The 72,089-nt window shown below is 40.0% G+C and overlaps 2 pseudogenes; both read left to right on the plus strand.

The window, feature by feature from the left end:
- The first annotated feature begins 8,916 nt into the window (after positions 1-8,916).
- Positions 8,917-26,984, plus strand: LOC109259584 (5'-AMP-activated protein kinase subunit gamma-2-like; annotated as a pseudogene).
- Positions 26,985-45,790: 18,806 nt separating this feature from the next.
- On the plus strand, positions 45,791-46,684 carry LOC109259583 (putative vomeronasal receptor-like protein 4; annotated as a pseudogene).
- Positions 46,685-72,089: the final 25,405 nt, after the last annotated feature.

Consider the following 72,089-nt stretch of genomic DNA (forward strand, 5'->3'; position numbering starts at 1 on the left):
TACCTATCCTTCTCAAGCTATTCCAAGAAATAGAAAGGGAAGGAAAACTTCCAGACGCATTCTATGAAGCCAGTATTACTTTGATTCCTAAACCAGACAGAGACCCAGTAAAAAAAGAGAACTACAGGCCAAATCTCTGATGAATATGGATGCAAAAATTCTCCATAAGATACTAGCAAATCGAATTCAACAGCATATAAAAAGAATTATTCACCATGATCAAGTGGGATTCATTCCTGGGATGCAGGGCTGGTTCAACATTCGCAAATCGATCAACGTGATACATCACATTAACAAAAAAAAAGAGAAGAACCATATGATCCTGTCAATCGATGCAGAAAAGGCCTTTGACAAAATCCAGCACCCTTTCTTAATAAAAACCCTTGAGAAAGTCGGGATAGAAGGAACATACTTAAAGATCATAAAGGCCATTTATGAAAAGCCCACAGCTAACATCATCCTCAACGGGGAAAAACTGAGAGCTTTTTCCCTGAGATCAGGAACACGACAGGGATGCCCACTCTCACCGCTGTTGTTTAATATAGTGCTGGAAGTTCTAGCATCAGCAATCAGACAACAAAAGGAAATCAAAGGCATCAAAATTGGCAAAATGAAGTCAAGCTTTCGCTTTTTGCAGATGACATGATATTATACATGGAAAATCCGATAGACTCCACCAAAAGTCTGCTAGAACTGATACATGAATTCAGCAAAGTTGCAGGATACAAAATCAATGTGCAGAAATCAGTTGCATTCTTATACACTAACAATGAAGCAACAGAAAGACAAATGAAGAAACTGATCCCATTCACAATTGCACCAAGAAGCATAAAATACCTAGGAATAAATCTAACCAAAGATGTAAAAGATCTGTATGCTGAAAACTATAGAAAGCTTATGCAGGTAATTGAAGAAGATATAAAGAAATGGAAAGACATTCCCTGCTCATGGATTGGAAGAATAAATATTGTCAAAATGTCAATACTACCCAAAGCTATCTACACATTCAATGCAATCCCAATCAAAATTGCACCAGCATTCTTCTCGAAACTAGAACAAGCAATCCTAAAATTCATATGGAACCACAAAAGGCCCCGAATAGCCAAAGTAATTTTGAAGAAGAAGACCAAAGCAGGAGGCATCACAATCCCAGACTTTAGCCTCTACTACAAAGCTGTCATCATCAAGACAGCATGGTATTGGCATAAAAACAGACACATAGACCAATGGAATAGAATAGAAACCCCAGAACTAGACCCACAAACGTATGGCCAACTCATCTTTGACAAAGCAGGAAAGAACATCCAATGGAAAAAAGACAGTCTCTTTAACAAATGGTGCTGGGAGAACTGGACAGCAACATGCAGAAGTTTGAAACTAGACCACTTTCTCACACCATTCACAAAAATAAACTCAAAATGGATAAAGGACCTGAATGTGAGACAGGAAACCATCAAAACCTTAGAGGAGAAAGCAGGAAAAGACCTCTCTGACCTCAGCCGTAGCAATCTCTTACTCGGCACATCCCCAAAGGCAAGGGAATTAAAAGCAAAAGTGAATTACTGGGACCTTATGAAGATAAAAAGCTTCTGCACAGCAAAGGAAACAACCAACAAAACTAAAAGGCAACCAACGGAATGGGAAAAGATATTTGCAAATGACACATCGGACAAAGGGCTAGTATCTAAAATGTATAAAGAGCTCATCAAACTCCACACCCGAAAAACAAATAATCCAGTGAAGAAATGGGCAGAAAACATGAATAGACACTTCTCTAAAGAAGACATCCGGATGGCCAACAGGCACATGAAAAGATGTTCAACGTCGCTCCTTATCAGGGAAATACAAATCAAAACCACACTCAGATATCACCTCACGCCAGTCAGAGTGGCCAAAATGAACAAATCAGGAGACTGTAGATGCTGAAGAGGATGTGGAGAAACAGGAACCCTCTTGCACTGTTGGTGGGAATGCAAATTGGTGCAGCCGCTCTGGAAAGCAGTGTGGAGGTTCCTCAGAAAATTAAAAATAGACCTACCCTATGACCCAGCAATAGCACTGCTAGGAATTTATCCAAGGGATACAGGAGTACTGATGCATAGGGGCACTTGTACCCCAATGTTTATAGCAGCACTCTCAACAATAGCCAAATTATGGAAAGAGCCTAAATGTCCATCAACTGATGAATGGATAAAGAAATTGTGGTTTATATACACAATGGAATACTACGTGGCAATGAGAAAAAATGAAATATGGCCTTTTGTAGCAACGTGGATGGAACTGGAGAGTGTGATGCTAAGTGAAATAAGCCATACAGAGAAAGACAGATACCATATGGTTTCACTCTTATGTGGATCCTGAGAAACGTAACAGAAACCCATGGGGGAGGGGAAGGGAAAAAAAAAAAGAGGTTAGAGTGGGAGAGAGCCAAAGCATAAGAGACTGTTAAAAACTGAGAACAAACTGAGGGTTGATGGGGGTGGGAGGGAGGGCAGGGTGGGTGATGGGTATTGAGGAGGGCACCTTTTGGGATGAGCACTGGGTGTTGTGTAGAAACCAATTTGACAGTAAATTTCATATATTAAAAAAGATATATCATGCTTTGAAAGCATCTGCCATTTTAAAAATAAGTTAGACTGTACTGGGCTAAAATAAAGGGAAAAGTTCTAAAAAAAAAAAAAAAGAATTCTATATCCGGTTGAAGCTACTAGAATGAATAAAGAAGGCATCTCTCCTTGCAGAAAAGTAGGATGAATGCTTTAAAGAAAAGCAAAGGAAATCATTGTATGTTGAAGAAAAGAAAAAAAGCAATTGTTTCCTAAAGTGAGGCTGATTATTTAAAGAGGGAAAACTTAGGAAAAATATGAATTTAAAAACATTGTAGAAGTGTTGTGGAAAAGGAATCTTTTAGAACAAATTTTAGTGTGTGGTCAAGCTGGTTAAGATCAAAATGAATTTATTCTTTCTCCTATAAAAACGGAGATGTTCAACTAATTAGGCTATTTAATCATGTTAAATTATACAGAAAGTATCATAAAACAGGTGACTCTAATCCTTCCTAGATTTTATTTATGTGGATAAGTGCTACTAATGACAACATCCCAGAAACTGTATGCAATTCTTAGAGATATAATACATCCTCATGTATTGTTAACACTTGTAATTCTAGTTACTGTCTTAAAAATATTTGCAGTAACCAAATTTCTTCAATTGACCTGTAATTAACTCTAATCAAACCTTTAACCACACCAATGTTAAGTCGTTTACAATTCACAATTATTCTTTGACTCAGAACCTTTCATAAAAGTGTTCCTGCAAAAATGCTTCATTCTCAAGGAGTTTCATGAAAAAGATTCTAGAGAACAGATTTCTGTTAATTTTAAGGTCAAAACTGAACTGGGTAAAACGTTCCAGATCTAATTTAAAAATTTAAAAATTTAAAATTTCCAGATCTAATTTAAAAACGTTCCAGATCTAATTTAAAATCTAATTTAAAAATTACATGAATGAATAAACTAAGGTTGATTAGAATTCTTATGACTTCTTGGTAATATTGCTGGCTCCTTGATATTTTGTTTCCAGATACAAGGACATCTTTCCCTGTGAGCCTCACGTCACTGTCCCCACCTCCAGTTTCTCACCTGGGACAGGAAGTCAACCACAAGGAGCAAGGCCCTGCCCTGAGAGAGGATGTGCATCTGCTGGTCCCTCCACAGAGGGATCCAAGATGCCCCACGGAGGATGAGGGCAGGAGAGTGGGGGTGAGAGCTGCCTGGTGATTGGACATGCAAGCCTGAATAAGCTGGGAGCCACCTTGTGATTGGTCAATGAACAGAGGGACCGTGATGACAGTCACCTGTTGATTGGACACATGAGCTAGTCCTTGCGGAGAGCCACCTGGTGACTGAACACATGAGAGAGACCATGCTGAGAGACACGTGGGGATTGGACACATAAGAGGGACCATGCTGAGAGCCCTCTGGTTATTGGTCACATGAGCGAGACCATGCTGAGGGCAGCTTGGTGATTGGACACAGGAGGGAGACTGCAGTGAGAGCTGCTTTCTGATTGGCCATTTGTGTGAGGCCATGATGTAAGCTGCCTGGTGGTTGGGCACAGAACAGAGCCCACAGTGAGAGTTGTCTGCTGATTGTCCACAAACTGAGGTGAGTTGTTAGCCATCTGGTGATTGACCCTGTAGGCCATCTGGCGCTGAAAGCCACCTGGTGATTGGACGGACATAGGAGTGAGACTGTACTGAAAGGAGCCTGGTGTTTGCATACAGGGTGCTGTGGTTATGTTAGGAGGGTCAAGACTTTATAAAATCCAGGCACCCATAGGATTCCACACCCCTCCCCTTCCCCCTGCCAATGGCTCCTGACCGCAAATGCAGCAAGGGGCAGTCCCCAACCTGCCCTCAGAGAGCCATGGACACCAGCCCACCTTCCTTCTTTAATTCCACAGTTTCCACACCAGACTCCCTGCTCAGCAAAGGGAAACTTCCAGTGCACACAGAAGGACCCCTGTACCTCTGTGCCCCTGCAGACCTCCACACAACAAGGTCAACTGCCTACCCCTATGCCACCCTCTAAGACCCACCAACATGCATAGTTAGAATCCAGCCCCAGGCTTTATCTTGCTATTCCCAGAGACCTCCTCAGCTTGTGCAACTCAGCGTCACTGCCTGGTCCAGGGAGCTGGCTGTAGGAGTCCCCAACCATCCCACCCAATGCTGCCTTCCAAGAATGTGAGCCCAGAAGTTGCAAGCAGTGAGGAAAGGGGCCTTAGAAACCTCCCAGTGCCTCTTGCCAACCCTGGCCACGACCAGGTTCTTGTCCCCCAAGTGGTTCCACCATTGCCAGAAAGGGAAAAACTGGTCCCAGGGCCCCTTCTACCCTAATACATTCAGTGACTCTGTAAGAAACATGAAAAGTCAGGACACAGAGAAGGAAGAACAACCCAAACCCGGAAAAGTGGGGCATCTGTACATAGACATGAGGAATTTGAGGCTACTTCCCAGATAAAAATTCCCCCTCCAACAGAGTGTCAGGTGTGGTATACCCAGGTATACCCAGGTTCTGTTATACCCAGAATTCGTGACCCCCAAAGACCACCAGGGAGCCGAGTCCAATGCAAAAGCAAAGAGCCTTTATTCAAGCTAGCTTGAGCTCAATCCCTTACCTGCACCGATGCAGCGGTGAGATGCCGGAGAGAGAGCGAGTTTCAAAAACACAAAGGTTTTACAGGGACCCAGGGATAGTTGGTGGGGTGATGGTCATGGCCTTAGCCAATTGGCTGGGGAAGGGTCAGAGTCCCATTGTGCAGGTTGCCGGGCGTGGTTTGAACAGGAAATTTGAACGGGTGAGCGGGAAGTTATTCAATGGGAGGAGGCGTGGTCTGAGGTTTGAGCGGGAATTTATTTCTGCGGTTTTCCTGGAAAGGGGGCCATGTTGGGGACATAGTCACTCAAGATGGAGGACACAGAACAAAATGGAGTCAGCCGGCCTAGATCCACTCTTTCAGGGTGGTAAGGAAGGTAGAGGTTGTTCCCTCTCACATGTCAGTGATTCATGGCTGGATGCCAAGACCTGGCTGCTTGCAGCCATTGAGAGTACAGTGCCAACACTGGGTCACTGTGCCAGGTTCTGATGGATCCATGAACTACAGGTCTGAGGCCAACTTCAGCCTGATGTCCTGGTAACACACCACTTGGGGAGCTTTTATCATTTGGGGAGTTCTCTCCTGAGTGAAAAAAGGCTGCCATGACTAAGGACCAGAGAAAGGCCTGCAGCTCAGAAGCTGTCCTTAGGAATGAAAGCCATAGAAACAGCTTTGAGAGAATTGATTGAAAGCCCAAATTTATACAAATGGCTTTTAACACAGGCAGGGAGACAGGGACAGTAATAAATAACTCTCCAAAAAAGTCTCAGCTAAAGAATTCCTTCACAGTGTGTGTGAAAACACGTCAAAGTATGAAAAATCTGCTTTTTAAATTCACGTACCTGAAGGACAAGACTGAAAGATAATGCCAGAGGGCTCCCTGGACATGGCCCAACAGGAGGAGGAGGGGGCTGATACAAAAGGAGGAGTCCCAGCCCCTGAGAGCAGAGAAGTCATAGGCTGAGCTCCTCCAGTCTAAGGAGAGGTCTTCCACATTGGAGGTGGAGATGTCAGGGGCAGGTTAGGTCTTTGAGCTTCAAAGATTATTTTTCCAAATTCAGTGCTTCCTTGGAATTTTTGCCTTCCATGCCACATTTTCTTTTTTTTTTTTTAACGTTTATTTATTTATTTATTTATTTATTTATTTATTTATTTTTTAATATATGAAATTTACTGTCAAATTGGTTTCCATACAACACCCAGTGCTCATCCCAAAAGGTGCCCTCCTCAATACCCACCACCCACCCTGCCCCCCCTCCCACCCCCCTCAACCCTCAGTTTGTTCTCAGTTTTTTAACAGTCTCCTATGCTTTGGCTCTCTCCCACTCTAACCTCTTTTTTTTTTTTTTCCTTCCCCTCCCCCATTGGTTTCTGTTACGTTTCTCAGGATCCATATAAGAGTGAAACCATATGGTATCTGTCTTTGTCTGTATGGCTTATTTCACTTAGCATCACACTCTCCAGTTCCATCCACGTTGCTACAAAAGGCCATATTTCATTCTTTCTCATTGCCACGTAGTATTCCATTGTGTATATAAACCACAATTTCTTTATCCATTCATCAGTTGATGGACATTTAGGCTCTTTCCATAATTTGGCTATTGTTGAGAGTGCTGCTATAAACATTGGGGTACAAGTGCCCCTATGCATCAGTACTCCTGTATCCCTGGGATAAATTGCTAGCAGTGCTATTGCTGGGTCATAGGGTAGGTCTATTTTTAATTTTCTGAGGAACCTCCACACTGCTTTCCAGAGTGCATGCCACATTTTCAAAGGAGAGAGGTCACCACACATTACTATCCCAGGAGGACATAGAAGGGAAGCTGGGCTGTTGTGTGAGTCAGATCCTGGAGTGGGAGTGTCATGACATTCAAGGTGTCTACCAGCTTTAAATAAATAGTTGTGTTGGAATGCAAAAGAGTTTCCTGGTGTTTGTGATGCACAGCTCATGATCATAGTTACCACTGCACCACACTACTAACTGCATTCTCCAAAGGGTGAGCAGGGGTCTCCATGGCTCTGAGAAAGTACAACCTGCCCATCTTAGTCAACATTTTTCACATACATTGGCTCCTCTAGAACTCAAGGCCAGCTGCTGAGGTGAGTTCCATTCTGATAGAAAAATGGAGGCAGTGTCTACACACAGCTATTTCTGAATAGACCATTTCTGACCTACGACCTCACAACCACTTTGTGGCAAAACGTGGCTCCAAACTCTGGATCCTTAAAGTTTCTGTTTGTAACAATGCCATTCACATCCCATTGACAAAAGCAAGTCATATAGCCAAACCCATTTGAAAAGAAAAGTAAATGTGGTCTACGGGTTGGGCCATGTCCAGGAAAGAAAGGTGAAAACTTGGGGGCAAATAAGAGAATTTACCTTACTCTTCTATCCTATAACCCCCTAAAGGGAATTATCTTATTTATTCTGTTTTTCCAGTGCCCAGAACCATGTCTGGCATTAATAAATAAAGTCAAGAATATTTTTCTTTTTTTTAATTTAAATTTTACTTAGCCAAAATGCATTGCAATATTGGTTTCAGGAATAGAATTTAGTGATTCAACACTTACATACAATACCAAGTCCTCATCACAAGTGGTGTCCTTAGTGCCCATCACCCATCTAGCTTATCTCCCACCCACCTCCATCCATCAACCCTCAGTTGGTTCTCTATAATGAAGAGTCTCTAGTGATTTGTTTCCCTCTCTCCTCTTCCCCCCCTTCCCATATGATCATGTTTTGTTTCCTAAATTCCACCTATGAGTGTAATCATATGGTATTTGTTTTTCTCTGATTGACGTGTCTCACTTAACATAATGCCTTCTAGCTCCATAATGCATTCATTGTAAGAATCTTGAAGGAAAGAATGTGAGCAGCTTTCGTTTAGATACGGTTATGATTCTATTTCTTCCCATTTTGAATCCAGAAGGATTTAGATTTGATGAAAGCATGTATATAGCCCACGATTTGTGGCAATAACATCTTTAATAGTAAAAATAAAAATAGACAGAATTTCTTGAGTGCTTACCATGTGCTAAAAACACCGCTAAGGATTTTAGGTTTGTTATGTCATTTTAATCTTCAAGCAAATTTATGAGGTAGGCATTGCTCTCTCCATGTTGTAGATGACACGACTGAGAATCAGAGAGGTTCAATAATTCATTCAGTGTCACATAGCTAGAAGGCAGTGGAGCTATGATGTGAACCCAGGCTCAGTAGGCTCTATAGCCTCCTACTATGCATCATGCTTTATCATCTCTATATGTTAAGTGAAGCCCAAACAATGTCATTTTCATCATCTATAAAACAGGGATAAACAAGAAATGGCCACTTTGTAGAATTGTTAGAAGGTTAACAGAAAAGTTCTATATCAATTCCTTGATCCAGTGAAGCTTACACTGTGGACACTTAACAAATATGCCCTTTTGTTCATGTCCATTTCACATCTGACTCCTGCTCCCAGATTTGATGGAAATTCTCTTCAGGGTGTGATGCTCATAACCCATATTATCGCTTTGTTAAACCTTTAGTACTCAACTTCTAAAACATACATAGGTCCTCTATTGACATTTTCTCCAAAAATCAAATTATTAGCAGTGGGGTTCTAAAACCCTTGGGAAGGTCCAACTCTTAGTATTTCTCTTGGATGCTAAATTATTCATGAACCTTGATGGATTCTGAAGTTAGCTTCCTCCAAAGGAGGAGGATTGATAGAGGAGGCTGGAGTCAGTCACTTTCACATCTCAGGTGATTAGATGGACAGAAAGCAAGCAATTGGCACGGGTAAAGTTGCCAAAGTGACCTGTGAGGTGCGAAGGCCAGGAAGAGGGTGGGTCTTCTCAAACTCTGCTCAGAAATTTCAGACATCAAGGGTGGGAGGAGCATTTTGTGTCTGCAAAAACAAGGGTCATTTGTTTTGGAAATCACTGTGTTGGACAAGAGGAAGAAGAAACATTTAATAAGTACCTACTGTGTGCCAGTCACCTTAGATATGTAATCCTATTGGATCCTCAAAAAACAACAAAAAAAAAGTCTGTTTCACAGACAGGAAACTGGGACTCTGACAAGTGAAATAACTTGAGCAAGTTTATGAAGTGAGTCGGGGTTCCAAGATAGGGACCTAACTCACCTAACTAAAGGTGAGGAGGTAAACTCACCTCCTCCATGGACACAACACATTTACATCTATTTATAGAGAAGTTCCTCCTGAAGAGGAGGTGAAGGCCCTCCATATATATTCTGTACAAGGAAAGGTAGACAGCACAGACAGAGGCAAGAGAGACAGAGACCCAGTAACACAGGGGACCCCACTCCCAGCCTACCAACCATGGTGTGGAGTGATAGTTCTATGGGGCTGTAACAGATTTGTCTGCCCTGGGACACAGATAAGGAGCTGCATTTGAAAAGAGAAACCAGAAGGCAAAAGATCCACTGCTAGAACTCCCACAAATGGGGGGAGAACTGCTGGATTTCTTTCTTTGTGGAGGGGCTGACAAGGGCCTGGTTCATATGCCTCTCCACCTTAATAAGCATGAATACCAGCACCCCATGCATCCTGCCTCCACCCTCGCACTGTTACAGACACCGCTGAGCCCACATACCCTGGGTATCACCCCCATTTCCCTCACAGTCCCACTCCCACCTCCTTCCCCTGCATCCTCACATCTCTGCATTCCCCACTTGCACTGCCCCATTGTATCCCGTCTCCCCTTCCCATCACCCCTACTCTTCCCCCACTCCTTCCTTCCCACCCTCCCAATTCCCTTATCTACACCTCCACACACCCATATTCCCTCTCCAGCACAGCTCCACTCCTCTCTGCACACCCTCATGTTCCATTGGTCACACCTCACCCATGGCCTGGTTAGGTTCCCCCATGCACCCATGTGCCCACGGTCCCTCTCTAGCATCCCTCACTTCTCCTTATACCCCCACGTCCCCTTCACCTTATCCTTGCACCCCCACTCCCCCGCCCCAGCGTTCCCACTTCTTTCCCCACTCACACTCCCATGTCTCCAGCTCCACCTGCACAGGAGTGCCCACTGAGCATCCCCCCTGCACCCTGGTCTCCCCACCCCTGAGGCAGGAGGAGCACCACCAAAGATGAACTGATCATCCCTGACCTCCACCTCCTCATGCTGAAGCTCCAGGACCAGGAATCAGGCACGCTGGAGAAATTCTAGTTGGAAAAAGAGTCGCAAAACTCAGAAAGTGGGTTTCCAGGCACTTCATGTGGTCACACAAGTGTCAGCACATCAGTCCAACGAGTTCAAAGCTTGTGGTCTCTCATACTACATGACAAGTTAGAAAGGCCATCTTTGCCTTAGAAGCCAATGGTTTTCCAGCAGTGCAAATGTGGGAGAATTCAGAACAAAGTCTTGTAGGAATGCTAACAATTAGATTTCATAAATCCACTACATAGATACTATCTGTCATTCATGGTACACACTTATGAATTAGAGGAACATGAAATGGAAACATGGAGGGAGTTTATTTACAAGAAACATTGACCTTCAGTGACTACAGCTCCAGATGCAAGCCTCTTTCATGCTGTATATTTGTTGATTAAAAATGAAAATCCACATATTGCAAGTTGTTGATCCTCTAAGTGGGAATGCTCTTCCTATGCTTACCCACAAATGAATTCTCAAGTTCCTCAGGTTTGCATGTCTGATATACCAAAGCCTGCCTTTGTGAAGCAGGACCCAGATGCTCTTGCACTTGGGACCCACCACAACATCACCTTCATCCACCCGGACACTCCCTTCAGTAGAGCCTTGAACATCTGTGTAGAAAAACAAGTATCAGGCTTGTCTATATTGCATGAGTCAAGGAAAGGTGTAGATATTTGCTCCAAATATGATGTAATTAACCTTGCTGCTAAAAAAAACAAAAACAAAAACAAAAAAAACAACTTACACTAACCTAGATATAACAGTGTCCCAGGCCATTTAGCACTTCTCACAGTACTTCATGTTTATTGGTAGTTACGGTAATCTGGAGAAATATCCCGGACAGCATATAGTGGGCTGAGGTGCATGGGATGCTGGTAGTGAATGAGGCAGATAGCATCATGGGTATCATTTCCCTATCAAATATTCTACAGATTCTGATACACCTGCAGGTGACAAAAAAAGGAGACAGAAAATGAATGGCCACTGAAACGCAGAAGCCCTTGTAGGAAAGCTTGAACAAAGATTTTGGGTCTTATTAAAAATGTATATCAGGAAAAAAATGTATATCACGGATTGGTGATGGGTATTTTTTCCAGTGATGCTGAATTGTGCATAAGAAATGTATTTTATGTGCTTGAAGATTCAGGCTTGCATTAAAGAGTATTTTCAGACCTTCTTCAGAACAATTTCTGATGCTGTATGTTATCAAAATACACTGTGTCCTGGAATTTTTGTTATTTTTCATCTCTAAGAATTCACTGGTCTGTAATAGGTAATGTGACATAAGGGGAGCACATGGCCTATTGAGAACTACTGCCTATGTCAGAACATGCAGTATGTCATCACTGTGACCCATTGCAGCAGGAGCCACATGGTGGTGAGGTGTGAAATTCTTTGAAACTTTTCCAAATCAGTTTTTATTTTATTTTATTTTATTTTATTTTATTTTATTTTATTTATTCATTTCATTTCATTTCAGTTTAGTTTTTAAACGTTTATTTATTTTTGAGAGATAGAGAAAGTGTGCACAGTGTGCATAGGGAAGGAGAAGAGAGATAGGGAGACAGAATTTGAAGCAAGCTTCAGACTCAGGGCCAGCAGAGAGCCCTACATGGGTCTCCAACTCAAGAACCATAAGATTATGACCTGAGCCAAAGTCAGGCGCTTAACCCACAACCCCTGACCTACCCAGGCACCCCACAAATTAGTTTCTTAGAATTAGTTTTTTAGAATTATAAAAGCAGCAAGGGGAAAAATTCCTTAATCAACAAGGGAAGACGGATGAGGTTCACAACAGACCTATCCACAGAAACTTGGCAAGCCAGAAAACAGTGGCAGATATATACATTGTGCTGAATTGGAAAAATATGGAACCAAGAATTCTTTTTTTAAAGATGGCTTAAACTTTTATTTACTTTTTAAAATATAATTTATTGTCAATTTGGCTAACATACAGTATGTAATGATTTTGGGGTGGATTTCCATGGTTCATAACTTGCATACCACACCCAGTGCTCATCCAAACAAGTGCCCTCCTCAATGCCCATCACCCATTTTCTCCTCTCCCCCACCCTGCCATCAACCCTCGGAGTGTTCTCTGTATTTGTGACTAGTTTTGTAACTACTTTTTTTCCCTCTGTTCTCTGTTTGAAACTTTTTTCCCCTTCACTTCCCCCATGGTCTTCTGTTAAGATTCTCAAGATCCACATTTGAGTACAAACATCTGTTATCTGTCTTTCTCTGACTGACTTTTTTCACTCAGCATAATACCTTCCAGTTACATCCAAATTGCTGCAAATGGCACGATTTTGCTTATAGCAGCACTTTCTTTTATTTTTCTTTTTTTTTAACATTTATTTATTTTTGAGACAGAGAGAGACAGAGCATGAATGGGGGAGGGTCAGAGAGAGAGGGAGACACAGAATCTGAAAAGGCTCCAGGCTCTGAGCTGTCAGCACAGAGCCCGACACGGGGCTTGAACTCACAGACCGCGAGATCATGACCTGAGCCAAAGTCGGATGCTTAACCGACTGAGCCACCCAGGCGCCCCATATAGCAGCACTTTCAACAATAGCCAAATTATGGAAAAAGCCTAAATATCCATCAACTAATGAATGGATATAGAAGATGTGGTTTATATATACAATGGAATACTACTTGGCAATGACAAAGTATGAAGGCAACCAAGAATTCTTTATCCAGCAAGGCTACATTCAAAATGGAAGGAGATTGGGGCACCTGGGTGGCTCAATTGGTTAAGCATCTGACTTTAGTTCAGGTCATGATTTCCTGGTCTGTGAGTTAGAGTCCAATTTAGGCTCTGCACTGACAGCTCATAGCCTGGAGCCTGTTTCAGATTCTGTGTCTCCCTCTCTCTCTGCCCCTCCCCTGCTTGCTCTCTCTCTCTCTCTCTCTCTCAAAAATAAAGATTAATAACAACAATTTTTAATAAATAAGTAGAAGGAGAGATAAAATTTTCCCAAACAAAAACTAAAGGAGTTTGTGACCACTGAATCAGGCCTGCAAGAAATTTTAAGGCAGACTCTTTGAATGGTGAAAAGACAAAACAAAACAAAACAAACAAACCAAAAAAAGGCCAAAAGAAACACAAACTAGAAGACCAGAGACATCACCCGAAACACCATCTACACAGGAAACACAATGCACTGAATTAATATATTTCAGGACTCACTCTAAATGTAAATGGATTAAATGCTCCAATCAAAGACATAGGGTATCAAAATGGATAAGACAGCAAAACCCATCTCTATGCAGCCTACAAGAAACTCATTTTAGATCTAAATCTAGCTTCAGATTCAAAGTAAGGGGATGGAGAACCATCTAGCATGCTAATGGTGGTCAAAAGAAAGCTGCAGTAGCCATACATAGGCAAACTAGGTTTTAAAATAAATACTGTAAAAAGATGAAGAAGAGCATTACATCATAATTAAGGGGTCTATCCCCCAAGAAGATCTAACAATTATAAACATTTTTGCACCAAATATGGAAGTACACAAATATATAAATCAATTAATCACAAACATACACAAACTCATTCATAAGAGTAGAGGACTTCAACACCCCACTCACTACAATGGGCATATCCTCTAGGCAGAAAATCAACAAGGAAACAATGGCTTTGAATGACGCACTGGACTAGATGGACTTAACATATCTATTCAGAACATTTCATCCTAAAGCAGCTGAATACACATTCTTCTTAAGAGTACATGGAACATTATCCAGAATAGATCACATACCAGGTCACAAACTAGCTCTCACCAAGTACAAAAAGATCAAGATCATACATTACATATTTTCAGAACACAATGCTATGAAAATCAAAATGAACCACAAGAAAAAAATTATAAAGATGATGAATATTTAGAGATTACCTCCTACTAGAGAATGATTTGGTTAAAGAAGAAATTAAAGAGGAAATTAAAAGGTACATGGATACCAATGAAAAGGAAAACCCAACAGCTCAAAACCTCTTAGATGCAGGCAAGGCGATCATAAGAGGGAATTATAGCAATCCAGGTCTTCCTAAAGGTGGAAGAAAGGTCTCAAATATATAACCTAAACTTACACCTAAAGGAGCTGGGAAAAGAACAGCAAATAAAGCCCACAAACAGCAGAAGAAGGGAAATAATAACGACTATAAGAAAAAAAAAACAATGATAATAATGAAATTAAAAAAAAAAACAGTAGAACAGATCAACCAGGATCTGGTTCTTTGAAAGAATTAACAAATTTGATATCTGCTTAGCCAATTGATCGCAAAGAAAAACAGACTGACCCACAGAAATAAAATCAAGACTGAAAGAGGAGAGGGGAGGAGCCAAGATGGTGGAACAGGATGGAAGTTTTTTGTGTGTCTCATGTCCATGAAATACAGCCAGACCAACACTAAACCATCCTACACACCTAGAAAACTGATTGGAGGATTAACAACAATCTGAACACCCTGAACCACAGAATTAAGGAGGTACACGGCATGGAGAGCTGAACTTGGGAGAGAAAGGCCGCAAAAGGTAGGGAACTGCTTTTGCAGGCAGAGAGGACGGAGACTGGGGAGGGGGGAAGAATACGGGAAAAGTACGCCTCCCCAAAAGCAGCCGCAGAGAAAGAAGATTGGAAACAACTGCAGGACTAAACTAAAAAGGGAGAAAGAAGAAAGGAGAGGGTTTAAATTCTATTAAGACTGTACACAAGGGGAGCGCAAAGGCTGCAACTCGATACCTGGTGGTGCTCTGGTAGGACGGGCCAACCCCCAGGAACAGAGTGGGGTCTGGAAGGTTTTCGGGCCACACGGGGAAAAGCGGTTCCACTGCTGGAAGGACATTTGGTAGAGACTGTTGAAGCTTCCTGGTCCCAGCAGACCCTGGAAGGCAGCCACATTCACTGGTGCTGGGGCAAGGTCATTGAGGGGGAAGCCTGATGCCAGATGTGTGTTGTGATTTTCCGTAATCCCTGAAACGTTGCTGCTACATTGTCTCATGAACTTTTGTGGGGGGCAGGCTGGCACCTGGCTGCAGTCTCGGGGCACTGGCAACAGCAGGATCAATCAGGCATTCCTGGGTGCAACTGACATTTGGCCATTGCTCATTCAGCCATTGCTCAGTGAGACCCTCCCACAGAGGGGCAGAGCAGGTCAAAGCCACGGCCCTTCAGAAGTAAGGGGCCGGGAAAACAGCCGCATCTGAGACAAAACTTGGGAGAGAGGTACTGTCTGGAGCCTGGTCACAGAGAGTGAAAAAGCGGGGAGTGGACAAGAGCTGAAGACAGAGAACAGGTGCACAATGGCTGATCTGGGAGAACAGACTGGGTAGCTGGAAGCGCCATTTTCACTGCTACCACACAAGCGCATAGGAACCTACAGCATGGCAACAATCCACCCCAGTAGGCTAGCAGCGCCATCTAGTGGAGAGTGGAGCTGTTACATGGAACTACTCCCAACTGGGCCAACTTAGCTCTTCAAAAACAAAAGCCTCACCTCCAGCTTAATTTATGGACTATAAAGAGCTACATAGACTGACCTCTAGGGGAAAACAAAGCAATTTCAGTCCTACTTCAATCTGTTAGCAGGTTCATCTATTCAATTTTTTTCTCTTTTTTTTCCTTTTTCCTTTTTCTCTTTTTTATTTCTTTTCTTTTTCTTGAATGCAGAAAGAGAAAAACATAATTTTTACTTTAATTTATTTTTAAAATATTTGTATTTAATTTTTATTACTATATTTTTTGCTTTTATGTACATTTTTTCAAATTCTATCTTATTCCCGTCATTTTATTTTACTATACTACAGTGTATTCACTTTTTCAAATTTTCAAATGATTTTTTTTCCTTTTTTTCTTTTTTTATCTTTTTTCTTTTCATTTTTCTTAAACACAGAAAATGAAACACTCATATTTTACTTTTTATTAAAAATATTTTTCTTTAACTTTTTTCCTACTATATTCTTTACTTTTGTGTATATTTTCTCAAATTCTATTTTACCCCCATCATCTCATTTGGTCTACTTCAGTGTATTCATTTTTTCAAATTCTCAAACGATTTCCTTTTTTTTCTTCCCCCTCCTTTTTTTTCTCTAATCTGTCAAACCAATTTCAACACCCAGACCAAAACAAACCTAGGATTGAGCATAATCTATTAGATTTTTGTGTGTGTGTTTAATTTTTAATTTTAATATTTTTGTAATTTGAATTTTTTTAATTTGAATTTTTCTACTCATTAATTCCTTTCCTCCCTTCAAAATGACAAAATGAAGGAATTCACCCCAAAAGAAGAAGCAGGAAGAAACAACATCCAGGGATTTAACCAACACAGATACAAGCAAGATGTCTGAACCAGAATTTAGAATCACGATAATAAGAATACTAGCTGGAGTAGAAAATAGATTAGAATCCATTTCTGCAGAGATAAAACAAGTAAAAAATATCCAGAATGAAATTAAAAATGCTGTAACTGAGCTGCAATCATGGATGTATGCAGCGGTGGCAAGGTGGACAAAGCAGAACAGAGAATCAACAATATAGAAGACAAATTGGGGCGCCTGGGTGGCTCAGTCGGTTAAGCGGCCACTTCGGCTCAGGTCATGATCTCGCGGTCCGCGAGTTTGAGCCCCGCGTCGGGCTCTGTGCTGACAGCTCAGAGCCTGGAGCCTGCTTCCGATTCTGTGTCTCCCTCTCTCTGACCCTCCCCCGTTCATACTCTGTCCTCTCTCTGTCTCAAAAATAAATAAACGTTAAAAAATTAAAAAAAAATATAGAAGACAAATTTATAAAGAATAACAAAGCAGAAAAAAAGAGGGAGATTCAGGCAAAAGAGCACAATTTAAGAATTAGAGAAATCAGTGACTCATTAAAAAGGAACAACATCAGAATCATAAGGGTCCCAGAGGAGGAAGAGAGAGAAATAGGGGTAGAAGGATGATGGGAGCCAATCATAGTGGAAAACTTTCCTAACCTGGGGAAAGACACAGACATCAAAATCCAGGAAGCACGGAGGACCCCCATTAGATTCAACAAAAACCGACCATCAACAAGGCATGTCGTAGTCAAATTCACAAAATACTCAGTCAAGGAGAGAATTATGAAAGCAGCAAGGGAAAAAAAAGTCCCTAACAAACTAGGGAAGACAGACCAGATTTGCAGCAGACCTATCTACAGAAATGTGGCAGGCCAGAAAGGAGTTCCAGGATATATTCAGTGTGCTGACTCAGAAAAACATGCAGCCAAGAATTCTTTATCAAGTAAGGCTGTCATTCAAAATAGAAGGAGAGATAAATTTTTCCCAGGCAAACAAAAATTAAAGGAGTTTGTGACCACTAAAACAGCCCTGCAAGAAACTTTAAGGGGGAATCTCTGAGGGGAGAAGAGATGAAAAAAATGTATATATACCAAAAGCAACAAAAGATTATAAAGGACCAGAGAACACCACCAGAAACTCCAACTCTACAAGCATCATAATGGCAATAAATTCATATCTTTCAGTACTCACTCTAAACCTCAATGGACTCAATGCTCCAATCAAAAGACGTAAGGTAACAGAATGGATAAGAAAACAAGATCCATCTATATGCTGTTTACAAGAGACCCACTTTAGACCTAAAGACACCTTCAGATTGAAAATAAGGGGATGGGGAACCATCTATCATGCTAATGGTCAACAAAAGAAAGCCAGAGTTGCCATACTTATATCAGACAATTTAGACTTTAAAATAAAGACTGTATCAACAGATGCAGAAGGGCATTATATCAGAATCAAGGGGTCTATCCACCGAGAGGACCTAACAATTTTAAACATTTATGCACCAAATGTGGCCGCACCCAAATATATAAATCAATTAATCACAAACATAAAGAAACTCATCGATAGTAATACCTTAAAAGTAGGAGACTTCAACACCCCACTCAGCAATGGACAGATCATCTAATCAAAAAATCAACAAAGAAACAATGGCTTTGAATAACACACTGGGCCAGATGGACTTAACAGATATTTTCAGAACATTTCATCCTAAAGCAACAGAATATACATTCTTCTCCAGTGCACATGGAACGTTCTCCAGAATAGACCATATACTGGGACACAAATCATCCCTAAGTAAGCACAAAAAGATAGAGATCATACCATGCATATTTTTAGACCACAACACTATGAAACTTGAAATCAACCACAAAAAAAACTTTGGAAAGGAAACAAACACTTGGAGACTGAAGAACATCCTACTAAAGAATGAATGGGCTAACCAAGCAGTTAAAGAGGAAATTAAAAAGTATATGGAAGTCAATGAAAATGATAACACCACAACCCAACACCTCTGGGATGCAGCAAAGGCGGCCATAAGAGGAAAGTATATAGCAATCCAGGCCTTCCTAAAGAAGGAAGAAAGATCTCAGATACACAACCTAAACTTACCCCTTAAGGAGCTGGAAAAAGAACAGCAAATAAAACCCAAAACCAGCATAACACAGGAAATAATAAAGATTAGAGCAGAAATTAGTGCTATAGAAACCAAAGAAACAGTAGAACAGATCAATGAAACCAGAAGCTGGTTCTTTGAAAGAATTAACAAAATTGATAAACCACTAGCCAGTTTGATCAAGAAGAAAAAGGAAAGGACCCAAATAAGTAAAATCAAGAATGAAAGAGGAGAGATCACAGCCAACACAACAGAAATAAAAACAATAGTAAGAGAATATTATGAGCAATTATATGCCAATAAAATGGGTAATCTGGAAGAAATGGACAAATTCCTAGAAACATATACACTACCAAAACTGAAATAAGAAGAAATAGAAAATTTGAACACACCCATAAACAGTAAAGAAATTGAATTAGTAATCAAAAATCTGCCAAAATGCAAGAGACCAGGGCCAGATGGCTTTCCAGGGGAATTCTACCAAACATTTAAGGAAGAGTTAACACCTATTCTCTTGAAACTGTTCCAAAAAATAGAAATGGAAGGAAAACTTTCAAATTCTTTCTATGAAGCAAGCATTCCCTTGATTCCAAAACCAGACAGAGACTCCACTAAAAAGGACAACTATAGACCAATTTCCCTGATAAACATGGATGCAAAAATCCTCAACAAGATATTAGCCAACCGGATGCAACAATACATTTAAAAAAGTATTCACCACGACCAAGTGGGATTTATATCTGGGATGCAGGTCTGGTTCAATATCCACAAAACAATTAACGGGATTCATCACATCAATGAAAGAAAGAACAATAACCATATGATCCTCTCAATAGATGCAGAGAAAGCATTTGACAAAATACAGCATCCTTTCTTGATAAAAATCCACAAGAAAGTAGGGATCGAAGGAGCATACATCGAGATCATAAAAGCCATATATGAACGACCCAATGCTAATATCATCCTCAATGGGGAAAAACTGAGAGCTTCCCTGCTAAGGTCAAGAACAAGACAGGGATGTTCACTCTCACCACTGTTATTCAACATAGTATTGGAAGTCTTAACCTCTGCAATTGGACAACAAAAAAAAATTAAAGGCATCCAAATCGGTTAGGAGGAGGTCAAACTTTCACTCTTCGCAGATGATATGATACTCTGTATCGAAAACCCAAAAGATTCCACCAAAAACTGCTAGAATTGATTCATGAGCTCAGCAAAGTTGTAGGATATAAAATCAATGCACAGAAATTGGTTGCATTCCTATACAGCAACAGCGAAGCAACAGAAAGAGAAATCAAGGAATCGATCCCATTTACAGTTGTACAAAAAAACATAAAATACCTAGGAATAAATCTAGAAAGGGTGAAATATCTATACACCGAAAACTATAGAAGGCTTATGAAAAAAATTGAAGAAGACACAAAAGATGGAAAAAGATTCCATGCTCCTGGATAGGAGGGAGAAATATTGTTAAAATGTCACTACTACCCAAAGCAATCTACATATTCAATGCAATCCCTATCAAAATAACACCAGCATTCTTCACAGAACGAGAACAAATAATCCTAAAATTTGTATGGAACCATAAAAGACCCCGAATAGCCAAAGCAATCTTGAAAAAGAAAACCAAAGCAGGAGGCATCACAATCCCAGACCTCAAGCTATACTACAAAGTTGTAATTATCAAGACAGTATGGTACTAGCACAAGAACAGGCACTCAGATCAATGGAACAGAATAGAGAGCCCAGAAATTGACCCACAAATGTATAGCCAACTAATCTTTGACAAAGCAGGAAAGAATATCCAATGGAATAAAAACAGTCTCTTCAGCAAGTGGTGCTGGGAAAACTGGACAGCGACATGCAGAAGAATGAACCTGGACCACTTTCTTACACCATGCACAAAAATAAACTCAAAATGGATAAAAGACCTCAATGTAAGACAGGAAGCCATTAAAATCCTTGAGGAGAAAGCAGGCAAAAACCTCTTTGATCTTGGCCACAGCAACTTCTTACTCAACGTCTCCAGAGGCAAGGGAAACAAAAGCAAAAATGAACTACTGGGACCTCATCAAAATAAAAAGCTTCTGCACACTGAAGGAAACAATCAGCAAACCTAAAAGGCAACCGACAGAATTGGAGAAGATATTTGCAACTGACATATCAGATAAAGGATTAGTTTCCAAAATCTACAAAGAAATTATCAAATTCAACACCCAAAAAACAAATAATCCAGGGGAGAAATGGGCAAAAGACATGAATAGACACTTCTCTAAGGAAGACATCCAGATGGCCAACCAACACATGAAAATATGCTCATCACTCATCATCAGGGAAATACAAATCAAAACCACCATGAGATACCACCTTACACCTGTCAGAATGGGTAACATTAACAACTCAGGATGCGGAGAAAGAGGATCTCTTTTGCGTTGCTGGTGGGAATGCAAGCTGGAAAACAGTATGGAGGTTCCTCACAAAATTAAAGATAGAACTATTCTACAACCCAGCAATTGCACTACTAGGCATTTATCCATGGGATATAGGTGTGCTGTTTCGAAGGGACACATGCACCCCCATGTTTATAGTAGTACTATCAACAATAGCCAAAGTATGGAAAGAGCCCAAATGTCCATCGATGGATGAATGGATAAAGAAGATGTGGTATATACAATGGAGTATTACTCGGCAATCAAAAAGAATGAAATTTGCCATTTTCAACAATGTGGATGGAACTGGAAGGTACTACGCTAAGTGAAATTAGTCAGAGAAAGACAAAAATCATATGACTTCACTCATATGAGGACTTTAAGAGACAAAACAGATGAACATAAGGGAAGGGAAACAAAAATAATATAAAAACAGGGAGGGGGACAAAACAGAAAAGACTCATAAATATGGAGAACAAACTGAGGGTGGCTGGACGGGTTGGGGGAGGGGGGATGGTGTAAATGGGTAAGGGGCAGTAAGAAATCTACTCTTGAAATCATTGTTGCACTATATGCCAACTAATTTGGATGTAAATTTTAAAAAAGAAAAATAATAATAAAAAAAAGACAAGGATGATTTACTCTTTATTGTTAGTGACAAAGATGGGGTGTAACACAAAAGTACCTCCTTTGGTTTTTGGCAAACACTCATCAAGCACTTGCTATCTGCTACCCACTGTGTTAGCAATATAGATACATGAGGGGTTGGGGAAAAACATGTCGTCTCTGACTTCATGGACCTTGGTTTACTGGTGAGTGCAACAAAGGATACCTGGGACTGGTTCATGGAGGAAGAGATGCATGAGTTGGGGCAGGGTACCTGGAGGACAAAGAGAAAATTCTCATTGCCCAGAGGAGGAGGAATTTTGTCTGGAACAGAGAGAGAAACACACAGAGCCAGGGAGAGCATAGGACAACATGTAGCCATTAAAGGGCTTTTTATGTATTAGGGTCCTTGTGGTCAGATTTGGTCAAGACATCTACAGGGCCACTCTTTCAGCAATCACCCATGACTGAGAACCCCCTCACCTCAAAGATGGATGCTGCTCAAAATCTTTACCACCCCTTTTCTTTATGGTTTAGCACACCCCAAACATGTCCCACCCTCCTCCCAGACAGAAAAGATTCCTTTGTGCTTTAAATCAGTTATCTTAAACTTTTGAATATGCACTCCACCAGGAAAATCTTTTTGGCCATGCAGTCTGATTCACCCATCCATTTGTAAACTATGTTCATTCTCAACTGTTTCTATACATACAATAAAACTCACATGACCAGGAATTAAGATCTGGGGAAGAAGGCTACAGTTAGAAGTTACTTTATCTGCACACAGGAATGACTCTTCTGCTATGAGCCTGTCTCCCATTTGTGAGACGTGGGCATCACTAGGAGACAACCTGCACCTGTACCACTTACTACAACTCACTATCTGCTCACAAAATAACTCCTATCAAACTCACACAAGCAACTCCAATTACAAAGAGATAGTACACAAAACAGCATGGTACTGGCATAAAAATAAACACATGGATCATTTGAAAGGAATGGAGAGAACAGGAATGAAAGCACATACATATGGTTAATGAAATTACAAAGAAGCAGCCAAGGACACACAACGGGGAAAGAAAGCTCTCTTCAATATATGGTGCTGGGAGAGTCAACAGCCACAAGCAAAAAAATATTAACCTGGACCCTTATCTTCAACCACACCCAAAAGTCACTTCAAAATGTGGTAAGGGGTGAAACATAAGACCTGAAATCATAAAACTGCTAGAAAGAAACATGGGTGAGAAGCATTTTGGCATCAGTCTTTGAGATGAATTTTTTTGATGGTGGATTTGACACCAAAAGTAAAGGAAATAAATGTAAGAATAAATAAGTGAGACTAAGTCAAACTAAACAATTTGCACATCTAAGGAAACAATCAATAAAAATGAATAGACAACATATTGAAAGGAAGAAAAAATTCAAATAGTAGTCTTGTCCAGCAAGAGAACAGGTGCATAATTGAATACAAGAGTGGCTAATGTCAGTGAGGAGACAAGGAACCTGAGTAAGGGCCTTGCTCTGTATTGATTATGATCAGAAGGCTTACAAATGTAATAGACTTGCAGAAACAACAATAAAACAGTGATTGGTAAGTCATGTGTGTGAGGCAAAGGGGTTTCAAAGATATGCAGTGTTAGAGGTTTGTGTCAATACAAAACAAAATTCTGGCGCTCATAAGATGGCTGTTTATGGCAGGCACCAGGCACCAGGCACTGTATATTTATCTCATCTATAGGATAAGACAGATGGAGCATGGTACCTCAGGGTCAATAAGGCCTTTTTTTTAATTAGCTCCAGGCAATTTAGCCCTACTGTGCTTGTCTTTCACCCTGTTTACTTATTAAACAAAGTTATCATCCTGTGGAAGCTTCTTTCCACTCTGCCCTTTGCTCTACCCATGGGGCGCTTCTGCCCTGTGGCCACTTTCCACTCTAAACCTTGTCAAACCACTAGTGCAACCTCAAGGAATTCCTAAACTTATTCCCCACATTGTTGTATGATGTCTCCTGTCAAATCCGTTGGTGGTAGCAACACCTCATCACTGGCTTTTGGGAGTTTATGGATTATATGACGTGATCAAGATTATATTTTTCTGGGCTTTTCTCTTGTGAGTGTTCTTAATCATACATCTTTCATATTTGGGGTGGTTTATGAGATTCTGTATCTTTTTTATCTGATTAATTAGCAGGTGGTGGGTTTGTAAGAATGTGACTAGCAAATGAAGCCTCAGTTCTGTGCCCAAACCAGAAGGAGCAAAGTGAATCCTGGACAGACACAGCTGGGAAGTTACAGGGCAACCTGTGTGGAAAGTCACATCATTGTAGCTTTCTCCTCTCCAGGCACTGATGAGTGCACATGGAAGCTAAAAACACGTTGTTTGCTGAATATATGTATTTCTAAGGATGGAATAATTAGGACTTTGTAAAGACCAAAAGGCTGGTTGGGAATGGAGATTTTTCAGGAAAGTGTGTTCTGTGTGTTGAAGTCATTTGAGAAGTTTAGTTTATGCTGATGGCAGTAGGTAAGGATGGGCTTTACTGGGATGGTTGTCATTGATGTTGGGCTTGCTCAAAACTTACATCAACGTGGCTCCTCTTACTAGGGTCTTCAGCCTAAGTATAATTCCTTCAAGACCTGCCTAATGGAGACCAGGTAGGGGAGTGAGCTCTGAACTGGGGTGCTGACTTGTGTCAGATGGGACACATCCCTCTCACCCCCTTTACCCAAATGCCTGCTTGAATGGCCTTTGTATTCATGCCCACCACCATAATGGAGTCACAGAAGAAGAAGAGCCTTGGGGTCATCTCACCTGGAAACCTCAAGGCCAGTCTCTCCGTCTCTCTGCATGAACCTGGGGCAGGTGTGGGGTCCTTTGACATTCACCGTGGAAACGCCTAGGGGAAGTGGACCTCTCACCATTGACTACAGGATCAAGGGCCTCATGTTCTCCCTTCAGGCATACACCCAGGACCATTCCCATCCTTGTACAGCCTTTTCTGTGCTGCAAGCCCCAGGTGCTTTTTCTTTTTCCTTTGGCTCTCCTTAGCCAAAGCCAGCATCTCCACGGTGACACAGAATGGCTTCAGTACGTTGACTTTTCACATTGCCCCAATTAGGCAATATGAGGGAAATATCCTTGTACCTCCCAATGTTGGATCAGTCATTTCACCCAAGTCTGTCTCTACCAGAACACCTCCCCCAACAGTGCATCAGTCTGGTCCAACAGATGGGGGAGTCCATTCATTCTGGGCAAAGCAAAACATATCTTTGGGAAACTTTTTTGCCAAAATTAACCTGACCCTTTTCTGCAAGGAGTGGGTTTCTTGAAATGTAAGTGATGTCCTTAACCCCTTCTCAAAGTCAGACACTTAAATTCCACATGAGAAAACTGAAGACAAGCACAGCAGTGTGGCAGCAGTGGGAGGACTAGACTGCACGGTGGAGGGTTTGAGGGAATGATCCAGGCACAGCTGCAGTGATGCCCCAGGTACAATCACCAAAAACAGTGTTGTGAGGGTGTTCCAGGACAGTGAACCTGAAGGAGGAGCATGGCTGCACCACAACTTGCAGTAGCCTTTGTAGACATCATCTTTCTGCTGTGAAAATGAATAACAAACTGTGGGGCAATTCTGTACAAGTCCATAGTGATGACCACCCTGACACCCCTTCATCAGATGGCCCCATTCTCCTACCTGCTTATGCCCCAAGCCAAAGTGTCTTCGTGGATGACCTTCCTGCACACAATCATATCCCTGAGTTTGTTGCTGTCTGCCTAGGCAGCTGTTCCGTGCAAATCCCCTGTATCCCACTCTGGCCCTGCTCAGACCTCCTGTGTATTATAAGACATAGGTTCCTCATTACACCACACCTAATAGAGCCCATCAGGCCTACAGTCACCCCCTCTGTCACTAACTATCTCCCCTGAAGTTCTCCTCCCCAACTGCATGTGCCTGGACCACTCAGTATTCCCTCATGAACCCCTCAGACAACGTCTCCCTCCATAAACTAGTCCATCACCTAGAACCCTCCATCCATCCCAGGAGCTAACATGCTGGCCCCAGGAGTCATTGGGATTGCCTCACTTCACTGTCTACTTTCTCTGAGAATGGTACCTCCATGAGCACAGGGACTGAACCCCTGAATCAGGTGTTTAGTAGATATTTTTGCACTAACGAATGCATTGTTCTTTAGGGCAAGCCACACTGAAAGAAACAGTCTAATTCAATCTAGTTCTATGCAATACGGAGTAGTATCTGAACATTAGCATTTCATCCAAGTCCCCCAGTGACTGGCAAATCATTATTAAGTGTCTGTGCCTTAAAGAATTGTCCTGATTAACAGGCTAGAGTACTGCCCTGAACCCAGAGTTGGCCTTGTTATTGGATAAAACATTCATTAAATCCAAATGGAGATGAGACCCGGGGTAGATGGAGATTCAGAACAGGACCAATGTAAGAAGTTGGGGAGTAAAAAAAGCAACTCTGAGAGACCCATGGCTCTGGGATTGGCTTATCATATCAGGGTCCCCAGTTGTGGGTTCAGCTTTATGTTTTCTCCAGCAAAGTCAAGGACAGCAGGAAGGATTTCTCTAGACTCCCCAATCAAGAGAAGTGAGAAGGAGTCTAAAGGAAGTCTCCTTGAGCTGCTTTCAAGCTCCTGAATTTATTAGGCATACATTATAGAAAACACTACACAATATGTCAATGGCTACATGCCAGTAAGAACTTATAGAAAGGGTAAAAAATAAATAAGGCATTCCCAAGACTACAAAAGAGCTAATGCCAAAAGCAGGGTGGAGAACAAACAAGATAGTCCACAGATAACATGGTCTAAGGTATTCATGAGCACAGGCAGAACCCAACCTCTATATACTCATTAACTAGATACTGGTCAGCTGTTTTCAGCAAGGCCAGAAAACAGTGTAATGTGTTCCCTATAATTTCCTTAACCAGGACACAACTATTTGGTTTCCTACACATGTTGGGCACATTTCAGACTCTAGGTGACTCACACAGGCATCAAGTATGAACTGCCCACGGACACCTCTCAGCCCATGCTCCTGAGGGCAGCAGGTGAGGGTGAGGTGGCCACTGGTGCCCTCGTGTCCCTCTTTGGGTTCTGTGTCCAATCTCTACCTTCTGCATCCTGGGCCCCTGAAGCCTGCTGCGTGGACTACTCTGCATAATGGCTCACTTGGGCCACTGGTTCAGGGGCAGATGTGCCTGCCAAGTAGGTTGCCCCCAGGATCCCCTGACACTCTGGCTTCTGGCCTTGGGGGATACAGAAGTGACTTCTTCCAAGAGCCCCGCAGGATCAGATGGTGACCATACAGGAAAAAGCCTATGGATAGCTTTGAAGGTGGACTTGGAGGCCATTGGGGAAGCTGTTCTTCCAGCAAAGAATGCTGTGAGGACACTGGGCAAACACAGCATGAGTCTGGAGAAGTCTTTCTATCCAGACAAGACACTCATGAAGCTGGCATGTCCCCATGCGCCAGGCTTTTGGTTCCTTCAACACAAGCCATTGAGCATAACAAGAGATCGGGGGGGGGGGGAGGTGGGGAAATGGTGGAATATCAGATAACTGCATTCACACATTTTGCAATGATCAGTTACTTTAACTACTGTAGTGCCCTGTTGTATAGAAGATAATTTTTCCCTGCCTGTCACCATCTGTGCTCTTCTGTTTCTTCAATGACATGATCATTTAGGAAACGTCTTGGATACTTTCTGTTTCTCAAGCCTCAGTGGGGCTGAGGTCAGGTGTTTCTGCCAGTCGTGGATAAAGAAATTCCTGGGTGGGGCCACCTGCTCACATACTGGAGGCTTTATTGCAGCCTCTGAGCCTTGCTGAGTCCTCTTCTAAAAGAAAGGTATCTCAGGAGCACTAAGAGCCAATGTCAGAGGCAAACACACCCAGAGCTAAGTTGGCCCCTCAGCCCTCATCTCTCCTCCACATACACATCCCCCTAACAAAGCCAGACTGAGCCCTGTGTGATTTCCAGAGCATCAGCATCAACACCAGGACAAGGACTAGCCCCCCCCCACCTCAATGCAGTCAGGGATGGGGATAGAGGAAATCTCAAGACATAGGATTTGGAGATGGATTGTGGTGACAGCTGCCAACATGTCCACGAGCATGGAGCATCCATCCTCAGGACAAAAGGGGTTCAGCCATGGCTAGAGCTCCAGGGAGCCCATGGCTCCCTCTGGGCACTAATAGATCTGAACTTTCAGAGTCATAACCCCACCATGCCCAAGCATGCATGAGGAGAAGGAGTATGGATGAGCATCGAGAATTTGGGGTCCTTAGCTTGAGGTCTTGTCTCTTCCTCATAGTCAGTTGTGTGCTGCTGGTACAAGGCACAAGATCTCCTTGGACTGAGTTCCCCAGAATGAACTGCTATGTGAAAACGCAGTCCCCTTCTCCCAACACCTTGAAGAGCAAAGACTTCACCTATCATAAAGTTGCAGTAGGCAAATGGTGCAGGTGGCCTGCTGCTGAGACAGTGGTAGCTGGATTTCTTGATATTTCCATTTTCCTTCCTCTTCTGTATTCTCTGTAATGTCAGTGCTTTTGTGCACATGGCTTCCATTTAATTTTCCAGGACAAAGAATTTATTAATGTAAACAATCTTGGCAATAGCAGTGAAACATCCTGACATGTTGAATTATCATTTTGTGACCAGGGCACACCCTTCTGATGCCTGATTAACCCACGCCCTGGTTCCCATGAACCCCCTGGGTCTCATCTAGGGGATATGTTGCACTGAGATCATAGACAATTTATATTCTATGGGATGAAGGGAGAGCTTCTGTGATGCAGATACAGATAGTAGCCTTTCACCCACAGTTTGATTGTTGACACTCACAGTCTAACAATAAAGAGGAAAGAATGTCCTGCCTGCCTCCCTGTTTGTCTCTGCCTGGACACACAGCAGACTACAGTCACCAGGCCCTCAGGCATGTCTGGGACGCTGCATCACAGACTCTGTCCTGAGCACACACAGATAGTGTCTGTGTGTTTATTCTTCATATTTCAATACCTTAAATTCCTTGTATGGGTGAAAGTATATAACATCATCATCTGGCCACAGATTCACATTCCCTTGAGATGTGATATCAGGGAAGAGGCAGACTGTGGGTGGGCCTGGCCTCACCAGGGAGGGGCAGGTGAGGGGTGGGTAATTAGCTCCAGGGGACCTCCAGGTCTACAGGTGCAGAGTGCTCCCCTGACACTTCACTTCCTCCTGCACTGGGGTCTGCACATCAGTATCCATCTGCACCTGGAGGAACAGGAACAGGAGATGGGAGGGCACAGGGCCTCCTGCAGGTAAGTGCAGGAGACTAGTGTGACTGGGTCTCACTCAGTGCTGTGGCCCATCCACGCACTAGGTCCTTGTCAGCATGTCTCAGCCTTGGGCTCCCATAAGCAGCACCTGAAGGTATGTCCCCTATGTCCAGAATGGCTCCTTCCCTGTGACGGGGTGGAGCACAGGCACCTGCATTTCCATCCAGCTGCTTCCTGGGACCTCCATGCTTACACAGGGCCAGCACAACCCTCAGCAGGAGCCACAACCTCACCCACCTCTGGGCCCGCTGTGTCCACTTCATGCAGGCATCACACCAGAAATTTTAGGAACACTTTTCACATAGTTCCCCCACATCATTTGGTAACCTGACATCTTCAATTAGGGTGAATTTAGGGGTTGAGTTAAGTTAAATTCACTACCGCTCACCTGGATCATTTCCAAATAAGATGAAATAATGAAATGTTCATTATTAAACACCTACTTTTAGATACTTTTGGCTTCCTCATTACAGAGAAAGTGAAGATAAATTTAGGTGTCTTAGTACACATGTCTTGTGCTTTATTGAAATACTGTACTGTGAAGAAGCACATTTTTCTGGCACTTATGAAATATATTCAGAAAGCTGCCTTTCGAATGGTTGGTGATATAGCAGACTGTTCACAATTACTTACTACTTAGTTCTATTAGAAATTAAGGGTTAAGAACTCTAATTAATATATGTGGTTGAAGCTAGTAGAATGAATAAGGGAAATATCCCTCTTTGCAGAAAAGTAGGATGCATACATTAGGTAAAAGAAAAGCCAAGGACATCCTTTTTATGTTGAGGGGGGGGAAAAGTAATTTTGTCCAAAGGGAAGCTAATTAGTTAAAGAGGGGAAGTTTAAGAAGAATATGAGTTTTTAAACAAAATGTAGAAGTGTTGTGGAAAAGGAATCTTTGAGAAGAAATTTTAATGTGTGGTCAAGCTGGCTAAGATCGGAATGAGTTTTTTTTTTAATTTTTCCTATAAAAAGGGAGATATGCAACTAATTAGGCTAATTGGGCATGTTAAATTATACAGGAAGCATTGTAAAACAGGTGACTCTTATCCTTCCAAAAATATATTTATGTGGATACCTGCTATTAATATCAGTATCCCAGAAATTGGATGTGATTCTTAGAGATCAGATATGCCCTCATGTATTGTTAACACCTGTAATTTTATTGTCTGAAAACATTTGTCGCAAAATTAACCAAATTTCCTCAAGTGCCCTGTAATGAACTCTAATAAAACTTTTAACCATGCCAATCTTAAGTTTTTTTATTATTTATAGTCAATGATTCTTTTACTCAGATCCTTTCACAAAAGTTTGCTTACAAAAATACTTCATCCTCAAGGAGTTGTATGAAAAATACTCTAGAGAACAGGTTTCTGTTAATTTTAAGGTAATAAAACTGAACTGGGTAAAAATTTCCAGAACTGATTAAAATTTTAAAAGTGCAAAAGTTAATTACAGGAGCAAATAAACTAAGGTTAAGTAGAATTCTTATAACTTGTTGGAAATATTGCTGGCTACTTAATATTTTGTTGCCAGATATAAGGACACCTTTCCTTTGCAGCTAACTATGACTTATAGCAATTTGGAAAATGACACCTTAGTAAGCAGAATGAAAACACTTATTTTTTTCTCCCTCCCCAATCCCTCCAGAATTCAAAAACTTAGTGAGTATTCCTATTGTTCTGACAGTAGATTCACTTACACAACTTCAATAAGAACATGTTCTCCTTGGGACAGGACAATTGGAAACATCTGTCATGTTACCAAGGCTTTGATGGGACTGGAGTATTTGGGAGAGATGTGCGTAGACTCAGTTGTGACCAGACAGCTTGAAGGAATGAAGCCCCAAGAAATAGCAGCCTTATCCCTTGCTTGCAAGATTCCCAGCAACCCCAGCAGGTGAGTGAAGAAGCACACTTCTGGGAAAGTGTTAGAACCTCGGAATATTTTGGAGACCTCAAGAAGAAGAGTTAACCCAAACCAGTGAGTATTGTAGGCAAAGTCTGATGGCAAGTATCTGGCTTGGCTTACACCCTTGAGAAGCTGTTTGAGATTCAATCTGAGATTCCTTATGGAAAGTTCCAGCAAAGCTGGATGAAAAAGGCCTACATAATCAATTGCTATTCTTGACACACTGATGTAAAGAACAAGGCAAACAAGAATAAAACTACACTTATATTGCAAACAAATTAGTCTCAATATGGCAATGTTTGGAAGTTATGGGAATAATTAAGTTTTAGTATTTATTATTTCAACATTTACAATGAACTAAGTAGTTGTGAAGAATCTTCTCCATGCACAGAGCTTCATGCATTTGTTGTAAAGAAAACCCTCAATTGACAGAGTCAGGCATCGGACGAGTGGATGGAGCACCACGGTCCTCAGCTCTGACATGCAGTATGGGCTTCACAGAAAATGGAGCTCAACTGATGACAGAGTGATGTTGGAGATCTTTAACAATATTTGGGGTGATTAACTTAGAGAAAACAATGATAATTCACAACAAGGTGTGTGGATGTTTGATTCTAAACCTGTTTCAGACAAAATTGCTCCTACACTGACCTCTTCTCAAGACTAAGATCCTGGCTTCATGACATAGGAAACATCACCAATGTAGGACAGGTCTAACCATGCTTACACCACATCCTCCAGGACCTGTGAACCTCAGGTCACTGTCCCTACCTCCAATGTCTCACCTGAGACAGGAAGTCTGGGCCACAGTGTACAGGGAGCCAGGTTTTGCCCCAAGAGAGGACATGAATCCATGTTGGTCCCTCCAATGAGGGATCCAAGATGGCCCCTGGGGGATGAGGGCAGTACAGAGGGGTGAAAACTGCCTGTTGACTGGACACATGAGCAGGACAATGTTGAGAGCATCCTGGTGATTGGCCAGCTGTCAAGCATCTTGATTGGCCTTAGGAACAAGACCATGCTGAGAGCAGAGCCACCTCTGCTCTGGCAATATGGTGATTGCCCATATGGATGAGACCACACTTGAGAGCCAGGTGGTGATTGGCCAAGTGAGGGAGAACATTCTAGGAGCCGCCTGGTGATTGGACACTTGAGCAAGACCATGATGAGTGCCTTCTGGTGATTAGCCCCATGAATGACACCACAATGAAAGCTGCTTTGTGTTTGGCTTTGGGAGAGACCAAAGGGTCTCCCTTTGGGGAGACCATGCTGAGAGCCACCTGTTGACTCCCCACATGAAGGAGACCACAGGTCTGAGTGGCCTGGTGATTGGCCCCCTGAGTGAGAAAATGCTGAAAGCTGTGTGGTGATTGGCCAGCCAACTGTCACCTGATAAATTGCTGGTCGATCTTCCTGAAGGTTGGTGACTTGAGCAAGATCACAGCTGAGCTCTGCCTGCTGACTAGCCAGAAAATGAGGTGAGGGGACAACTATTGGGTGATTCACCATGTAAGCCATCCCACGCTGAGAGCTGCCTGGTGATTGGACACAGCAGAGAGCCCACACAGAGACCCAAACTGGTGACAAGACACAGGAGCAAGCCCAGGATGAGAGCCCCATGGTGTTTGCCCTGGGGGCACTGTGGTGATGTTAGGGGGGTTCGGGCCTTATAAAATCCAGGTGCCCAAGTTCCCAGTACAGAGAGACATGGTTCTATTCCCATCCATCACTCCATGCCAGTGGTATCTGACCCCACAGGCTTAGCCAGGGGCAGCCCCCAACCTTCCCTCAGAGAGTTATAGAGCCAACCAACCTACCTTCTTTAATTCCATGGTTTTCCCACCAGACACCCTGCTCAGTAAAGGGAAACTCCTGGCGCACACGGAAAGACACCTGCAGACCCTCCACACAGCAAAGCCAGCTCCCTACCCCTCCCCACCCTCCAAGACCTGCCCACATGCGTAGTGGGGGTCCAGCCCCAGGCTTTCCCTTGTTCTTCTCAGAGCCCTCTTCTGTCTGTGCAACTCAGCATCACTGCTTGGTCCATGGGAGCTGACTGAAATGTCAGCTACCAGTCCCCATGCACCTGTCCCATTCTGCCTTCCAAGAGTGTGAGCCAAGAAGTTGCAGGCAGTGAGGACAGGGACCTCAGTAACCTCCCACTGCCTCCTGCCAACCCTGACCATTGACACATTCTTGGCCACCAAGTGCTGCCCCCATTGCCAGAGATGGATGAACTAGCTCCAGGCCCCCTTCCATACTAACACAATCAGTGACTCTGGAAGACACATGAAAATCAGGACACAGAGCAGGAAGAACAACCCAAACCCACAAAAGTAGGGCATCTGTACCCAGACATGAGGAATTTGAGGCTATTGCCCTGGCACAAATCCTCCCTCTAGGAAATGGCCAGGTGTAGGGTGGTCTGTGAAGGTAGAGGCTATTCCCTCTGTTAGGGGTTTATTCCCACATGTCAGTGATTCATGGCTGGATGTCAAGACCTGGCTGGTGCTTGCATCTGTTCAGAGTGCAGTACACATTTTGGGTCACTGTGTCCAAATGCTGGTGGGTCCATGACCTGCAGGTCTGGGGCCAACTTTAGTCAGAATCCTAGTAACATAACATTTGGGGAGCCTTTATATCTTGGGGAATTCTCTCCTGAGTGAGCAAAGGCTGCCATGACTAAGAACAAGAGAAAAACCTGATGCTCAGAAACTGTCCTGGAGAAGGAAAGCCATAGATACAGCTTTTAGAGTATTGGGTACAAAGCTCAAATTTATACAAATGACTTTTAACAACAGTAGGGGTTTCTCTCCGAGAAAGAGTTTGAGTTGAAGAATTCCCTCACAATATATGTGGAAGTACATCAAAGTATGAAAAATCTGTGTTTAAATTTGGTGCAGCTGAAGGACGAGATTGAAAGAACTTGCCAGAGCATCAGGTCCCTGGACATGATCCAACATGAGGAGGGAATTGGGAGCAAGTGAGGAGACCCAGGCCTTAAGAAAGACTAGTCATAGGCTGAGCTCCCCCAGCCCAAAGATAGGTCCTGACAACCTCCTGGGCAGTGGGCCAATCAGGGGCAGGCTTAGATTCCTGGAGTTCAGGACCTCTCTGTCCAAATTCAGGGCTTCCTTGGGATTTTTGCCTTCCAGGCCACATTTTCAAAAGGAAGAGGTCACCACACATAGTCACCCTAGGAGGACATAAAAGGGAAGCTGGATTTGTATGTGGGTCACCTCTTGGAGTGGGAGCGGCATAGCCTTAAGGATGTCTACCAGTTTTAAATAAATAGTTGTGTTTGAATGCAAAAGAAGAGTTTCCTGGTGTTTGTGATGCACAGCTCAGAATCACAGTCACCAAGGCCCCACACTAGTCACTGCCTTCTCAAGATGGTGGGCGGGGTCTCCATGTCTCTGAGACAGTGGCAGAGAACTAGAGGGAGGTAACACTCAGCAAAACCTGGGCATCCTAATCAACGTTTTTCACATACATTGACTCCTCTATGACTCAAGACCAGTTGTTGAGGTGGGTGCCATTCTGTTAGAAAGGAAAACAGAAGCAGAGTGTATGCACACAGGTATTTCTGCATAGACCATTCTGACCCAAGACCTCACAACCAGTTTGTGGCAAAACTTGACTCCAAAATCTGGATGTTTAAGGTCTCTTTTGGCAACAAGGCCTTTCACATACCATAGGCCAAAGCAAGGCATACTGTCAAGCCCATTCTGAAAGAAAAGTAAATGTGGTCCACATGGAGGACGATGGCCAGGAAGGAAAGGTGAACAAATGGGGACAAATAATACAATGTATTTTACTCTGCTAGCATATGATCCCCTAAACAGAATTATCTTATTTTTTTGCAGTGCCCAGAACCATGGCTGGCATTTAGTAAATGAAGCCAAGAATCTTGAAGAAAAGAACATGACCATATTTATTTTAAACATAGTTATGGTTCTATGTCTTTTTATTTTGGATCCTGATGAGGTCCCAATTGTTTATTTCTGCTTCTATTTCCCTTGCCTCCCGAGCCATGTCTACTTAGAAGTTGATGTGGCCGAGGTCAAAGAGGTTGCTGCCTCTTTACTCCTGAAGGAGTTTTATGGTTTCCTGCCTCACATTTAGGTCTTTCATCCATTTTGAATTTATTGTTGTGTATGGTGTAAAAAAGTGGTCCAGGTTCACTCTTGTGCATGTCACTCTCCAGTTTTCCCAGTACCATTTGCTAAAGAAACTGTCTTTTTTCCATTGAATACTCTCTGCTGCTTTGTGAAAATTAGGTTGGCCAGAGATTTGTGGGTCCATTTTTGCATTCTCTATTTTGTTCCATGTTTCTTTTTTTGTGTAAGTACCATACTGTCTTGATGATTACAGGTTTGCAATGTAGCTGGAATTCCCAAATTGTGATGCCTCCAGCTTTGTTTTTTTTTTTTTCATCATAACTTTGGCTATTCAGAGTCTTTTCTGGTTCAATACCAATTTTGTGATGGTTTGTTCTAACTCTGTGAAAACTACTGGTGTTATTTGAATAGGGATTGCACTGAATGTGTAGATTGCTTTGGGTTGTAGATACTATTTAATGTTTGTTCCTCCAATCCATAAACATGGACTGGCTTCCCATTTCTTTGTGTTATCAATTTCTTTCACAAGTGTTTTACAGTTTTCAGGCAATAGATCTTTTACCTCTTTGGGTAGGTTTATTCTGAGACATCTTATTGAACTTGGTGCAGTTGAAAATGGAATCAATTACTTGATTTCTCTCTCCTGCTTCATTATTGTTGTATAGAATTGCAGCAGATTCCAGTATATTGATTTTGTATCTTGTGCCTTTATTGCATTTACATATCCATTCTAGCAATTTTTAAGTGGGGTCTTTCAGTTGTACTTCATAGAGTGTCACGCCATCTGCAAATAGTGAAATGTTGACTTCTTCGCTGATTTTGATGCCTCTTCTTTCTTTTTGGTGTCTGATGACTGTGGCTAGGATTTCCATTACTATGTTAAATACCAGTGGTGACAGTTGAGATCCCTGTCTTATTTCTGAATAGAGGAAACGCTCTCAATTTTTCCCCCCATTGAGGATTATATTACCTGTAGGTCTTTCATATATGGCCTTTGTGCTGTGGAGGTACATTCCCCTTATCTACACTTTATGGTGTATTTTTATCAAGAAATGACACTGTACTTTGCCAAACATTTTTTCTGCAAATTTTGAGAGGATCATATGGTTCTTATCCTTTCCTTTATTAATATGTCATACCACGGTGATTTTTTGTGTGTGTGTGAATATTGAACTACCTTTGCAGTAGAGGAATAAAACCCACTTGATTGTGGTGAGTAATTTCTTTAAATACACTGTTGGATTAGATTTGCAAGTATTTTCTTGTGAACTCTTGCATCCATGTTCATGGATATTGGCATGCAATTCTCGTTTTTAGTGGACTCTTTGGTTTTGGAATCAAGGTAGATGATTTACAATGATGGGCTTGTGAAATTAATTTGAATATTTTGTTTCCATTTCTATTTTTGGGGACACTTTGAGAAGAATGGGTATTGATGCTTCTTTAAATGTTTTGTAGAATTCCCTGGAAAGCCATCTGGCCCAGGATTTTTGTTTGCTGGGATATTTTTGATTACTTATTCAGTTTCTTTGCTGGTTATCAGTCAATTCTGTTTTTCTATTTATTCTTGTCCAGTGTTGGTAACTTGTAAGTTTTTAGGAACTTATCCATTACTTCCATATTTCCCAATTTTAGCATTAATTTTTCATAATATTCTTGTATAATTTTTGTATTTCTTGATGTTGATTGTGATCTCTGCTCACTCGTTCATGATTTTACTTATTTGGTTTCTTTTTCTTTTCTTTTTAGAAGCCTTGAAGGGTGTTTATCAATTTTATTAATTCTTTCAAAAAACCAGCTCTGGTTTCATTGATCTGCTCTATAATGTCTTTCTCTTTGTTTGTTTCTATGTCACTTATTTCTAATTTTTTTAACGTTTATTTATTTTTGAGAGGCAGAGCACGAGTGGAAGAGGGGCAGAGAGACGGAGACACAGAATCTGAAGCAGGCCCCAGACTCTGAACTGTCAGCACAGATACTAACATGGGGCCTGAACTCAGCATCTGTGAGATCGTGACCTGAGATGAAGTCGGATTGCTTAACCGATGAGGCCACCCAGGAGCCACTATGTCAATGATTTCTGCTCTAGTTTTCATTATTTCCCTTATGCTGGCTTTAGGCTGAGTTTGTGGCTCTTTTTCTCACTCGTTAGGTGTAACTTTAAGTCGTGTACTCGAGATTTTTCTTGCTTCTTGAGGTAGGCCTGTATTGCCAAATACTCACTTTTATGACTGCTTTTGCACCATCCCAAATATTTTGGACTGTTGTGCTTTCATCATCATTTGTTTCCATGTATTTTTTAAAATTTCTGTTGTAATTTCCTGGTTGACCCAGTCATTCTTTCATAGAATGTTGTTTAACCTTCATGTAATTGTGGTCTTTCCAAATTTTTACTTGTGTTTGACTTCAAACTTCATATGTCGTGCTTGGAAAATATGCATGGTATGATCTCAATATTTAGTACTTGTTAATATGATTTGTGACCTAGTATGTTATCTATTTGGGAAAATGCCCCATGTGCCCTCAAAAAGAATGTTTGAGGATGGAATGTTCTGAATATACCTGTTAAATCCATTTTGTCCAGGGCCTCCTTCAAAGGCATTGCTACCTTGTTAACTTTCTGCTTAGATTATCTGTCCATTGTCATACTTGGGGTGTTAAAATCTCGTCCTATTTTTGTAGTATTGTCATTGAGTTCTCTTATGATTGTTATTAATTGCTTTATGCATTTTAGTTCTTTCAAATTGGGGGCATAAATGTTTACAATTTTTGGATCTTTTTAATTAGACTCCTTTAGTATGTTATAGTGTTGTATTTCATCTCTTCTTACAGTCTCGGTTTATAATCTTGTTTCTCTGATAGCAGTATTGCTACTCTGGCTTTCTCTTCACCTCTATTTGCATGATAAATGCTCTCCAGCCCCTCACTTCCAATCTTCAGGTGTCTTTAGGTATAAAATGAATGTCTTGTAGGCAACATATCCTTTGGTGTTGTTTCTTACTCATTCTAACACCCTATGTCTTTTGATTGAAGCATGTATTGTATTTACATTCACAGTGATTACTGACAGATCTGAATTCAGTGCCATTTTATTACCTGTTTTGTCATTGTTTCTGCAGAGTTTCTCTGTTTCTTTCTAGTCTTTGTCGTATTTGGTATTCCTTACTCAAAGTGTCCCCTTTAATGTTTATTTCAGTGTTGGTTTACTGGCCACCAGCTGCTTTAACTTTTTTGTCTAGGAAAATCATTATCTCTCCTTCTATTCTGATTGACAGCATTGGTGGATAGAGTATTCATGGCTGCATATTTTTCCCATTCAGCATGTTGAATATATCATGCCACTCCAGTTGGCCCAGTTTCTGTGGGGAGGTCTTCCACTATTATTTGTCTTCCCTCATAAGTTAGGGACTTCTTTTCTATTGCTGCTTTTAGGATGTTTTCATTATCTCTATATTTTACCATTTCTACTATGATATGTCTTGGTGTTTACCTGCTTTTGTTGATTTTGTTGAGACTTCTCTGTGCCTCTTGAATTTGGATGTCTCAGATTAGGAATGTCTTCAGCTATAATTTCTTTTTGGTATAATTGTAAATGTTTGTTTGTTTTTTTGTTTGTTTTCTTTCTGCTACATCATTACGAGTGTACGGAAATACAACACATTCCTGTATATTAATTGTTTATTCTATAACTTTACAGAATTATTTTTCAGTTCTAATATTTTTCAATTCAATTTTAAATTCTTTTCTTTCAGCTACATCATTATGAGTGTAAAAAATGCAACATATTCCTGCATATTAGTGGCATTATGTACATTTTTTATGCATACATTTTCAGTTCTAATAATTTTTAGATGGATTCATTAAGGTTTTTATATATAGTGTCATGTCATCTGAAAATTGCAATTTTTCATTATTCCTTACAAATTTGGATGACATTTCTATCTGATTCTTTTCTTATTACTGTGGTTACCTCTTTTGGTACTAGTTTACACAGAAGTGGTGAAACTGGATATTTGTGCTTCCTTCCTGATCTTGGTGTAAAGGTTTTCACTTTTTCAACATTGAGTATGATATTACCACTTTTTTATTTTCTCATATTGCCTTTTTCATGTTGAGGTATGTTCTTTCTAAATTCATTTTGTTGTGCCTTATTATAATGAATAGGTATTGTGTTTTGTCAAATGCTTTTTCTACATCTATAGAGATGAATATATGGTTTTTATCCTTCATGATTTTAATGTCATTTATCACATTGAAGTTGGAAACACCAATGCATCACTAAAGTAAGTTACAGTGGATAACAGCTAATGATTTTTAAAATTTAATATTGAATATGTTTTGGTAAAACCTGTTGAGGAATACTTGCATATAATGGTTTTCATATCTGTGTAATACTGGCCTTTTGAAAGCAATTTGAAAGTTTTCATTTATCATCTATTTTCGTTTAGTAGATTGAGAATAGTTATTAACTTTTTTTTTTTAAGTGTTTGATAGAATTCCCCTGTGAAGCCATCTGAACCTGGACTTTGCTTTGCTTGGGTGATTTTTGATTACCGATTCAATTTTATTACTAGTAAACAGTCTGTTCCAATTTTCTATTTTCCAATTTATCTATTCCTTCTAGTTTTGTCTAGTCATTAGCATATAATTTGTTTCTATATTATTTTATATTTCTTTGCATTTAAGTGATTCTGTTGTTATTTTAGCTTCTTGACTTATTTTATTTCTTTTTTAATGTTTAATTTAGTTTTGAAAGAGAGAGTGACCAGGGGAGAAGTGGGGGTGGGGGACAGAGGATCCAAAATGGGCTCTGCACTGACAGCAGCAACCAATGTGAGGCTCAGACTCACAAACCATAAAGACCATTACCTGAGCCAAAGTCTGATGTTCAACCAACTGAGCCACCTGATTTTATTTTTTCGAGTCTTCTTTTTTCAGTCTGGCTGAAGTTTTTGTTTTGTTTTTTTCAGTTGTGCTTATTTTTTCAAAGAACAACCTCTTAATTTCATTGATATTGTCTTTTTTTTTCTTTTAGTTTATATTATTAGTGTATGGAAACCAATTTGACAATAAATTTCATATTAAAAAAATAAAAAATGCATCCATTTAACCAAAAAAAAAAAAGTAGATTTTTGTTGAATTTCACAACCAGGAAATGCCGGGTCTTTCATTTGTGGCCTGGTACACCCTCAAGTGGCAGATGGGGAGACTTCCCCTTCATTATCATTGTGCAATAAATGTTATATTTTAATGGCTTTATATTTTATATTTGAACAGTCATTTATATTCACAGAAAAAATAAGGGTAAGGTATAGAGATTTTCAATATACTTTCTGCTTCCACACATGCGGCTTCCACCAGAACCCACATACTCTACCAGAGTGGTACATTATTTCCAATAGATAAACCTACACTGATACATTATAATCAACAAAAGTCCAGAGGTTACATTATTGTTCATTCTTAGTGTTGCGTGTGTGTGTGTGTGTGTGTGTGTGTGTGTGTGTGTGTTTGGAAAAAAAGTATATTGAGTTGTATGGATCTTTATAGAATTACAGATTCTAAAAGTCCTCTGTATTCAAAATATTCCCCTCTCTCCTTTTCCAACCACTGATCCTATTGTTTTCTCTGCAGTTTTGCTTTTCCCAGAGGTCTTGTAGTTGGAATCACATAGATGCAGCCTTGTTATTGGATTATTTAAAAAACTATCCCAATATCAGATGTTTTTTGATAGTGAAAATGGGCCACAAAAACAGCAATATTGATAAGGATTAAGATTAAACTTAATTATAAGAAGTTGTTCTTGATGGGTATTACAAAAACAAACACGTGGTAAGATTCTAGAGTTGTTTCCTTATTGCTGACTGTGTGAAATAAGATGAGAAGAAACAACTGAAGAGACTTGGAGTTGGAAGTGACAGAATAGTCCACCACAAGAGCCTACAAGTTTGTGTCAAACAAGATACTTCGGCGAGGAGAGTGTATACCTCAACCCTAAATGCTGCTTGAATGGAGATTCACTTTTAACATTTACTAAGTACAACTGACCAAACAGGTGGAGGAGTAGATGTTAGAAAGCAGGCTACAAATTTCTCACCATGCAGCTGCCCTGGCAGAGTGCTGAAATCCTTATAAAAGGATTACTTCAGGACACTGCGGTGGCTCAGTCAGTTAAGTGTCCAACTCTTTACTTCAGCTCAGGTCTTGATTTCACAGTTTGTGAGACCAAGCCCTGCATCAGGCACTCTCCTGCATACTTGGGATTCTCTCTCTCCCTCTCTCTATGCCCCTCCTTTCTCTCACTCTTAAAAATAAATAAATAAAAGTTGCAGAAACAATTAATTCACTCAAATTAAATGGAGGAGACACTACTCATTCCCACAAATGTGCTGTATCACCTAGCTAGGAACTTGAGACCAATTTAGAATATATGTGAAGACTGCCAAAACCTTTCAACCATCAATTACATTGGACAATCTGCTACTGTGTTCTGCTTATTTGAAATTAACATTATTGAAAGACTTTGGGTCTTTCTGATGCTGAAACCATACAACTCCTAGAAAGGTTATCTAGGGAAATGATCTTACAAGTAGAAATTTGGAACCCAGATGTTTCCATTATTATCCAGGAAGTAGGATATTTCACTTTTCCCTATAGTGTCTGCCCCTCCTACAAATCCCAAAGCTAAGGCTGTACTGCTTCTACAGGTGACATGACAATTATGGACATGGGGAAGATGAGCTGAGAACATCCCTTCCCTATAGCTTCTTGTCCCATCTCTCACAAACAGTCTCACTCTAAAGTCTCATTTGGATAAGTGACTATTTCTCAGCTTCATTAACAGTAAGTGTTCAAGACTCAGAAGGGAGGTGAGATGAGGCATGATTTTTGGTTGAAATATTAGAATATTCATAGTTTCAGTCTTACAACTTATTGAATTATAACTACCATCAGTTGATATTTCCAGGTTAAAGGTGAATTTAATTAATGTTATTAGAGTATACAATTATATACTTATAGAATGACATTTGTGTGCATATCATGTTCCATTTCAAATTTGAATGCATTTTACTTTTTCTTACTTTGCCTGCTTATTCCTTTCTCCAGGATTTCAGAGAATTAAATAGCTTAAAAGAATGATATCTTTGTCATCATTCATCATGTTTCCCTCTGCACCCTGTACTCTTTCAATTGCCAGAAAGCAGTAGATGCTTTCCAGTTACTTAATGGTATCTGATGATTAACATACTAATTATTTTGACATTAGTACCTTTTACAAAAACATGTTCTTTTACAAAAAAAGTGTTCTTTTTTTAATTTTTCAAATTTTCAGCTGTTTCTCATGGTGTCACTATCACTACTGAACCAACCAACTTACCTGCACATTTTCACTTACAATTCTCATAAGGACTTTAAGCTATAAATAACTAGACATAGGTTTTGTGGTTCATTTTTAAGAGTATGGTAAAACTAAGGAGAAATATGATGCTATTGACTGAAACAATAATACAAAAGATGGGATGTGATTTTTTTCATATAGATTATACAGTGTGTGTGTGTGTGTGTGTGTGTGTGTGTGCATGCGTGCACGTGCATGTGGCAGTCTAGAAAGCACTGTATAAATATTATATAATTTATTGGATAATAGACCTTCAAATGAAAGATTTTTTATAATGGTAAGGAAATACATTTTATAAAACTTTATTTTCTCCTATATAACATAATCTACTGAGAAATATCACTTGGGTTGTTGCAAATGATTTTTTCCTTTCATTTCCCCTTATTATTTCAGACATTTGATGTCAGTCCAAAGAACTTATGATGGGTGTTTGTGCCAGGTTTATTTAAGGGTGATATTTACTCACCATTATCTATGATTATGTACATAATTTTGGCTTAAAATATTGAAAATACCCTCAAGTAAGAGCATACACATTAGAGTGAACTTCATCTGCCTTATCTGTCTTCCAGGACTGTTTAGTGTTTGTACCCTCAACCCCAGGAAGAACTAATTATCTCTCTTCAGACTGAGTACTGAGATGTGCATTTAGATTTAGAGGTTTTCAATATTTGTGCTAAGACCAAGTTCCTTTTTATGTACTCACCAATCAAATATACATATTTTTTAAATATTTCATTTCTACAGATAGAATCCATGTCTTCCAAATCCCATTATTTTTCCTTGGTAGAGTTTTCAGATTTATTGAATATAATCACAGGATGCAGGAACTGAAATTCAGAAAAGTGGCAGTGACTTTTTTGGACCACTATATATTACTTGCATACATGCATTTAATATGTGTATGCAATAGTTGGTATATACATCTACTAAAATAATTATTCATCATTTTTCTGATAATTAAATTTAACTGAATGTCTTACACTTGATTGTCCAACTCAAACCTATGGCAAACATGGTAATTTCTTGTCTAGGCTCAACACCAAAACCATCGAGAGTGTCACAATTGGGGGGATGGCAGAGAACATTATGTATCTACTCAGCAGAAATACACCTTTTCAGTATGTGATAGCCATTTACAGAAAGAAGGCATGACTTAGAGGTGGCCAGCCATACATTCCATAAGCTGGTAAAATATTAAAAGTTATATATACATAATTTTATTAAATATAATTTATTATCTATTTTGGGGGAATACATGTCTTATATCTTTAAAATTCACATACATTAAGTAATTATACATATATACTAGTGGCCAACAGCCAAATGTTCCTTTACTGACACTGGACTATGATCCCTACAATTTGGATATCATTGTGCCTTTAAGGCAATATAGCCTAATAGATCAGGCCTAGTCTCTAAGGCCTAATATGACAGCATAACCCAATTGTTCTGTGGTATAGATATATATTTGTGGCAACTATTAGTTTTTTGTTTCTGACTTTGAAGATAAATTTGTCACATAATAAACATTTGGAAACAGCCATTTAATCGAATGCACAATTACTGCTTTATAAAATCCCATATATCATGTGATTATAGAAGAATTTTTTTTTACCTCAGCAATGACATTCTGAGTTTCACCCAAGAACACTCACTCTCAAAATATCTTCATTGAGAACAAGGGTGAGTACTCATTTCAATAGAAGAATAAATAGAAAAAGTAGTACAGCTAAATATTTTAAGCCCTGTATCACATTATTTGGGTAAAACAATTATGCCTACATACAGGGCAAATACATAATAAATAATTGCAAAATTATTCAGTGACATTTTACAAAGTATTCTGATGCTGGAAATATCAGCATATTTTTTAATTGGGATTTTTTTTACATATGTTCATTTATTTATTTTGAGAGAGAGTGAGTGTGTGACAGTTGGTGAGGGGAGAGAGAGGGAGAGAGAGAATCCCAAGCACGCTCTGAGCTGTCAGTGCAGAGGCTTACACAGGAATCACTCACAACCCTGAGATCATGATCAGAGCTGAAATCAATCAAGAGTCAGACCGTTAACTGACTGAGCCACCCAGGCATTTTTGCCTGGAGGCTTTTTATTGGTGGATAAATAAATCCACCATATTGGAGGATTTTTAATGGTGTGGGAGGATATCCTCATATTAAATGAAATCCTCTGAAAATATCTCCATACAAACATTTTAAAACAACTTTGTGGACATCATAAACTGGATAATCATGTGTTTGTCTTCTTGTCCACTTGAAAATTGAGAAATGGTCTTCAGCAATTCCCTACTGATATAAAAAGAGATTACAAAATGAATAACTGTGATGAAAATAAAGGGGAATGTGGCAGGTTCAACTTGAATAAATTTTTTAATAAGATTTGGAATAAAGTAGTTATTCTTATCCTCTGGTATGTCTATATGCAAATCTCCATATCCCTGATATGAATACATTAGGTTGTATAGCAATGAGAATTAAGATTACTGATAAAAAGATGATTAATAATAATCTGATTTTAAGGTGAGATTATGCTGAATTATCAAGATAGACCAAATGTAATCATGATGATCTGTAAATGTGGAAGGAGGAAGAAGAAAAAGTGTCACAGAATGTGATGGAAGACTCGTCTGGGCATAATTTTTTCCCAATTGTTTGTTTGGTAATTCTTTCCCCATTAGCATAAAATTTATAACAGTTCAACTATATGAACACCTATGCATACTTTATATGGCTATTAGTATTCTTGGTGCTGAATATGAGACAGGGCAATGGAGGAAAGGTAAGAACAACTTTCTAAAAAAGAAATGAATGTACTGTAGGAGTATGGGGAATGGGTACATCATCCTGGCATGAATATGGATATGGATATCCATATGAATATGGATAGATGATGCATATATTATAGAATATAGTTAGATGATGGATAGATAGATAGATAGATAGATAGAATGATAGATATAGGAAGATGACAGATAGGTAGGTATGTATATAATATACACATAGTAAAATTGGTGTACAAATAATGTTGAGACTGTATTTCTAAGATTTTATACAACATAGGTTTACTGATTAAATGAGTAAAATAAAAATTGTGGTGATGATTTTGACAAGAAAATGAATCACATTGATGATGTAAAGTGTAATTTTTTTCAGATACAAAAACGGATCTATTTTTTTGGCCACTGTGATGATGACATATTCCATTTATATTACTATTAAGATAGGCCAAATTTTACACGTTAGTATTGTAATTTTTGCCAACACCTTCCTGCTTCTCTTCCACATCTTCATGCTCCTTCTGGATTATAGGCCTAAGCCTTCTGAAATAACCATCTATCCCTTGGTTCTTGTCCACATAATAAAACTCTTCCCTGCACTGTTTTTAATGTCTACAGACATATTTGAAGTACTGAACATTATAAGTGATTTCAAATTCAAGGCTTTATTCTGCATGATCAGGGTGACACGGGGTCTATCCTTGAGCACCACCTGCCGCCTCAGCATGTTCAAGGCCATCATCATCAGCCCTAGCACCTCCTGGTTGGCCAGCTTTAAACATACGTGCAAAAAGTACATCTTCCATTCTTCTATCATCTTTGTCTCTCATTAGTAACTGCATCTTGTATACTGCTGCTCCTTCTAAAGTGACCCAGAGCAGTCCACTGCGTGTCAGTAAATACTGCTCACTTTCTCACCTAAACTCCATCAGGGAACCGTTTTTCACTTTTTCAATATCCAGGGATGGTTGTTTGTTGGAGGCATGCTGCTCTCAAGTGCATACATTATGATTCTCTTGTGCAGGCATCAGGGGCAGTGCCAGCACCTCTCCTCAAGAGTCTCCCCCTAGAGAAGGGCCACCCAAACCATACTGCTGTTGGCGAGTTTCTTTGTGGTCATGTACTAGGTGGGCGTCATTATCTCCTTCTCCTCCACTCTGTTATGGGCACATGACACAGTCATTCTGGATGTCCAGAAGCTTGTGCCAATGTCTATGCCACTGTCAGTGCATTGGTGCTAACAAGTTTTTATAAAATAATAAAAAAATGTGTTTCAAAAGTGTGGGAAAATTACAATCAAGTTATAGGTACACATTCTGAAAATCGTTATCTATAACTGATTATTTTGATTTTATTCAAATTATGGAGTGTTTATATATAATATTTAAATGTAATTTTAATTTATATGTAATTGAAAGTTTTATTGTATCTAAATATTTTTCAAACCTCTGTTACCAAGTACCCTCGAGTTTCTTAGTATAGTATCAAGGAGGATTTGATATTCCCATGTGTTGACAATTCCTTTATCTTTCGTTTTATTTCTCAAACACCCTTAAGGAAAATTTTTCTGTATACAAGAGAAATACACTCTAAAACATGACTATTGTACTTTACTACAATGCTAGTAATTACCTATTGGTAATGCAACATTTGAAAATTCTATTTACTCTTTTTAGTTCAAGATATTTAGCTGTGCATTTAATTTTAATTAAGCAAGACTTTTCTAACACTATATTCATTTATCTGTGTTCTGGCATCTATTAAGGTTGCCGAGTGTACTCTCACCTCTGTAGGTTTTCTAATTTATTTTTCTCTGCTTTAAAACGCTGTGCTTTTTAATGTTTTTGTTGTAATTTCTTTTGTTTACACACTTTGATTAAGATTTCTGGTGAGTATCTTTATCTGCTTTTGTTGCAATGCATTTCTTATTTATGACATCATGCCTAGTTTTGAAATTAGAAATTTATGATCATAATTTCTTTAATTTTGCTTTATTATTTTGTATAGACTAGTGAAACAATTAAATGATTCTTATTTCTTCCCATTCTGATCTTCATATTTCATTGTGACAACTCTATTCTCCATAAATGCTCTCTATTTATGTCTTTAGCTTCAATATTTTTGTTCAATATCTAGTATATTATTTCTCTCATCAACTCAGACTAATATAATTAACTAATATATTGTGTACTAAATTGAATTATTTAATTTTCTTTTTTTGTATTTTTTAATATGAATTTTATTGTCAAATTGATTTCCATACAACACCCAGTGCTCATCCCAACAGGTGCCCTCTTCAATGCCCATAACTCACTTTCCCCTCCCTCCCACCCCCCATCAACCCTCAGTTTATTCTCAGTTTTAAAAAGTCACTTATGGTTTGGCTCCCTCCCTCTCTAACTTTTTTTTCCTTCCCCTCCCCCATGGTCTTCTGTTAAGTTTCTCAGGATCCACATAAGAGTGAAAACGTATGGTATCTGTCTTTCTCTGCTTGGCTTATTTCACTTAGCATGACACTCTCCAGTTCCATCCACGTTGCTACAAAAGGCCATATTTCATTCTTTCTCATTGCCAAGTAGTATTACATTGTGTATATAAACCACAATTTCTTTATCCATTCATCATTTGATGGATATTTAGTCTCTTTCCATAACTTGGCTATTGTTGAAAGTGCTGCTATAAACATTGGGGTACAATGTCCCTATGTATCAGCATGCCTGTATCCCTTGGGTAAATTCCTAGCGGTGCTATTGCTGGGTCATAGGATAGACCCATTTTTAATTTTTTTGAGGAACCTCCACACTGTTTTCCAGAGCGGCTGCACCAGTTTACATTCCTACCAGCAGTGCAAGAAGGCTCCCGTTTCTCCACATCCTCTCCAGCATCTATAGTCTCCTGATTTGTTCATTTAGCCACTCTGACTGGTGTGAGGGGGTATCTCAGTGTGGTTTTGGTTTGTATTTCCCTGAAGAGGAATGACATTGAGCATCTTTTTATGTGCCTGTTGGCCATCTGGATGTCTTCTTTAGAGAAGTGTCTATTCATGTTTTCTGCCCATTTCTTCACTGAATTACTTGTTTTTTGAGTGTGGAGTTTGGTGAGTTCTTTATAGATTTTGGATACTAGCCCTTTGTCTGATATGTCATTTGCAAATATCTTTTCCCTTTCTATCAGTTGCCTTTTAGTTTTGTTGATTGTTTCCTTTGCAATGCAGAAGCTTTTTATCTTCATGAGGTCCCAATAGTTCATTTTGCTTTTAATTCCCTTGCCTTTTGGGGATGTGTCAAGTAAGAAATTGCTGTGACTGAGGTCACAGAGGTTTTTTTCCTGCTTTCTCCTCTAGGGTTTTGATGGTTTCCTGTCTCACATTCAGGTCCTGTATCCATTTTGAGTCTATTTTTGTGCACGGTGTAAGAAAGTGGTCCAGGTTCATTCTTCTGCATGTTGCTTTCCAGTTCTCCTAGCACCATTTCTTAAAGACACTGTCTTTGTTGTATTGGATATTCTTTCCTGCTTTGTCAAAGATTAGTTGGCCATCCTTTTGTGGGCCCAATTCTGGAGTCTCTATTCTATTCCATTGGTCTATGTGTCTGTTTTTGTGCCAATACCATGCTGTCTTGATGATGACAGCTTTGTAGTAGAAGCTAAAGTCTGGGATTGTGATGCCTCCCACTTTGGTCTTCTTCTTCAATATTACTTTGGCTATTCTGGGTCTTTTGTGGTTCATACAAATTTTAGGATTCTTTGTTCTAGCTTCGAGAAGAATGCTGGAGCAATTTTGATTGGGATTGCATTGACTGTGTAGATAGCTTTGGGTAGTATTGACATTTTAACAATATTTATTCTTCCAATCCATGAGCATGGAAGGTTTTTCCATTTCTTTATATCTTCTTCAATTTCCTTCATAAGCTTTCTATAGTTTTCAGCACACAGATCTTTTACATGTTTGGTTAGGGTTTATTCCTAGGCATTTTATGATTCTTGGTGCATTTGTGAATGGGATAAGTTTCTTTATTTGTCTTTCTCTTGATTCATTATTAGTGTATATGAATGAAACTTATTTATGTACATTGATTTTGTATCCTGCAATTTTGCTGAATTCATGTATTAGTTCTAGTAGACTTTGGTGGAGTCTATCGGGTTTTCCATGTATAATACCATGTCATCTGAAAAAGTGAAAGCTTGACTTCATCGTTGCCAATTTTGATGCCTTTGATTTCCTTTTGTTGTCTGATTGCTGATGCTAGAACTTCCAACAGTATGTTAAACAACAATGGTGAGAGTGGACATCCCTGTCATGTTCCGGATCTCAGGGGGAAAGCCCTCAGTTTTCCCCATTGAGGATGATGTTAGCTGTGGGCTTTTCATAAATGGCTTTTATGATGATTAAGTATGTTTCTTTTATCCTGACTTTCTTGAGGGTTTTTATTAAGAAAAGATGCTGATTTTTTTCAAGTGCTTTTTCTGCATCGTTTGACAGGATCATATAGTTCTTTTCTTTTCTTTTATTAATGTGATGTATCACATTGATTGAGTTGCCAATGTTGAACAAGTCTGCAGCCCAGTAATGAATCCACTTGATCATGGTGAATAATCCTTTTTATAAGCTGTTGAATTCGATTTGCTAGTATCTTACTGAGAATTTTTGCATCCATATCCATCAGGGATATTGGCCTGTAGTTCTCTTTTTTGGCTGGGTGTCTGTCTGGTTTAGGATTCAAAGTAATGCTGGCTTCATAGAATGAGTCTGGAAGTTTTCCTTCTCTTTCTATTTTTTGGAACAGCTTGAGAAGGATAGGTATTATCTCCTCTTTAAATGTCTGGTAGAATTCCCCAGGGAAGCCATCTGGTCCTGGACTCTTATTTGTTGGGGGATTTTTAAAAACATTTTTAATATTTATTTATTTTTTAGAGAGAGAGACATAGAGCATGAGCAGAGAAGGGACAGAGAGAGAGAGAGAGACACAGAATCAGAAGCAGGCTCCAGGCTCTGAGCTGTCGGCACAGAGCCTCACGTGGGGCTTCAACTCACAAACTGCAAGATCATGACCTGAGCCGGAGTTGGACACTTAACCGACTGACACACCCAGGCGCCACAATTGGGAGATTTTTGATGAACTGATTAAATTTCTTCACTGGTTATGGGTCTGTTCAAGCTTTCTATTTCCTTCTGATTGAGTTTTGGAAGCGTGTGGGTGTTTAGGAATTTGTCCATTTCTTCCACGTTGTCCAGTTTGTTGGCATATAGTTTTTCATAGTGTTCCCTGATAATTGCTTGTATTTCTGAGAGATTGGTTGTAATAATTCCATTTTCATTCATGATTTTATCTATTTGGGTCATTTCCCTTTTCTTTTTGAGAAGGGTGGTTAGAGGTTTATCAATTTTGTTTATTTTTTCAAAAAAACCAACTCTTGGTTTCATTGATCTGCTCTACAGATTTTTTAGATTCTATATTGTTTATTTATGCTCTGATCTTTATTATTTCTCTTCTTCTGCTGGGTTTAGGGTGTCTTTGCTGTTCTTCTTCTATTTCCTTTAGGTGTGTTGTTAGATTTTGTATTTGGGATTTTTCTTGTTTCTTGCAATGTATTTCCCTCTCAGCACTGACTTCGCTGCATCCCAAAGCATTTGGATTGTTGTATTTTCATTTTCATTTGTTTCCATATATGTTTTTAAATTTCTTCTCTAATTGCCTGGTTGACCCATTCATTCTTTAGTAGGGTGTACTTTAACCTCCATGCTTTTGGAGGTTTTCCAGACTTTTTCCTGTGGCTGATTTCAAGCTTCATAGCATTGAAGTGGTCTGAAAGTGTGCATGGTATGATCTCAATTCTTTCATACTTATGAAGGGCTGTTTTGTGACCCAGTATGTGATCTATCTTGGAGAATGTTCCATGTGCACTCGAGAAGAAAGTATATTCTGTTGCTTTGGGATGCAGAGTTCTAAATATATCTGTCAAGTCCATCTGATCCAATGCATCATTCAGAGCCCTTGTTTCTTTATTGATCCTGTGTCTAGATGACCTATCCATTGTTGTAAGTGGAGCATTAAAGTCCCCTGAAATTACCGCATTCTTATTAATAAGATTGCTTATGTTTGTGATTAATTATTTTATATATTTGGGGGCTCCCATATTTGGCGCATAGACATTTATAATTGTTAGCTCTTCCTGATGGATAGACCCTGTAATTATTCTATAATGTCCTTCTTCATCTCTTGTTACCGCCTTTAATTTAAAGTCTAGTTTGTCTGATATAAGTATGGCTACTCCATCTTTCTTTTGACTTCCAGTAGCATGATAGATAGTTCTCCATCCCCTCACTTTCAATCTGAAGGTGTCCTCAGGTCTAAAATGAGTCTCTTGTAGACAGAAATATATGGGTCTTATTTTTTATCCATTCTGATACCCTATGTCTTTTTGTTGGAGCATTTAGTCCATTTACATTCAATGTTATTGAAAGATACAGGTTTAGAGTCATTGTGATGTCTGTAGGTTTCATGCTTGTAGTGATGTCTGTGGTACATTGTGGTCCTTGCAACATTTCCCTCAGAATCCCCCTTAAGATCTTTTGTAGGGCTGGTTTAGTGTTGATGAATTCCTTCAGGTTTTGTTTGTTTGGGAAAACCTTTATCTCTCCTATTCTGAATGACAGACTTGCTGGATGAAGGATTCTCAGCATTCCTTTCAGGCCTGCCAAGTTTCAGTAGATAGGTCTGCCACTACTCTTATGGGTCTACCTTTGTAAGTTAGGACCTGTCTGTTTATCCCTAGCTGCTTTCAGATTTTTCTGTTTATCCTTGTATTTTGCCAGTTTCACTATGATATGTCGTGCAGAAGATCCATTCAGGTTACATCCGAAGGGAGTTCTCTGTGCCTCTTGGATTTCAATGCCTTTTTCCTTCCCAGATCAGGGAAGTTCTCAGCTATGATTTGTTCAAGTACACCTTCAGCCCCTTTCTCTTGCTTCTTCTTCTTCTGTAATTCCTATGATGCGGATATAGTTCCGTTTGATTGCATAACTTAGTTCTCTAATTCTCCCCTCATACTCCTGGATTTTTTTAGTCTGTCTTTTTCTCAGCTTCCTCTTTTTCCATAATTTTATCTTCTAATTCACCTATTCTCCTCTCTGCCTCTTCAATCCGTGCTATGGCTGCCTCCATTTTATTTTGCACCTCACTTATAGCATTTTTTAGCCCTTATGACTATTTCTTAGTCCCTTGATCTGTAACAATAGATTCTCTGCTCTCCTCTATGCTTTTTTCAAGCCCAGCAATCAATTTTATGATGATTATTCTAAATTCTTGTTCCATTGTATTGCTTAAATTGGTTTTGATCAATTCGTTAGTTGTTGCTACTTCCTGGAGTTTCTTTTGAGGAGAATTCTTCCATTTTGTCATTATGGATAATCCCTGCGGTGGCTCCAAACTGCAGGGCACTTCCCATATGCTGTCTGGAGTAACTTGTGTTGGTGGGCGGGGCCACAGTCAGATCCGATGTCTGCCCCCAGCCCACCGTTGGGGCCACAGTCAGACTGTTGTGTACCTTATCTTCCCCTCTCCCAGGGACAGGACTCACTGTGGAGTGGTGTGGCCCCTGTCTGAGCTACTTCCACACCACCAAGCTTGTGGTGCTGCTTCAATGGGATCTGGCTGGGATATTAGCTGGGGTGGATCCACAAGGTGCACAGGGGCGGGAGGGGCAGGCATAGCTCGCTTTGCCTTCCCTGTGGGAGGGGCCCTGCAGCACCAGGAGGGAGGCAGACCTGTTGGAGGGATGGGTCCACAGAGCACCACGTTGGGTGTTTGCATGGTGCAAGCAAGTTCGGTGACAGGAACTGGTTCCCTTTGGGATTTAGGCTGGGGGATGGGAGAGGCAGATGGTGCTGACCAGTGCCTTTGTTCCCCGCCTAGCTGAGCTCTGTTTTCCAGGGCTCAACAACTCTCCCTCCTGGTGTCCTCTCTCCCTCCTGCTCTCTGAGCAGAGTTGTTGACTTATAACATTCCAGTTGTTAAGTCCTGCTGGCTGTCAGAGCTCAGAGTCCAGCCCCTCCGCTTTTGCAAGCCAGACTTCGGGGGCTCTGCCTTGCCTGGCTGGTTGCCCCTCCACTGCCCTGGCTCCCTCCCACCAGTCTGTATAGTGCACACTGCCTCTCTGCCCTTCCTACCCTCTTCCATGGGCCTCTTGTCTATGCTTGGCTCTGGAGAGTCCATTATGCTAGTCTTCTGGCGGTTTTCTGGGTGATTTAGGCAGATGTGGGTGGAATCTAAGCAATCAGCCGGATGTGGTGAGCCCAGTGTCCTCCTATGCCGCCATCTTCCAAGCACCCCCCGCTTAATTTTATTTTATTCCCACAGTGAAGTTTATGCTCATAAAACAATATTAATGAATAATAAAGCCACCAAATCTTACTAGGCCATTTCTCTTGTGGGATACTTGAATGGGCCATATTTTCTAATTTTAAATTTCTCCTTATATGTAAGCAAAAGAAATCATGACAGGGGTGTCTGGGTATCTAAGTTGGTTAAGCATCTGACTTTGGCTCAGGTCATGATCTGGTGGTTTGAGTTTGAGCTCCACATCAAGCTCTGTGCTGACAGCTCAGATCGTGGAGCCTGCTTCAGATTCTGTGTTTCTCTCTCTTTCTGCCCCTTCCGTGCTTATGCTTTGTCTCTCTCTGTATGAAAAATAAACATTAAAACAAATTTTTTAAGAAATCATGGCATGCCTCTTTTGAAATCTCTTTACCACTTATTTCTTTAAATTTATTGAACTAATGAATGAAAAATGGAATATTCCTCCTGCAACATCATCCTGGATCTCACACAAGTCAAACTCGTTTAATATTTGATGAATGTTGAAGGGTAACTAACTCTGTCACCTACACAGTTCATGAAATAAGGTTATTCCAGCACCACAATTTTCAGAACAGGAAAAAATGCCAAAATTATCTAGTAATAATCCTTCTGATTGTGATTTCCTAAGAGTGCATATTGTTTGCCAGTCACACTCAATTTCCTTCCATAATCATCATTTGTATTTCTATCCTTATTCTCCATTTTGGAAATTAAGATACTGAAATCTAGCACAGGTTCCTTTTTAAATGTCTTATTAAACACCAGGACCAACTTCTAACTGTTACATAAAATGATCTTAAATAGTTCTTTCAATGCTCATAGCTATATTCAATTTTAAGGGGATACTAGCTTTCTGTGAGAGGTCCACCACCTCTTATTTGTTAATTTTAAAGTAAGAAAATGAAAGACAGATTTCCTTTCTTTTTCACATTTTTATTTAATTTCTAGTTAGTTAACATAAAATTTAGCATTGGTTTCAGGAGTAAAATCCAGTGATTCATCACTTACATATAAACCCAGTGCACATCCCAACAAGTGCCTTCCTTAATACACATTACCCATCCCCTACCTACCTCCCCTCCAACAACTCTCAGTTTGTTTTCTATATTTAAGAGTCTCTTTCATTTTTGTTGTGTCCTTTGCTGTGCAGAAGTTTTTATCTTGATGAGGTCCCAACAGTTCATTTTTGCTTTTATTTCCCTTGCCTTTGGAGATGTGTCAAGAAGTCGCTGCAGCTGAGGTCAAAGAGGTTGTTGCCTATTTTCTCTTCCAGGATTTTGATGATTTACAGTCTCACATTTAGAACTTTCATTCATTTTGAATTTGAATTATTGAGTTAAAATTGAGTCATTTTGAATTATAAGAAAATGGTCCAAGTTCATTCTTCTGCATGTTGCTCTCCAGTTTGCCCAGCACCATTTGCTAAAGAGACTGTCACACCCCGCTGCCTTTCCACTCTCGTTCACCCTAAGTTTGTTCTCTGTATTTAAAAGTCTCTTATGGCTTGCCTCCATATATAATATATATATATATATATATATATATATATATATATATATATATATATCCAACCATATCCAACTATATCCAAATAACTATATCTCCAGAATTTGTAGAAACCCCAGAACTAGACCCACAAACGTATGGCCAACTAATCTTTGACAAAGCAGGAAAGAACATCCAATGGAAAAAACACAGTCTTTTTAACAAATGGTGCTGGGAGAACTGGACAGCAACATGCAGAAGGTTGAAACTAGACCACTTTCTCACACCATTCACAAAAATGAGCTCAAAATGGGTAAAGGACCTGAATGTGAGACAGGAAACCATCAAAACCCTAGAGGAGAAAGCAGGAAAACACCTCTCTGACCTCAGCCGTAGCAATCTCTTACTCGATACATCCCCAAAGGCAAGGGAATTAAAAGCAAAAATGAATTACTGGGACCTTATGAAGATAAAAAGCTTGTGCACAGCAAAGGAAACAACCAACAAAACTAAAAGGCAACCAACGGAATGGGAAAAGATATTTACAAATGACATATCGGACAAAGGGCTAGTATCTATAATCTATAAAGAGCTCACCAAACTCCACACCCGAAAAACAAATAACCCAGTGAAGAAATGGGCAGAAAACATGAATAGACACTTCTCTAAAGAAGACATCCGGATGGCCAACAGGCACATGAAAAGATGCTCAACGTCGCTCCTTATCAGGGAAATACAAATCAAAACCACACTCAGATATCACCTCACGCCAGTCAGAGTGGCCAAAATGAACAAATCAGGAGACTATGGATGCTGGAGAGGATGTGGAGAAACGGGAACCCTCTTGCACTGTTGGTGGGAATGCAAATTGGTGCAGCCACTCTGGAAAGCAGTGTGGAGGTTCCTCAGAAAATTAAAAATAGACCTACCCTATGACCCAGCAATAGCACTGCTAGGAATTTACCCAAGGGATACAGGAGTACTGATACATAGGGGCACTTGTACCCCAATGTTTATAGCAGCACTCTCAACAATAGCCAAATTATGGAAAGAGCCTAAATGTCCATCAACTGATGAATGGATAAAGAAATTGTGGTTTATATACACAATGGAGTACTACATGGCAATGAGAAAGAACGAAATATGGCCCTTTGTAGCAACGTGGATGGAACTGGAGAGTGTGATGCTAAGTGAAATAAGCCATACAGAGAAAGACAGAGAAACTTAACAGAAACCTATGGGGGAGGGAAAGGAAAAAAAAAAGAGGTTAGAGTGGGAGAGAGCCAAAACATAAGAGACTCTTAAAAACTGAGAACAAACTGAGGGTTGATGGGGGGTGGGAGGGAGGGGAGGGTGGGTGATAGGTATTGAGGAGGGCACCTTTTGGGATGAGCACTGGGTGTTGTATGGAAACCAATTTCACAATAAATTTCATATATTGAAAAAAAATATCAAATAATTAATCAATGTAATGCACCATATTCAGAGTATAGAAGAAAAAATTATCATTTCAATACATACATGTTCGTTGTTATTTCTCCTCTATCCTTTGTGATTTTGTTAATTTGAATCGTATCTATCTCTATTTCTCTTTTTATGACTCTGGCTAGAGATTTATAAATTGCATTAATCTTCCTAGAAACAATCTTTTGGTTTCATTGATCTTTAGTTTCCATATCATTTAGTTTCCATATCATTGATTTCTGTTCTAATCTTTATTATTTCCTTTCTTCTGCTGGTTTGGGGTTTTGTTTGTTCTTTTTCTAGCTCCTTTACGTGTAAGGTTAGGTTATTTACTTGAGGATTTTCTTGCTTCTTGAATTAGCCTATATTGCCATAAACTTCCCTCTTAGAACTGCTGTTGCTGCATCCCAAAGGGTTTGGACCATTTGTTTTTATTTTCACTTGTTTACATACAATTTTTTATTTCTTTGATTTCTTGGATGACCCATCCATTATTTCATAGAATGTTATTTAACTTCCATGTATATGTGGTCTTTCCAGAATTATTATCGTGGTTGATTTCTAGTTTTACAGTGTTGTGGAAAGGAAATATGTATCATATGACGTTGATCTTTGTGAATTTTTGAGACTTGTTTTGTGACATATTATGCGATCTATTCTGGAGAGTGTTCCATGTGCACTTGAAAAGAATGTGTATTCTGCTGTTTTAAAATGGAATGTTCTGTATATATCTGTTAAATCCATCTGGTCCAATGTGTCCTTCAAAGCCACTGTCTCTTTGTTGGTTTTCTATTCAGATTATCTGTTCCTCCAAATAAGTGGGGTATTAAAGTGCCTTACTATAATTTTATTACTATGGATTAGTTACTTTATGTTTCTTATTGACTGTTTTATGTATTATTTGCTCCCATGTGAAGAACATAAATATTTACAGTTGTCGCATCTTCTTGGTGAATTGTCCCCTTTATTATTATATAGCGCCCTCCTTTGTCTCTTGTTACAGTCCTTGATTTAAAGTGTATTTTTTCTGGGGCATCTGGGTGGCTCAGTTGGTTGAGCATCCAACTTCGGCTCAGGTGAGTTTGAGCCCGTGTTGGGTCTGTGCTGACAGCTCAGAGCCTGGAGTCTGCTTTAGATTCTGTGTCTCCCTCCCTCTCTGCCCCTCCCCCACTCATGCTCTGTCTCTCTCTGTCTCTTGAAAATAAATAAACATCAAAAGGAGAAATTTCTACAAAAAATAAAGTGTATTTTTTTTCTTATATTAATATTGCTACTCTGGCTTTCCTTTAGAGATCCATTTGCTTGATAAATGTTTCTCCATCCCATCACTTTCAGTCTGAAGGTGTCTAGGTCTGAAGTGAGTTACTTATGGAGACCATACAGGTTTTTACTTATGTTTTATTCACTCTATCACCTATGTCTTTTGATTGGACTATTTTGTCCACTTACATTCAAAGTAATTATTCATAGATATGTAGTCATTGCTATTTTGTTACTTGTTGTGTGGTTGTTTTATAGTTTTTCTCTAACTCTTGGATTTTGGTCTTTTTGTTTGTTTGTTTCTGTGTCTTTCATGGTTTTCTTTTTATTTTTTTTTTTCAGTAATATATTTGTATACTTTTTCTTTTTCTTTGCGTATCTGCTATGGGTTTTCATTTGTGGTTAACATTTTGTTTGTTTATAACATATATTATAGCACTGTCTATCAAGTTGATGGCTGCTTACGTTTGAACCAGTTCATACTCCTCTCATTACCATGATTTACATATATGGCGTCATATTTTACATCCTTTATTTTGTGAATGCCAGGCTTCTTTTTACAGAAATACTTATTTTTACTGATTTTGTGTTTCCTATTTTTCAAATTCTTATTCATGGTCTTTTCTTTTCACCCCAAGTCCCCTTCAACAAGTCTTGCAGGACTGGTTAATGGTCATGAACTCCTTTAGTTTTTGTTTATCTGAGAAACTCTTTATCTCTCCTATGCTGAATGATATCCTTGACAAGTAGAACATTCTAAGTGACAGAGTTTTCTGTTTCAGCATTTTGAATATGTCATGCCAGTCCTTCCTTGTCTGCAAAGTTTCTGCTGAAAAATCTTTTGATAGCCCATGGATTTCCCTTGGATATTACTTTAGTCTTTCCTCTTGCTGCTATTTTTTTTCTTTATCACTACTGTTTTCTATTTTGATTACTCTGTGTGTTGGTGTGGACTTCCTTGGGTTAAATATGTTGGGGGTATCTCTGTGTCTCATAGATCTGGATATGTTTCTTTCCCCAAATTATGAATGATTTCCATTATTGTTTCTTCAAATATATTTTCTGCCCCCACTTTATTTCTTTTCTCTTTCTATAAGGTGAATGTTATTAGTCTTGATGGATTTGTTGAATTAAAGTCTATTCTAATTTTGTGAAATTTTCTTCTCTCATCTGCTTCCATTACTCTGTTTTCTAGATCATAAATTCATTTCTCTGCTTCCTCTAGTATGCCACTTATTATACCAATTTCATTTTTATTTATCATGTTCTTTATCTCCAATTGGTTCTCTTTTGTCTCTTCCTTTAGTGTCTCACTGAGGTCATACACTCTTTTCTCAAGTCCTGTCAGTATATTTACGATCATTATTTTAATTTCTCTATCAGGAACTTTACTTACATTTGTTGCAGTTAGGTCTCCTGCTGATTAGTCCTGTTCTTTTATTTAGGACATATTCCTCTGTCTCATTTTGTTTAACTCTCTGTGTCTGTTTCTGTCTGTTAAGAAAGTCAGCTACGTCTCTTGCTCTGGAAGGTAATGTTCTCATTGAGAAAAGTTCCTGTAGTCCCTGCAGTACAGTGCCCCCTGTGCATTGTGACCTGGCACTTAAGGATTGTCTCTTGTGTGTGTACTCTGTGCCCTGTTGTGGGTTAATCACTTTTTTCCTTAAGTCCAGTTGTCTGCAGTGGCTCTCCTTGCCTGTGGTGGGGTGTTTTATTCCCAGCCTTAGGTGAAGTGCATTTTAACAATTGACATGCTGGTCTGCTTGTTAAATGAGGTCTGAAACCACTGCTTCTGGCACCTGAAAGACCTAAGTGTTTCTGGGAAGTGGGTATGGGGTATATGCAATTTTGCCAAGATGCACCTCAACTTGCATAGAAGCCACCTCTATGCCAGCACAGTCACAGCCTTCAGAAGTACCGAGCCCTTGCAAATCATGTGGGTAGGGATATGAGTTGGTGACATTTGCTTATTTTTTCTGCAGGAGGTTCACTGTAGGGCAGGAAATGAGGCAAGCGTCTGCTCCCTACCACATAACTGCCTTTCCTACCCTCTTTGCTATCACTTCCTCTCTATCTTTAGTTGTTAAGTTTGTTCTGCCAGTCTTTGGGTCCTTTTCTGGGTTATTTACACTGATGTGAGTATCTAGTTGTATCAATGGAATGAGACAAACTTAGGGTTCTCCTACTTTGCTGTTTTCCTAGCTTTTCTCCATAATTTTTCTTTTTTGTTTCTGTACACTCAAGCTATTGTCTGGAGCCACATACTGAATGCAATATGAGATTACTCACATTCAGCCATTTTTGCACATATTGGAAAATGTATATTTCTCTATTCATAGACTCAATAATTAAACAATATGAATTTTATCCAATTATATACAAAATGATTATATATAAACATAATTATACATTATGTAGAATTTTATAAAATTAAAAATACAATTACCACATGATCAAGTAATTCCAATACTGGATACTTACCCAAAGAATATTACATCAATAATTCAAAAAGATATATGCACCTCTCTCAACACACAAAAAACAATTCAGTAAAGAAATGGGAAGAAGACATGAATAGACACTTTTTTCAATGAAGACATCCAGATGGCTAATAGACACATGAAATTATGTTCAACATCACTCACCATCAGGGTAACATAAGTCAGAACCACAATGAGATACCTCCTCACACCTGTCAGAATGGCTAAAATGAACAATTCAGGAAACAACACATGTTGGCAAGGATGTGGTGAAAGGGGAATCCTTTTGCACTGTTGGTAAGAAGGCAAACTGGTGCAGCCACTCTGGAAAACAGTATGGAGGTTCTTAAAAAATTAAAATAAGTGTTATCTTATGACCCAGCAATTGTACTACTAGCTAGGCATTTATCCAAAGGATAAAAAGTGTCAATTTGAAAAGGTACATGCACCCCATGTTTATAGCAGTGTTGTCAACAATAGCCAAATTATGGAAAGAGCCAAAAGTCCATCGACTGACAAATGATTAAAGAGGATGTGGTGTGTGTGTGTGTGTGTGTGTATGAGTGTGTGTGTGTGCATGTGTGTGTGTGTGTGTGTATAATGGAATATTAGTGATAAAAATGAAATCTTGCTATTTGAAATGATGTGGATGGAATTAGAGTGTATTATGCTAAGCGAAATAAGTAAGAGAAAGAGAAATATATTATCGCACTCATATGTGGAATTTAAGAACCAAAATAGATGAACATAGGGGAGGTATGGAAAAGTAAGATAAAAACAGAGAGAGAGAAAGGAAAATCATAAGAGATTCTTAAATACGGAGAAGAAGCAGGGTTGCTGGAGGGGAGTTGGGTGGGGAGGACAGACTAAATTGGTGATGGTCATTAAGGAGGGCAGCTTTTTGGGATGAGTACTGGGTATTTTATGTATGTGATGAATCACTGGTTTCCACTCCTGAAAAAAATAATACTACACTGTATGTTAACTAACTTGAATTAAAATAAATAAATAAATTTTTTAAAAAAGTATACTGTCTGTAATTATCAACTTTTAATATTCATCATATCTTTTCTAAAGTTAATGACTACCTTCATTAATGGGAGTTTGCAATATCCATCATGATTTCAAATACTATATTAAATCAATTAATTTTAATAATTTTTTTTTATATGGAATAAAAAATGTTCATTAGAGTAAATTTGTTTAGTTATGAGATAATAGTAATTTTCAAATTTGAAAGTGATAGTATCCCTTATTATCAAAACTATACTCTTAATTTCCTATCTCCTCATTCTCTGATAGTTTCCATTTGTAACTTTTATACAAAAATGTTTATTTACATATGTGACAAGTATATTTCAATTTAGATGTTGAAATTTAAATTTTACAAATTCTACTGTATGAATTCATTAGGAAGAGCGACTTTTTTTTAAATCATTTTTTATGTAAATTCCCATTAGTTAACATGCAGTGTAATATTAGTTTTAGGTGTAGAATTTACTGAATCAGCACTCACATACAACACCCAGTATTTATCACAAGTGCACTCCTTAATCCCTATCACCTATTTAACTCAACCCCTCCCCCACCTCCCTTTTACTAACAGTTTGTCTCTACAGTAAGAGTCTGTTTTTTTTTTCACTTGCCTCCCATTCTTCCCTCTATGTTCATTTGCTCTGTCTCTTAAATACCACATCTGAGGGAAATCATATCGTGTTTGTCTTTTTCTGACTTGCTTCATTTAGCATAATATTCTCTAGCTCCATGCACGTTGTTGCAAGTGGTAGATTTCATTCTTTTTATGACTGAGCAATATTCCATTGCATGTATATACCACATCTCTTTTATCTGTTCATCAGTCAATGGACACATGGGGTCTTTCCATAACTTGGCTATTGTTGACAATGATGCTATATCAGCATTCATGTTCCCTTTCCAATAAGTGTTTTGTATCCTTTGGGTAAATACCTAGTAGTGCCAGTTTGTAGGTTAGTTCTATTTTTAACTTTTTGAAGAACTTCCATACTGTTTTCCAGAGTGGCTGTACCAGTTTGAACCAAATTAACAATTTAAGTGGTTTCCCCTTTACATCCATTGATTCCTGCATTGTTAACTAGTTCTCAACACAGTGGCAGTGACGTTTAATGTCCAGATTTATTTAAATTAAGAATGTGAGAGAAATGAAATCAAGAGAGAATAAATATACAATGAGAAGAAAGGTTTTTTTCCATTTATGATATGTGAGGACATCAAGCCCTCAAAATTCCTATCATCAGTGAGCCTTTATATTTTGGAACAGTAGTACGTTTTTGCCTTAAAAACTCATATTAAAATTCTACATTCCATCCTTTAGGGAGAAAAATGTTAGGATAAAGCTCAACTGATCCTAGTCAACATACATAAAGAAGAGGGAACATATTCTTCAAAATTTTAATTTCCAAGAATTCTTCCAAATTCAATGTTTACACATTTGGTGTGACTCTCATTTTTTTTACTCTGATGCCTTGAGACAAGATTATAAAAGATCTGTCATACTTGTGGAAGAATATTGATATAATTTCCTGGTATCTTGTTTATGATAGAAAACTCACTACCAACAGGATTTTGGGATTTTCCCAAAACATAAAGAATGGATATATAAGATAAACCCCTCTAGTTTTTCCTGACTACCACATATGTAGTGATATTTTCTTCCAAATGGTATTGCTCAGGAGAATTAAGTGTGTTGAAATTATACATACACTTCAAGAACCATAAAATTCCTCAGTAAACCTGAACAAAGATGTAAAATGTCTGTATGTTGAAAAATATAGAAAACTCATGAAAGAAATTGAAGAAGACATGAAGAAATGGAAAAACATTCCATGCTCATGAATTGGAAGAATAAATATTGTTAAAATGTCAATACTACACAAAGCAGTCTACACATTCAATGCAATCCCAATCAAAATTGCACTGTAATTCTCAAAGCTAGGACAAACAATCCCAAAATTTATATGGAACCACAAAAGATCCTGTATAGCCAAAGTAATGTTGAAAAAGAAAGCCAAAGCGGGAAGCATCACAATCTGTACTGTAGCCTCTATTACCAAAGCTGTAATCATCAAGACAGTATCTTATTGGCACAAAAACAGACACCTAGACCAAAGGAATAGAATAGAGAACCCAGAATTGGACCCAATATCCAATGGAAAAAAGAAGTCCCTTTAGAAAATGGTTCTGGGAGACCTGGATAGCAAGATGCAGAAGAATGAAACTGGACCTCTTTCTTACACCATAATCAAAAATAAACTCAAAATGGATGAAAGACCTAAACATGAGACAGAAAACCATCAAAATCCAAAATGAGAACACAGGCAACAACTCTATTTGTTTTCGGAACTTCTTACTTGACATGTCTTAGGAGGCAAGAGAAACAAAAACAAAAATGAACTATTGGGACCTAATCAAGATAAAAGCTTCTGCACTCCAAAGGAAACAATCATCAAACTAAAAGGCAACCAACTGAATGGGAGAAGCTATTTGCAAATGACATATCAGATAAAGGGTTAGTATCCAAAATCTATAAAGAACTTACCAAAACTCAACACCTAAAAAATAAGTAATACAGTGAGGAAATGGGCAGAAGACATAAATAGACACTTTTCCAAAGAAGACTTACCAGCAATCAGAATCCAACCTTACATTAAATGAATAATTCACCACGATCAAGTGGGATTTATTCCTGGGCTTCAAAGGTGGTTCAAATATTCACAAATCAATACATGATACACCAAAATAGTAAAAGAAAGTATAAAACCCATATGATCATTTCAATAGATGCAGAAAAAGGATTTGACAAAGTACATAATCTCTTCATGATTTAAAAAACCTCCACAAAGTAGGGATAGAGGAAACATACCTTAACATACACAGGCCATGTATATAAAACCCATACCTAATAATATTTTCAAAAGGGAAGAACTTAGAAATTTCCTCTATGGTCAGGTACCAGAGAGGGATGTCCTCTCATTCTCATCACTGTTATTTAACATAGTACTGGAAGTCTTAACCACAGCAGACAACACAAAAAATAAAAGGCTTCCAAATCAACAAGGAAGAAGTGAAACTTTCACTATTTTCAGCTGCTATGATCCATAATGTAGAAAACATGAAAGACTCCTCCCCCAAAATTGCTACAACTGGTATATAAATTCAGTAAATTTGTGTGATACAAAATCAATGTACAGATCTATTGTATGTCTGTACATCAATAATGAAGCACCAGAAAGAGAAATCAAGGAATCAATCCCATTGTTAAATATGCAAAACCATAAGATACCTAGGAATAAAACTAACCACATTGGTAAAATATCTGTATTCAGAAAATTATACAATACATATGAGAGAGATTTAAGATGACAAAAACAAATGGAAAAACATACCATGCTCATGGACTGCAAGACCAAATATTGTTAAAATGTCTAAATGTTACAAAGTTAAAATGCACCTCCCCCACTCAACTTCTCTCTCACTCTCTCAAAAATAAACATTTAAAAATTTTTAAATTAGAGAACACAGGAAGTAATCTTTTTTACATCAGCCATAGCAACTTTTACTAGACATGACTCCTGAGGTATGGGAAATAAAAGAAAAATAAACTACTGGGACTTCATCAAAAGAAAAACTTATGCAAAGTGAAGGAAACAAAGAAATTAAAAGGCAACCTATGAAACAGGAGAAATATTTGCAAATAACATATTTAGTAAAGGGTTATTATCCTAAACATATAAAGAACTTATTAAACTCAACACCCCAGAAAACAAATAATCCAGTTAAAAACTGGGCAGAAAAGGGGCGCCTGGGTGGCTCAGTTGATTGAGCGTCCAACTTCGGCTCAGGTTATGGTCCCGTAGTTCATGAGTTCAAGCCCCACGGCTGGCTCGGTGCTGACAGCTCAGAAGCTGGAGCCTGCTTCGGATTCTGTGTCCCCCTCTCTCTCCACCCCACCCCTGCTTGTGCTCTGTCTCTCTCTGTCTTTCAAAAATGAATAAACATTTTTAAAAATTTTAATGGGCAGAAGACATGAAGAGACATTCCTCTAAAGAAGTCGTCCAAATGGCTAAAAGACACATGAAAACATGCTGAACTCACTCATCATCAGGGAAATACAAATCAAAACTACAATAAGATGGTACCTTACAACAATCACAATAGCTAAAATTAACAACACTGGAAACAACAGGTATTGACAAGGATGTGGAAAAAGTGGAACCCGCTTACAGTGTTGGGAGGAATGCAAATGGGCACAAGCACTCAAGAACAAAGTGTGAAGCTTCCTCAAAAAGTCAAAAAAGGAGTTACCCTTTAATCCAGTGATTGCTATACTAGACATTTATCCAAAGGATACAACAATACTGATTTGATGGGAAACATTTACCAGATGTTTAAAGCACCATTATCAACAATAGCCCAATTGTGGAACGAGCCCAAATATCCTTTAACTGATGAATGGATAAAGAAGATGCTGTTTTATGCACAATGGAATATAACTCAGGCATCAAAAAGAATAAAACTTGTTATCTGCAATGATGTGGATGAAGCTAGAGAGCATATGCTAAGAGAAGTAAGTCAGTCAGAGAAAATAAAATACCATATGATTTCACTCATATGTGTTATTTAAGAAACAAAACAAAGGATCACAGGGAGAAAATAAAGGAGAGACAAACTAAAAAACAGTCTCGTTAACTATAGAGAACAAACTAATACTTACCCCAAGGGAGGTGGGGAAAGAGATTGGCTATATGTAAGTATTGAATCACTATGTTGTACCCTTGAGTATAATTTACCCTGTATGTTAAATAAATGAAACTTAAATAAAAACTTAAAATGTAGTTGGTATAGAAAAGGAACAATATTTAAAATTTATGCCAACACAATGGTACAAGAGCGGCTAGAAGGTGCTAATAATTGTAAAGCCTTAGTTGAAATGATGATTAATAACAAAATAATCACAGACTACTAACTACACATACTGGCTTCCTGCTCTAGGCTTTGGGAGGAACAAGACCAATAACATAAAGGAAACTGGGATGTGGCTAACAGATATTTATAGGAAACCTGTTAATCCCTAGGCACCATGATAGGCTTGAAGAGGTAAGTGGGAGGGACAGAGTGAGAGAAAGACAGTAAAGGAATAAAATATGGCCCCTGCCCCAAGGAGCTGTCATCTTATGAAGGAGGCAGATGCATGTTTATAATCACAACAACAGTCAGCAGACAAAGGTGATAACAAAAATGATAACATTGCCATTAATGGTGTGTTTGCTCAGTGGCATGCCAGGCATGTACCTGAGTATTTTGCAGTGTTAACTCCCTTAATCCTAAGAACAGGTGCTATGAGATATGTACTATTGCAGAGAATTTACGTCAATAAACTCTGCCCAAGGGAGTTGAGGGAAGATTTATGGGCAATGAAGGATATATAGGAGTCTATCACTGTCAAGAGTGAGAAAGGACATCCCAGGCAGCAGGAATAGCATGAACAACGGCAGATGGAGGGTAGGATGTGTGTGAGGACTGAAGGAAGGATCCATGTTGGGGGACACAGCATCACAGACAGTAGGAAACATAGTCCTGGGGGAAGGGTGGTGTGAGTTAGGTTGGGACCTAATTGTGGAGAATTTGTTAATTAAAGATGTTAGGGAAGAGAAATGAGGCCTTGAACAGCTTTGGGATTTATAACACTATTTCCGGACTTTTGTGGACCAGGGAGAATTTGGAAGCAGGAGACATAGGCCAAGGGTCTTAAAAGACACTAGAAACATTGTAGGAGAACACAAGTCATTCGGAATGTCATCTCAGCTTTACACGAGGAATACATGGGAAAGAAACATTAAAGACTATGGAATTACTTACATTGAGTCTTGCTAAGGCATATATATGAATATTCAAATGAGTCCTGTGCACTGTTCATGTAGAATCTACAAACAGGTTAAGAGAAGAGTCTACACAAGCCTCCCTGAGGGTTATGTAGAGAGAGGGGAGGGGTTGAGAGACTTCAGTGGTAGGACTCACAGGACCTGACAAGTGACTGGATATGAAGGTGGCAAGGCCACAGACTCAGGTAAGGATGGGTGAGAAGGAGAGGAGAAAAGACCTTGTATGATGTTGTAAGGATTAAAAGTGAGGCTCCTCTAGGAGGTGGTGGTGCTCCGCCAGGGATGAGGAACAAATTTCATGGGCTCCTGAGAAGGTGCTTGACTCAAGACTAATCTGCAAAGTGTGCATGAGGGCAAAGGGAGCAAAGAAATCTATTCATATTTTATGTGCAATCAGGCTCAAGAAAGAACCCTGTTTCCATCCCTCCCACTCCTTATTCTACCCAGTAACATGTCCATCAGTTTTATAAATCTCTGACCATTGTCTCTGGGAGATCTGGGCAGGTAGGCCTGTGTAGAAAACTCCGACGTTCAGCTGGTCTAAATCCATCCCCCTCCCCTTTCTCCCTTGCCTGCCTCCACCATGGAGGCCTAACATCTAAATCCTTGTATTACCAGAAAAGTCATGTGACTCACATATGAGCTTCCAGGGTGTGGTTGGAGCAGAGCTGGAGGTCTCAAGGGCCAGGTTCCCTTTTGAGGGTCAGTTTAAGTGGGTTGACTGGATCTGGATCACCTCGCCACGTTGTGGGTTCTTCTGAGTGGGCCTTCTTAACTCTGGTTGATGGACCCATGGGGTGATACCTGAAACTTTAAGGGCTGTAGGAGTTGTTAGAATAACAGTATGTGGCCCAGTCCACCGTGGTCTAAGGTTCCCTCTTCCAATCTTTGACCCACACAGAGTCTCCTGGCTGAAAGGGGTTAATGGGGGTCCCTAAGGAAATTGGGGCCCTCTCTATGGTGTATCTCTGTAACTTATTTAGGACTGTCCCCAAGGTCTGGAGCTGTTCTCTTATTCCCTTGTCTCCAATCTAGTGTAGGTCTCCTGGGAGTTTTCCTAAACATGGGGGGCGGGGGTTGCCCATATAATAACTCAAAAAGGGAGAAACCCAGTGCCCCAGGCATGCATTGGGCATGCAGGAGGGCCAACAGTAGTAAATCTGGCCATGGGAGATTAGTCTCTTGGAACTTAGCCAGGGTTTCCTTGAGGGTGCGATTCATCCGCTCTACTTTCCCTGAGCTCTGGGGTCGGTAAGCAGTGTGCAGTTTCCAGGTAATGTTGAGGGACGTTGTCAGGGTTTGTATAACATCTGCCACAAATGCAGTTCCATTATCACTGTGTATGGTTACGGGTAGACCAAACCGAGACACAATCTCCCATAGAAGGGCTTTAGCCACCTCATGACTTCATTCCGTTCTGGTTGGGAATGCTTCACCCCATCCCGAATGTGTGCAGATTATTACAAGAAGGTACCTGAACCCTTTATTTGGTTGTATGTCACTAAAGTCCACCTCTAAGTCTTCAAAAGGGGTGCTCCCCCATCCTTTGCATGCCAGGCAGGGGCCATGGGGCAGACCAAGCATTGTTTTTGGCACACGTTACACATTGCTCACTGACAACTTGGCATAATGCCGGCAGCTGGCTGATATAGTAGTCCTTTTTGAGGAGGAGGGCCTCCAGTGCAGTTTTCCCTAGGTGTGTGAGTTGGTGATATTCCTTCACTAGGTGTTTTCCCATAGATGTCGGGACAAAGATGTGCCCATTTGGCATGACCCCCCATTCCTCTTTGCTTACTGTGTCCCCTTCTGTTGAGGCCCAACTTCTTTCTTCATTGGGGCAGGGAGGCTTCCCTCTGGGGTGCAAGAGTCATAGGTAGGAGCTTCACCTGGGTCACCACAGGTGGCCGCTCTGCCTGTTTTGTCAGCCAGGCGATTTCCTTGAGTTATGGGGTTGTCTTCTTTCTGATGTCCCTTAAAGTGTAGGAGAGCTACCTTGTCTGGCAGCCATATGGCCTCAAGAAGCTTTAGTATTTCTTCCTTGTTTTTGATAGTTTTCCCTGCAGCAGTAAGGAGGCCTCTTTCTTTATAGATGGCCCCGTGTACATGCACAGTAGCGAAGGCATACCAGGAATCAATGTAGATGTTAACTTGTTTACCTTTGTTAAGGATGAGGGCTCGGTTTAAGGCGTACAGTTCAGCCCATAGTGCCAACCATACTTCTGGCAAGGCCTTGGCTTCCAGAATTTCAGTGGTTACCGCATATCCTGCTCTTTGGCTGCCCTCTTGTAAATAGTTGCTCCCACTGCTGAACAGGGTGATCTCTGGGATTGTTATAGGCTGGTCTTGGAGGCCCAGGTGGCTGGTGTAGACGTCATCCACTACTTTGGAACTGTCATGGTCAGGTTCTCCCTCCTCTTTGGAAAGGAAGGTGGCCGGGTTTAGTGTTCTTACTGTTTCAAGAGTGACCCTTGGGTTTTCATAGAGAAGGCCTTGGTATTGTGTCAGCTGAGAATTGGAGAGGAAATGATATCCTGGGGTGCTTATTAGGGACATGACCGCTTGTGAGACCTTAACATTAAATGTTTGTACCAGTATGAGTTTGCCTCCTTGATGAGCAGGACTGTGGCTGCCAGTGCTCTGTGGCATGGTGGCCATCCTGCAGCCACAGGATCAAGTTTTTTGACAGGTAGGCCACTGTCCATTGCCAAGACCCCATGCTCTGAGTGAGCACTCCAAGGGCTATTTTGTCCTTTTCATGTACAAAGAGGTTAAAGGGCCTTTCTATGTCAGGCAAACCCAGGACTGGGGCTTGTCCCAGAGCTGACTTAATTTCTGTGAAAGCGGTCCTTGCCTCCTCAGTCCATGCAAGGGGCTCCTGGTCTTGCCCTCCCAACAGGTCATAGAGGGGCCTCACTATGGTTGAGAATCCAGGAATCCAAATGCGACAGAACCTTGTGACCCCTAAAAATTCATGAAAGCCTCATTTTGTTTGGGGTTGTGGCAGTGTGGTGATAACTTTCTTCTTTTCCGGTCCTAGTTCTCTTTTTCCTTTTGTGAGGAGGAAGCCTAAATATCGGACCTGCTGCTGACAAACCTGTGCCTTCTTCCAAGAGGTCCAGTACCCCGAATAGGACAGGAGCTGCAGGAGGACCTTGGTACCTTTCATACAGTCTTCTTGGGTGTCGCTGGCAAGGAAGAGGTCATTTACATATTGGAGGAGGACACACCCTGTTGTTTCCCTCGGAAAGTCGGTGAGGTCTGCAGCTAGTGCTTCCCCAAAAAGAGTGGGCAAGTTCTTGAAACCTTGGGGAAATCGTGTCCAGGTCAGCTTCATCTGGCACCCTGTAACGGGCTCAGTCCATTCAAAGGCACACAATGGTTGACTTTGAGGAACCAGGTGGAGGCAGAAGAAAGCATCCTTTAGGTCAAGGCATGTAAACCATCTGGCTGACCCCGGAATTTGCCTGAGGAGAGTATACAGTTTTGGAACCACTGGGTGTAAGGAAATGGTCACTTTGTTAATGTCCCTCAAATCCTGTACTGGTAGGTATTCTCCTCCTGACTTCTTGGCTGTCAAGAGTGGGGTATTCCAAGCCAATTGGCACTCAATTAGAATACCTGCTTCTCAGCTTGGTCAGGTGCTCTTGTATACCCATTGTAGCCTCGAGTGGAAGGGGGTACTGCCTTTGTCTCTGAGGTTGGGCTCCAGGGATCAGGTCAACAATGGTGGGGCCCCAACTCCAAGCTAGTCCAAGTGGGTTATCTTCAGCCCATACAGAGGGGAATGTAAGCCTGAATTCTGAGGGGCTACAGGGTAGGGCTTGGGCACAGAATAGTCTCCATTCTTCTTCCCTTGGCAGGGTAATCGCCAAGACCAGGGTTTATTTCTGCCTTGGGTATAATTGGAGGCTAGTGTGTCCAGTGGGATCAAAAGTTGTCTGGGCCCCAAGTTTAGAGATCAGATCCCAGCCCAGGAGAGGAATTGGGCAGTCAGGTAAGTAGAGGAACTCATGCTGGACCTTGTTCTCTTTTGAGAACATTGTCAAGCTTGACAGAAGGGCTGCTGCATCACCTGTGTCCCAGTAGCCCCAAGTATGGTTTTAGTCTTTTGGCTGAAGGGCGCCACTGGGGAAGTAACAATGGAGTATTCAGCCCCAGTGTCAACTATGAAAGTTATTGTTCGGCCTCCCTACCTTCATTTTGACCATGGGCTTGTGGAGGCCAAGAGAGAAAGAGCCCGGTCCCCCTCAGTCCGATTCTACCCCAGCCAGACCAACGAGGTTCTCGCCTCAAGGTTCCTCCTGAACCCTCCTGGCTGGGTTTTGAGGGCCCCTTCCAATTTGGACATTCATTCTTCCAGTGTCCTTTCTCTTTGCAGTATGCACATTGGTCCCTTGCTAAGGGGGCTCTGGGCTTCCCCCCATTTGATGGTTGGGGTCTTTCCATCTTCGCGGCATCTGTTTCTTTTAGTGCCGCTGTGAGAAGGATGGCTTTCTTTTTTAGTCTTCTCTCTGATTCTCTTTCGGCTGCAAATTCTCAGTTCATGATAACTGTTGGCGACCTCTATCAGCTGAGTGATATTCACCCCAGCAAAGCCCTCCAACTTCTGGAGTTTTCTTCTGATATCTGGGGCAGCCTGTGCCACAAAAGAGGTATTTACCATCTGTTGACTTTCTGGTGCCTCGGGGTCAAACGGGGTATATACACAGTATGCTTCACATAATCATTCATAGTAGTCTCTGAGAG

Source organism: Panthera pardus, unplaced genomic scaffold (assembly GCF_024362965.1).
Source record: "Panthera pardus isolate Hobbes unplaced genomic scaffold, ASM2436296v1 HiC_scaffold_1, whole genome shotgun sequence".
NCBI classification, from domain to species: Eukaryota; Metazoa; Chordata; class Mammalia; order Carnivora; family Felidae; genus Panthera; species Panthera pardus.